This window comes from Archocentrus centrarchus, chromosome 6 (assembly GCF_007364275.1).
Source record: "Archocentrus centrarchus isolate MPI-CPG fArcCen1 chromosome 6, fArcCen1, whole genome shotgun sequence".
Classification (NCBI taxonomy): Eukaryota; Metazoa; Chordata; class Actinopteri; order Cichliformes; family Cichlidae; genus Archocentrus; species Archocentrus centrarchus.
In genome coordinates, this window is record NC_044351.1 from 35,635,747 (window position 1) to 35,707,835 (window position 72,089).

A 72,089-nucleotide genomic window follows, 5' to 3' on the forward strand; every position below is an offset into this window, starting at 1 on the left:
CAGATCGCCCAGCTGCTGCTACACTCTGTCCTGATAGATAGTAACGGAGCTCTTCAAGTGGACACCAAAGGCAACTGAAAAAGGACCAAATATTGCCATCACCCTTGATGTTCCTGCAGAGCTCCCAAAATGTCATCATTGGGGTGGGGGTGGGGTCTCCATATGTTTTGTATAGAAAGACACAATATATGAAAGCACAGATGTCTGGAAAAATATTCAAGTTGATAAAAACCTTTTTTTCCTCCTTTTCATGAGTTGTATATGAGGAGTAGGCACAGTCTTCTTTTCTCTGAGGTAGCACCTCAAATTCCCAATGAAAGAGCGGAAAAGGCCGGAATCTGATCCTGAAACTGAGAGCAAGGAGAGCGAGGATGACTATGTCTGTTGGGAGCGCTACATCGTGGATCGAAGATGAACTGGAAGCTGAGCTGCTGCGTCCAGCCTTCACTGTATGAGGGGCAGAGCCAGAGGAAGGCTCGGCCTGAAGGGACGGGAGAGTCGATGCAGGCTTTTCATTATGACATGCACACACAGAGCCGGGGGGGGGGGGGGGGGGGGGGGGGGGGGGGGGGGGTATGAGCGAGTCTAAAAGCTGAGACTACGTAAGAAAGACAGGCCCAAGGGTAAAGTCAGAGAGAGCAGGTCCCAGTATTTCAGTACAGCCGCTCCTCATGTGCTCTGATGCTGTTCCTTAAAAACACACCAAGGTCCTCGAGATGAGACGAGTCACGGCTTTCACAAAGTTCCTTCCCGGTGATGGCATTGCTACGCAGGGTTGGTGATGAAGGTGATGAAGGCTCCTCCTCATACACAAATGTCTGGTCAGAGGAGGTGATCCTCACGCCGGGGCGTTTCAGTTCCTGGTGTAATGACAGTGTTGATGGAGATGACATTGGTGTGTGGTGTGTGTGTGTGTGTGTGTGTGCGGTGTGTGTGTCGTGGATCGGGGTCGATCACCAGGCTTCAGTGTAGCGAACATCAACGTCCTTCAGGTTGGGCAGTTTGGCCTGGAGAGAGAGAGAGAGAGAGAGAGAGATGGTGCGTGAACACGCAGGAAGTGTCAAAGGTGACATCATTTAGAGACAACACGGGCGCCGGTGACGCTCACATTAAATACTGACTGAATAAATGCTGAGACTGAGACTCTTGCAGTATATACAACACAGGACAGTCTGCGTACGCCTCACCAGTAACATTAAGGCCTCAAACACCCCATAATACTGTGGTCAAACGGCCACACAGCACTAAGGAACATGCAGCATGATGTGTCCATTCAGACAGAGCACAGCAGGTCCTGTTGGTGCTTTGGCAGCTGCCGTGTTACCTTGAGGTCCTCGTATGTGTCAGCTGTGAGCTTGGTGCTGTTCATATTCAGGCTGCACAGACTCTTCATGGCTGAAACAAGCACACACATACTTTCTGTAACATGTTCTTCTTCATGGGTTATTCTCTGTATCATAAAAATCATGTCTGAGTTCTTACAGCTGAGTGCCAGGAGACCAGCATCAGTGACGGGAGTCTCACACAGGTTCAGAACCTGAAGGCAGGCCAGATGCTCTGATAACAACCTCAGTCCTGCATCCCCGAACTACAGTGTGGAGCAAAGAAAGAGAAGGGCAGCTGTTACACACCAGGCAGGCTCATTCACAGTCATTATTTGTGTCTTTGTGCAGCCGTTTGTGCTGGGCCTGCGTACCTGTGTGGACCAGAGGTTGAGCTGTTTGAGTGAAGGCAGCTTGATGAGCTGCTCAGCACAGGCACTGGTGACATTGGTGAAAGCCAGACTCAGGTTCTCCAAGTTCCCAAACGAACCTGAACTCAGCAGGCGGGCCAGGTCTGCATCCTACAGCAGAGAGGACATGTTATTGTGAGAGTCGAATCAGGAGGTCTTTTATGCTCCAGGACAGTGTTTGTGTAACCTCACCGTGGACTTGGAGGGCAGGGTCAGCCGGGTAGGGCCTCCTTTTCTTTGCTGAGGAGAGAACAGAAGGAAAGATGGCGTCTGAGCTGGAGGCCGTGCAGGGATCTTTTCTGACAGTAGAGGGCGTGTGTGAGCAGATCTGCTCAGCTTATGTTTAAATTCAATAACAGCATGTTTCAAAACGGCTTCACTTTGTGCTCACGCAGAGATAGCAACTTATTTTCCTACACGATGACATTAATGCAGAGCGAGAGTTTGACCCACACAGACATGAAATCATGTTTGAGACAGTTTTAACTGTGAAGGTCATGAAATGAGAACCACCTTCAGTATTCTGTCTCCTTCACACAGACTCTTTATATCCCTTTATTCCATTATTTAATGCTGCATTTCATTTATCAGCCCTTGAAAGGGCACTTAAAGCATTACAACATGCACGTTATAACTTTTTAGGCTGCATGCTTCTCCACCTCTCTGAGGACGGACGGCACATATAAAGTGTTCCTGTCCCTCTAAAGGTTCAGAGATGATGGTGTTCGGCTGTATTGGTATGATAAAGAAAACAGTTACTGGGAAGGACTTTAAATATGAGCCGAGATAAGTCGTGAATATAAACATGTTTATTTGAATTGCAAATAAATGGAGTCTATGTATGACCATGAATGACGTATGATAAGCAAATATTAGATACACGTTGTTTTATCACCTGTTTCTGCAGCACCGTGACAGAAGCAGCAGAAACGACCAAAACACACATTTAAGTGTTTTTAACCCACTTTGCCTGCTGGGCATTTATGCAAATTAGCATCTGTTTAATTAAATGATATCTAAGTTACATATTCAAACATGACCTTTCAGTTATTTTTCCTTCCTCCCTGAAACACACCTTTGTAAGTGTGGACCAAACAAAGGTGGAAAAGGGTCATTTGAGCTGTTTTAAAGGTCATCGTCTGAAAAAGGAGGTTTTCATTCTGGGAAACTTTCAGAAACTTTCCGGTTTTATTCCCGTCTGTTTCCTAAAGTGAGGTGTGAGGGGCACATTTGGTCTTTCAGCCATGATAAAATGAATATTACAGTATAACTACTGACAGTGATGTGTACCAGTGTGTCTGAGGTGACCGAAGGGAAAAGGTGATAAAAAGAAATTTGCATCGACTGCACCAACAAACTGAAAGCAGAGTTTTGAACCTTCATCCTCAGTTCAGCTGAACAGCAGAGACGTACAGGAGCTTCAATCTTGATGGCATTTAAGTGTAAAAACTACATATTATAACCACACTGGCAGTTTGTGTAGGAAGCACCCTGCACTGAGTTACTATCTTTATTATCATCATTCATTTTTCCTGCTCCTGCTGAAAACACTGCCTCAAAGCTTTCTGGGCTCATACACATGATGCTGCACATGTGTAAGTATAAATACACCTTTGGTCCTTCATTTTTTCCTAATGCGAGCTCTGAGACCCTCATCACTGCTGAACTGCAGACTGACTGTTAGCTGTAACCAGGTGACGACACGTCAATCTGCAGCAATGACAAACTGGTGACTTTAGTTTTGTGCGCACCCACCGCAGCGCGCTGACCGCCGGCCTGGGTGCTCCTACTAAAAGTTGGGAGTGAGTGGAGGCGGAGCGCTAACTCACCAGCTCTTTGAGCTCTCGCTGTCGGTCGCAGAGCTGCTCGTACATGCGGAGCCCCACCTGGGTGCTCTCCAGGGTGGAGATGATCTGCAGCTGCGTGTCTTTATTCTCAATGATATTGTACTCCAGCATGAGACAGAGGATCTGGAAACATATCACACGAGAAACACAAGATAAAGCTGCTGATAGGCTGTACTTTACTCCGTACCAGCACGTAAGCAGCTGAAACATTTCTGTTAGCACAGCACAAAACGCCTCAGTCCAGTGTTGGTAAGAAACTCAGATTCACATGAAAACGGAACCACTCGTGGTTGGAATACTGAACAAGCTGACAGGGCAGGGAAGCACACATTGATGCTCAATTAGCAAAAAAGACCCCCTGATTACTGAAGTAAGAACAAACTGAGCAAAAGGCCACGTAAACAACCACAAACAGGCAAATATACACAAAAAGCCACAAAGACTGCATGTTCTCCCCGTGTTTGCGTGTTCACTGGTGATTCTAAATTGCCCATAGGTGTGAATGTGGGTGTGCATGGTTGTCTGTCTCTCTGTGTTAGCCCTGTGACAGCTGGGATAGGCTCCCATCCGCCCCCCAACCATGAACAGGATAAGAGGATGGAAGAGGATGGATGGATGGATGGATGAGGCACATGAAACAGCTCCACACAGAGACTAAAGTGAGACACACGTGCCCACAGTGTGATGCTGAACTACAACAAAAAGCAGAAAGTGATGCTTCCACTTATCCTGTTCAGGGTCATGGGGGGGCTTGAGCCTATCCCAGCTGCCGCAGGGCTAACACAGAGAGACAGACAACCATGCACACTCACATTCACACCTATGGGCAATTTAGAATCACCAGCTAACCTAACCCCACTAACTGCATGTCTTTGGACTTCGGGAGGAAACTGGAGAACCCGGAGAGAACCCATGCAAACATGGGGAGAACATGCAAACTCCACACAGAAAGGCCCAGTGGAATCAAACCCAGGACCTTCTAAATGCTGAAATCAGTTATAATAGAAGCATTAAAAGACAGCCACCTCCACCATGGTCTGGTTTCCACGCAGGGCCAGCAGCATGCAGGGGCCCAGCTTGTTTTCAGCCAGAGAGAGGAGGAACTTCTTGGTCTTATAGCAGGAGCCCATCAAGATATGAACCTGGAGGACAGAAGAAGAGCAGAGGGTCTCTTTAGAGTAACAGTTCAGGATGATGTGTGTGTAAAATTGAATTGAATTGAATATGTGTGTTCATACACTCACCATACTGGCAAAGAGCTCCCCATCATCATCACAGGCCACGCCTCCTGGACTGTAGAGCTGGAACCAGCCGTCTTTCCCTGAACGCACACTGAGCAGGCAGGAGTGGACCTGGAAAGCACACACAGGAGTGACTCTCCTTCCTTATGTTCGAAGCAGAGTTAAACCTGAACACACACACACGCATGCGCACGTGTGTGCACGTGCGCACACATGTCCGCGCACACGCACCTCCTGCCGAGGGTCCTCTGCAAACCTCTGAATGACATATTTCAGCTCCCTGTTTAGACACAAATATGAAAACCCACACGTCAGCTTGTTTGAAACCTGGAGCCCCCCCCCTTTACTTAGAGCATGTCTCAGTTACTTACTTTGTGAATTTGGCATGTGCAAGAGCCCTGCAGAGAAGATGGACAGAGACATGACAGGTTACAGCCCCAAACACACGAATGCATTTTTCAAATACAGCACAGCTCTGATCTGATGTGCGTCCATGCCTTTCTGGAGGCTGAGCTGCCTCTAGTGATATGAAGCTGATGACACAGAGGCACGCTGTTACTTTGTGTTGGTGGATACAGTCAACACGCAGAGGGACTGCAGAGCTCATCATGACATTTCCAGCACGTGCACACATGATTTCTATGAACTGTTCCCAAATGGTGTGCTGTGAGATGCACCCAGGAGTTCTGTGACAACCATGCGCCATTAGCACCCTACACAACTGCACAGGAAGTTATCAATGAGCTGTTATTTTACTGTACGGCTACTTTGTATGCACTCATTGCCCTTATAAAAATACGTCAAAGGCTCTGATCTGCAGTGAGGAGCAAATGACAACCAAAGACCATCTGGACGTAGCTACTGCACATCACCATAACAGTGCAACCATGGGTGGAGGACAGGGAGGACGAGGGGTCCATTTTTAAAGGAAAGCATGTTGGTGTTCCTCAGTGCATCACTGTAAATACACAAGCATGCTAAAAAGAGTACACACTCTAAATCATAATCAATGATCTCATCCTTTCTGGCTCTTTAAATGAGGTAAATGCAGATTAAAACAGCACATGGCACATTACACCATGTTATTATGTAACAGGATCAAAGTTCACCCTGTGATTCAGTGTCTTATGGAACCCCCTTCAGCAGCAACAACTTCATCCATACTCCAGTCTTCTTCAGTCTCACATCATTGTGGAGGCATTGTGGCCCACACCTCTTCTTCACAGCGCTGCCTCTGCTCATTGAGGTTTGCAGGCTTTGTTTATGCGCAGCTCTCTGAAGGTCCTACTGCAGCATTTCAGACAGGCTGAGGTCTGGACTCTAACTGGGCCACTGTAGCACCTTCATTCTGTGGCTGTCAAACAAGCCTGAATCCTCAGCCCTCCTCCAGTGTGCTGACAGCTGGTCTGAGGAGTTGGTGCTGCTGTATGTTGTGAACAAACATAAGTTTGTTCAGATGCAGCTTTGCAGACCTGAGCCGTGCTGTCATGATTTTTTTAGAGAGCAGAGGCTTCCTCCAAATAAGCCGGTGTGTTTCTAATTGTGCTCTCATGAACTTTGACCTTTAACATGCTAACTGAGGCCTATAGAGATGGAGCTCTTGGGCTTGCTGCCATTTCTCTGATAGCCTCTGATGATCTTGGGGTGTCCACTCCTGGGAAGACTTGTAGGCGCTGATGTCCTCCACAGCATTGTGTTAGCACACTGCTGAGTGCTCCAGAGCAACAAACTGCCCAAATCCGTTATAGAGGTGCTCACACTGGCTGATGATCAGTTAATCACGAGCATTTGATCATCAGCAGCTGGCTGCTACTGGCCTTTGTATTTCCTATGGAAGCAGTCGGGCTGGCCTTAGTTTTTCCACACACTGCTTCTGCATTTCAGAGGAGTTTTCTTGGCATGGTGTAACGTGTCATTTAATCTCATTTTAAGGAGCAGATTAACTTTTTATGTCCTAATACATAAAACCTTAGAACTTTTTTTTGCCATGACCATAACTAGACGTTACATAATGAAATGGTGCACATTGAAAGCTCTTATGCTACATACAGATGCAGAAGATACAAATTAGTTTTTATAATCAGAATAAACCAAATTTCACTGAGAAAGTCCCGTTGTGATAACGTCGTGTCTGTGATCTGCCACAAACACTCGCTTTGTCTCAAGGATAACCCGATTAGATTTCACTGGGCAAAGATAAAGGTCGCTGTGACCTCACAAAACATGTTTTGGCTACAAGTGAAAAATGCAGATGCAATTACGGAAATGCCTGTGGCTAACAGTGTGGTACCAGGGTGCTCCAGGAGGTTTTAAATGCTGCGTGAAGACTGAACATAAGTTTACACTTTAAACAACATTTAAACACTGTTGGTAAAAAATGTTTAGAATAGTTTAATATACTTAAAACACCTAACGATTCATGATGGCTGTCCTCAGAATCATATACATTACACTGTGGGACTGGATGATAATTATGGAGTCATTAATGTGTGACTAACAAGTTCTAATGTGTTAATTAGTCCTCTGCATGCATATGTTTCTCACTTTGTGTGAGATGACTCATTTGGTCCTGAGCTAAAGGGTCCCGGGGAGTTTTGTTGCTTTTCCTAATGACGCCTGAAGACATGGACCAGGCAGCAGTGGCGCAGGTGGGACCCAGCGGTGCTGAAACAACAACTTGTTGTCTAGTTGCCATTAATGAAGCTGTGGATCAGCCAGCCAATTACAAAGACAGCTCTGGGCTACTTCTGGCCAACAACAGCGGGCTCGCTGGGGATCGCGATCCTCTGGGAGGCACGGTAAGGTACCTCACCACGTCAGCAGCGGCACCCCCACGGGTCCTTGTCAGAAATGTGTACGCATTGCATGAGCCGGTGACAGTGAGGAAGGTGGGAGATGTGGTAACTGCAGGGAGTCTATGGGGGTTGACTTGGCCTCAAGTGGCCATTACAGGAACTGCAGTTTTTAGAGCTTCCTCGCAGCTTCACAGCTGCCCCAGAGGAAGCAGAGCTCGCCACCACCAGCAGCTCCCGCTGAACATAAGCACCAAGTCCCTGCTTACTTTTTAATAAAAAGCTTGTACTTTTTCATAAAAGGCCATCCTCAGAAAGAAGCCTCTTATGAAAAGGCTGAGGAAAGCAGTTTTCCTGTAGAGCTGAAACAACCCTGATGTGGTCAACGCTTCATTGAAGTTCACTGTGAAAATGTTTTAAGCACTTATCGATGTTTGATTTACTTTTCTATGCTGTTCCATCTCATATTACACTACACAGCATTTTAACTGCTGTAATACCAGTTCGACACGTTTGAGTGAAGAAAAATGTTCACTTCCATTTTTTGTTGTTGTTCTTGTATGAAACTCGAGGTTTGAGCTCTTTTTCTTGGACAGTCACATTAAAGCAACGTTATTAAACATCTTTCATCATTTCAGTTGGATTGAAGAACGACGATTGGATGAGTGAATGAAATGTGGATGTGTGAAAATCGTGTAGCAAACTCTCCGGCTGAGAAACTGTGTCAGAAGCTGCAGTTTCTCGGCACCCCGGTACAAACAGTTTTGGCATCTGCAGGCAGAGCGGCATCTCCATTCATGCAGCTGTGGGTGTAATTGGAGGCTAGAGTTCGGGGCTCCTGAAATGGGGACCTGTAGCCAATCAGTCTCACTGCTGCAGGACATTTGTGCTTGGGTTTTGGTGAAAGAAATTCTGTGTTATTAGCTCACAGGTGTCTGTGTGCTGCATTCATTCAGTTTATGGATGCAGCTTGTTAACCTGTTAACTGGCGACACCAAAATCACCAAAAAAGCATACCCAAATTAAATCAGCTGCTGTTCTTGAACTCCTAGGAGTACATGCAAAAGCTTGGTCTCTTTGTGAAGATGACAAGCTATATTTTTAATTTTTGCAGTCAAAAATGCTGTAACTGTAATTAGTAAATTAGTATGGAGCTATTAATTTTGGAACACAAAAAAATTAGACAATTTTTCCCTCACCTACATTTTCCATGTTTATTTTTATGTAACTACACACTGAGTGTTGAAGGTATGGACTGGAAAATAAAATGAAACTTGTTTTTAAAATTTGATCAAAATAGCACAAAAACATACTGTTTTGGACAAGTTTTTGTGTGTTGATGTCCAGGCGTTGTCCAATTGGTGCCATTTGGAGACTCCAAGTGGCACCAACTCTTCTTCTTCTCATTACGATCTTTGTTCCTGTGCCCCTTTAACTATTGGATGTGCGCGTTTGGCCTGTAAACACTTACTATAATCACTTTTGTGAGTAAGAGCTGTTCGTTTGTGGGATTTTGCAGCCGTAAAACCAGTCGAATCCGCGACAAAGTCCTCTAATAAATAATAATCCACTCTTGTGAGTCATTTTGTTACTTCGTTGAATAAATATAGTCTGTTTTTGATGCATTCTGACAATCCGTTGGTGAGAAAAAGTATTGTAAACACTGTTTACGCATGACGGCGCACACACTTACTTCCTGCTCAGTTTCACGTACGTAGGACACACTGACTACAGAGGAAGTTTGTGGATTCATGTGAAAACAAACCCTGAGGTGCCATATACCCACGTGTCAGGAATTGTATTGGCTATACATCTGTGGTTCTAGATTTTGGGTCAGAGTTGACCAATCAGAACGATTGGAGAACATTTGGGGCATGTCCAGAGAAGCTACGTGACGCTCTCTGGCTATTATTGGCTCTGGAAAACCCATTTCTTAAAATGTTGGCTGAATGAGGTGTCAATCCAATTGTGGGGGTCTAGCCTGCCATATGAAACCATCGTAATGGCAGACTGCAGCATTATTGTGATGTATGAGGCTGCAAATTCGGAAGCACAACAAACGTCCCGTGGGCGGTACACTGCCAGTTAATAGGTTAACTAAAGCAGTGGGTGACATCATGGCAGGTGCATTTAACTAAATGTATTTATATATCCTATTATGTATGCTATATGCTATCTTACATGCATGTCTGTGACAAATACTCACTCTTTAGGGAAGGGGATGGGCTGCAGTAGGCTGGCCAGAGCAGGTCTCCAGTCATCATAGTCTGACCTACCAGCCACAAAACAAGGACACAGAGTCAGCGTGACAATGAAAGAGGAGGGTGTAGTCCCCAGCCTTCAGCTTAAGCTACAACTGAGAGAAGCACTGCATCCAGTGACAGCCTCGTGGTTACTCACAGCATCTTCAGGATGAGCGCGAAGCAGCCCAGCACTCGGTCAGCCTGTGCCGGCAGCTGGATGGACAGAGTGTTGACGGCCGGGCTGACCAGCAGGCAGTCAATGAGGTTGGGTTCGCTGTCGCCCCCCGTTGGCCCGCCCTTCCGCTTGGTGTTCGCTGAGTTGTTGTTCCGCTCTAACTCCACCAGGATCTCGCTGGAGTTGACAACGGAAGGAGGGGGGGAAAGTGGCAGGGAGGGCGTTGGGGAGGAGATGGGGATGGAGGGGGTAACGGGGAGGGGGGGGGGGAGAGGTGATGGGGAGAGGGCTGGGAGGTGCGGAGGGGTGGGAGGGGTAGGGTGAGAGAGTGGTAGGATGGTGGCAGGTGGAGGAGTGGGGTGGCGAGGCTCAGGCCGCAGCAGGCGTAGCGGCATTGGGGGTTTGCGGTCATTTGCTGTTGACAGCCATTTCTGATTTCCTTCAGGCTGGGGGAGTTGTCCCGACTACAACAAAGAAGAGAGAAAAACATCGGTGATGATGACATGCAAGAAAAGGTCTAAAAGCACAGATGAGAAAGAAGAGGCAGGGCAGATGCTGCTGGAGGCAGAGAAGACCGTTCCTACAGTGACGCTCCTTCGTGTGGCCGAGATTTGAATAAAGGGATCCTCTCTGGGGTGAAGGGGGCTAAGACGGCCCATGAAGTCCACAAAGAGTCCAAATGGAAAACACCACAAAGACACGTTTGAATATAGATCAGAGGTCAGTGAAAAGGCATAACAGTGTGCTGTAGCTGATGTCTGCATGCAACACTTTGCCTGCATCAGTCACCAAACTGTGTCTGTGGGGCTGGTTCTGTTTGGAACATTTGTTCCAAACAGAACCAGCCCCATAGACACAGTTTGGTGACTGGTTCTGTTTGGAACATTTAAATGGCATTAGCTGAGAAATAATATGGCTTGCTGAGTGAAACTGATATTTTATTAGCACTAATCAGCGGTACTAAGTGGATGGATAGAGTGCGGATGGAGCAGCTACCAAACCTGCTAGTGTTAGCAGGTACTGCACCCTCTTATCCAAATAAGCTCACTTCTCAGAAAAGAAAAGAAAAAACAGTCCAGAATGGCAAAGAATCCAGACTGGAACCTGAACCCAACAAAACCTCAGGTTATTCTTCTCAACAAACACAATCAGGTTATGTATTTAATTGTTTTCCATCTATTCTTTTGTATATAATTGCTCATGTATTTCTGTGGCACTCTGGAACATTGTAGATTCGTTTAGGGTTATAAATGACATAATGTGGTTTGATGATCGAAACTGTTACCGCCTGCTTTCCTGGTAACATCTGCAAATTAGTGTTTGTACCATTTCCTTCATATTAATCCTACAACATGTGGGAAATTACCAGTCATGTGTTTGTCTAATCAATGAAAGCTCGGAGGCAAACAACAGAATAACCCTTCAGCCAGAACAGCAACTAAAAGGAGCCTAAAAGCAACCTTTTAAATGGTGGAACCGTAGAAGCAAGTACGCCTAAAAAGATCATTTTCACACTGTTAAAATCCTGCCAATAAATGCTCTGACTCATAAGTACAAAATAAACACAGATTAAAATTATGTTCCGCTTCTGAATATTTCATCATACAACAACGCACACATTGTAATAAGATATCTCTTTTATGGAGCCAGCATTAAAGCGTGATCAGCAGATCAGTTAACTGCAGCTAACGTAAACAGACTGGGAACATAAGTGGAAGGCTGAATGAGTAAAATGATCAAAGGTGACATTGTAAGGTGAGCAAAGAGTTTTCAAAATGTGTGGAGTTCAAGAAAATGACAAGAAGAAGAAGCAGCTCCTGTTTGCAGGTGTGACTCACCTGTTGATGAACTCCTCATAACAGGAATAAATGGCAGCCAGACACACTGCCACCAGGTTTGGCAGCACGCGTGGGTGAGGGCACTGGCCTGTTGGCCCGTGCATGCTGCAATACAAACGTGCAGGTCAGAGGTCAACTTCCACTGAGTAATAAGGATCCACATGAGACCGATGATATGTGTCCTCTAAGCACACTGCAGCTATAAGAGCTGAAACTCGGCCATATCTAGACCAGGCGGTCATTCCAGAGTATGAAAGGCTATAATGTAAAAGGTACATCAAATATACCCATAGTACCTGTGTATGTGTTAGCTTCTGAGCTCTCTGAGCATCAGATTTACTTTTTTAAAATTTGAAACATAATGTAAACCTCACCTGCACTTTATAAACATTACAAGCCTAGAAATTATAGTGAATACACTCAAATGCTAGGGATGCTTGTTGCCTGCCTAGAGATGCTAGTGACAAAATCATGAAGGCTAGCCTAGATAAACTGATGACTCACACTGCTAGTGACTCTGCTAGGAATGGCAGGGATGCTGGGGAAGCTAGCTTCCAGCCAGACTATGAATGACGTTTGCCAGCCTAGAAATGCAAAAGGCTAGGCTAGGAATGCTAGGGGCACTACCTGCCAGCCTGGGGATGATAAGGACAAGGCAATGATTGACAGTGGCTAGCCTAGAAATCCTACTGATTTGTCTAGGAACACCAGGAAGACTAGCAGCCATTACATTAGACCACAGAGGTTGGTAAAAGTGAGAGACTCCTCTCAAAGGTCATGTTGGCCTGGTTTACAGATTCACTTCCTCCCCCGCTGTACGAGGAATAACTGCACTGTACTGTAGTTACCCATCAGCCTTTAGCTTCAAAATATCTTCACTTAATGCTGCATTGTGAATTATTCAAAGAAAAATAAACATATTGTTATTGCTCATGTTATTATACTTATTTCAAAGAGCTGGAAATGAAGATATACTTGTAGGATGAGGATGTAGGGCGCATGTTGCTACCCGGTTTCTTTCAACATGCCACATCCAGAAGAACAGACAGCACACCACACATACTGTCCACATGGCGTAATTAACATATGAAGCTCACTGCTAAAATAAATGCCTGTCATTGTGTACTATCCAAGGATTCTAGCAAATAATTTTCTATAACATTCATGCCAATAAAGCTCAACTGAACTCTCTCCTCGGGCTCTCTGCAGCCTTATTTTTAGTTTCCAGCAAACTAGTCTTGCTTTGGTCTGTGCAGCATGTTTACTGAGTACTGAAGGCAGCACATCCTACCTCCACACTGACCACGAGCTGCAGCTGTGGGCTCCAAAGCAATGAAATCACACCTCACTGCATCTTTAAATGGAGTCTGTAGTCTGAAGTTATTCAGATTTATGGCATATATATTTATATATGCTCACCTGTGAATAAACTTCTTGACAACCTCCATTCCACCGTTCAGCTCATTAAGAGCCAGAATGTACTCCTGAGTGAAGAGACGAAGACGAGGGCACTTCCCAAAATCCTGTCAGAAAGACCACAAAACAAGCAGAGTTAATAATATATAATCCAAAGATGGAATTTAAGGACATGCAGAAATAAACTTTTTCTGATTCCCATCAGCTCCTGCATATGTGTTTAATAAGAACAACCAAAGAACAACCTATTCATTGCTTCTCTGAGACCACCGCTGGCCTTGGAATGGCAGTGCATGGGCTCTACTGCTTTAATTTTTAAGAAGGTATGGGGAGTGGGGAGACTCACACTGATTAAAGCTCACCATGCCCTAATGACTGCTTATTCTTCTACACTGTGCTCATTCATTTACCATTCCTATCTGTTATTAAGCAGCAGCTCATAAACCAATCTAACATAATTGGGGGCTAGTCCAGGACTTTAAAGACTCTCATTTCAGGGGTCCTAACATTTGTGGGAACTTTACATGGAAATTAATTCATTCATGGTTTTATTTTCACATAATGGAAGACAGCAGACTGAAAAGTATTTAAAATCAAAAGTGCTTTGAAAATATTAGGAAAATCTTTATCCACCAAGATAAAGTTTTTACTGCTGGAAGCAGCAGTTTACTGCTTTAGCTACTCAGCTGGTCTGGTTCAAAGTCTTTATCTATAAATAAAACCATAACTAAAATGGAGATCATACAATGGAGAACAAAGTAAAGTACCTTAACGTTTTAAAATTTAGCAGGTCCAAGATTTGAGTAAATGTATTTTTTCCTATGTGGATTATCCAAATAAAAAAGCGTCTCCGGGACTCCTGTAATGTCAATATGAATGAGACTGAATATGAAAGCTAAGTCTCCAAGGGATTTCTCCAGATTTGCCCATTTAGCATGACATTAAAACACAATCCAAACCTAACCCTAGATGGGTCACAGATGACCCGGTGGGTGATATGACGTTAAATTACAACAAACAGCTAACAGAAAGCTCCCATGATTAAGATACCACAGGAATGTAGCATTTGCAGCCCAAAACACAAAACTGCCCATAATAAACAGTCATCAGAAGGGCAGGTGGTCTGTGTGGAACCAGTAAAATGGGAACAAATTTGCTTGGAATCTGCAAGTCTTGCTAAATCTTCCACTTCCTAAAAAAATCCCTTTGTGAGGTCTTAAATGACGCTGGTGCTGTGGTACTGAACTTAGCTGATCTCACCATGTTGTGTTTGAGAATTCTTTGGACCACAGGAGTGAACACCTCAATCACGACACTCGATCGCGGTCGCTCCCGACAGTGCTGCAACACACAAGACAGACGGCCGTTACCAGGATACACTCTGAAATATTGAAATATATATTATTTACTACAGAAGTAACACGCTCAGCCTCACTCTGCACAAGATCTCACCTTACAGAAGAACTCACACAGATCAGGTGGAGGATGGTTGTTTTCCAGCAGAGGAGCAATGGCCTACACACACACACACACACACACACACACACACACACACACACACACACACACACACACACACACACACACACACACACACACACACAGATGAATATTTCCATATCCTGTCTCTTATTTACACAGGCCTAGAGCCAGCAGAATGGACCTGATGCTCAGGTGAAAGAGCTGTGTGAAAACAGTCTACAGGTGTGCTACACAAACATCACAGTTACTCTAAGCGTCAGACTCTCCGGCTCTGCTCAGGTACCACTGTGTGGGTATCGACTGCAGTCAAAAATACACAAATACACAAGTGTAACATGAAGAAAACCACGAACTTTAACGAGCAAAACAACAAGCGGGTGGACTGAAGGCTGTTGATGATTAACGCCCTGCTGTCAAATATCAGTTTACTGCACAGTGACCATGAACTTCAAACTCACCACAATGATGTTCTCATGATCCTGAGGACTGAGATTTGAGTTCTGTGGGGAAGAAGAAACAACCAGAATTAGAGAAGAACTAAACAGATTATGGTGTTACATAACCAGACTCTGTATCAAACAATAAACTGCTATTTTTAGAGGTTATTCTGTGGCAACACAATGCCACATCAAGACTCTACAAACAGGTCTGAATTCTCCAGCTTAATGGAAATGACATCATCATAACGTAAGGACAAATCCCAACACAACAGAGACTTTCCTTTCCAAAGATTCAAACACTTTGGGAACACATCTGGGGAATTTTGGATGGAGATTCTGACTGACATGGTTGCAGGGCGGGTCGGACAGCTGCTTATCATAAAGTGCAGCAGCAAAAAGCAGCTGCTGGTAAACAGCTATTTTCTTGAAATCATCAAACAGATTCAGTTTCCTAATGACAGTGAGAACTTATTACTTTCATTAAACTTTTTTAATCACATGAGTGAGTGTGTTACCTCAGCCAGCAGGGTGGAGATGATGTGCAGTGGAGCTTGGTGGATGGATTCATCCTGCAGTGGTGAGGTTAGAGCCATGTCCACCAGCGCTCTGATCTCCTTCAGCGCCACGTCCCAGCGACTCGGGTTGTTTAGCACCTTGCGATACTTGTAGATCTTTTTCTGCAGGAGACAGTGTGGTCACAGACACTGAAACGGTTCTACTGAACACCGGCCCAAGGACCGGCACAAGCACTGGCAGGACTGCACATAATACATGAGTATCACAGTACTGTGTTTGAGTCTGTTTGCATAGGTATTTGCCTAAAGAGAGCCACACTGCTTGTGTACAGTACTCCACACTGCTCGATGTGGATGGTGTAAGCCCAAAGCTGACTGGCTGAAAAGCGGCTGGAACAGGAAAGGGAGTGACAGCGGAGTTCACCACAAACGAGAGAAGTGAAAAAAAAAAAAAAAATCCAGCATGAGAAGCATGGACAGAAGCTGCTGTGGACAATTTCATTTTTTTAATGTTCAGTTTCACTTCAGCTTTTGGTTTGTTAGAACGTCGCTCTGCTCCATGGCTGACTGACGGACCAACAACAACAACACAGGTCAAACGTCGCCCACAGCGGCTTACATTTGAAACCCAAAGACGTGACTTTAAGTACTAAAGCATACTTCCAGCTTTATTCAGCTCTGTGAGCACAGCATGGAATTAGACCTGACAGCTTTAGCGCTGTGATCCTCATAAAGTCTGTAAAGTGTTATAAAATTGTATATGGGGCTAGGAGAAGGTGTGTAACAATAAACATCCATTTCTGATGTTTTGGCATGATAATTCTGCAGGAAATCTTTACACAGTGGAGGAGCTGCAGCGTGATGGCTTCATTCAGAGTTAAACAGCGACCTTACCTTCCATTGCAGGGAATGAAACCACTGGTCCCTTAAGTAGCTGTTTGCAGCCTGCAGCAACACACACACACGCACACACACACACACACGCACACGCACACGCACACTATTAGTTAAAAGATTTCAGGTATATCCTGAAACAAACTTCATCTTTAGATGAACAGATTTACAGTATGGCACACTGCTTTGGAGAAAAGAAACAGATTTATGCAGCAATAAAAGATAAATTCATGGTAAAAACAGTAATGACTGAATTAAAATCAGAGTATCACAGAATAATGCATATAGACTTTGAGACTAATACACACCAAGATAAGACATGGGCAGAGCGCTTTAACTAAAATGAACAATGAGGTAACAAATGATAGATTGATAGATTTATTGCTGGATTTTGGTTTGAACTAAATTCATATGTTATTCAGTGGATCAAACCCTGTGAATTATTGCAGGAAGTTCACACACACACACAGCATGCCCTCCTGTACCACAGCAAACACAGTTTGATGGTCTATTTAAACTACATTTCCCATCTCTCCCTCTTTGCTGCTTAGCGTCCACACTGGCATTTTAGTGGCTCAGGAGTTATCATTAGTAAAAAAAAGACGAGCTAATGTAGTTGATGCTTGGCCCCAGAGACAGCGTGGTTACATCATCACAACACAATACTTGGAGCCAATGAGACCCCAGCAGACTCAACACCTCTGGCTCCTCCACCATACGTGATGGAAGCTGATGGTGTTTAAGATAAGACCACGGTAGGTGTGGTGCGTCTGAGTGAGGAGTAAAAGTCTGTTATCATGGTACCATAGTTATAGTTGGCTCATGTATGTAAACTGTAGTTCCATAATATTAGGAACGGGTTTAAGGTGAACGTTATTATTACTCCAGTCTATTGGTTCAACTACAGCAGCGCTCTCTCACTGTATGCTGTGGTTCTTCCTGGCACAGTACACGTCTCCAGTACAACAATTAACCACACAACCACAAACACACCCAGCAAAGCAAAGCAATCACGTAGAGAAACACTGGATGGGGTACAGCAGCCTCACAAAGATGCTGAACAGCAGTTATGGTTTCTGTCCCGAAACAGCGGAGCTTTAAATATCAAACAGTACTGTAGTACTTATATATAGTACACAAAAGTACTATTATAGGCTTTTGTGCTAATGAGTAACTGGCTGCTTCAGCCCAACCCACACTACAATGGCAGGTTGGGGTTTCAGTGTAGTGGCCTTTAATCTCCACCATCCCCTGAACACTAAATGCTCTTTACACAGCTGGAGAATTATTCCGGGTCTTTCAGCATTCCACAAACAGCAAAGCTTTTCCTTCGAACCGAGCGGTAGTCCAAAGAAGGCCGGCAGGCCTAAGCAAACACAGGCTGACCCCCAGGACCAATCACAGGCTGAGCTGTGCATCCGGGTTCATTGGGCTGATGGGTAACAGCGCTGCATGTGCTCCCTGAGCCGCTCCGGGTTCAGCAGGTTCATGGCACAAGGTGCCAAACACAGGATCCTGTGTTGTCTGGAACATTTATACAATTCAGTGCAATTATTTCACATTTTGTCACATTCCAGCTGTCTATCAAATAATTCCCGAGGATAAAAAAACCCAACATGACTGTGATGGGCAGCTGGGTGGGACGATAAACCAGTGAAAACCCACCAGGACCTTTTAGAGTCGCAGTGAGTTCATCACAAAACGACAAGAAAAGGTTCTTCTCGAGGTTTGACCTTTAGGCTCCTCGGGTACCTCGCACTGTCAGCAAGCTATTTCAGCAGATTTGACTAATAAATGTACACATGCTGATTTTATGTAAATATTGAAATTAAAATAATGCATTCAAATGAATAACTGCCTTTCAGGGTTCAAGATGGCTTCTTGAAGGATTTTGATGCAGAAGAAGGGCCACATTTACTGAAATGCAATCTTAAAACAACCTGAGCTTTTATGATTTTGTTTTATCTGCAACGATGAGAGGACCACAGGCCCAGATATCCACTGGATGCCTCCTAAAACCGGCTGCTGCCCACAGAGGCCAGCAGGCTCACTGGTTCCCGGCAGGTTTGGTCTGACTGTGGTTGTGTTGCAGTGTTGCTGTAGCTGTTTGTGTGTAGTGTCATTTCTCTTGGTATCCATTTAGTGAGGTAAGCTCTTATTGTTTATCTCTGAGTAAGATTCAGCACAGTTTCAAACTAAGCTTTAATTAGAATTCACAGTAGAATTGGGTAGAATCCCAAGAAGCCCAGAATAAAAACGCTCTTTAAACTCATCCTAGTCAGCCTACATGAGTGAGTGTGGACTGATTACAGATGGAAACTTCCACCCAGAGGAACCAGTTAGTTATGTTTCAGGTACTTATTAAGTTTGTGATTATGAAGGGCAGTTTTAGTAAGTGATGACCTGACTTACTGGTTGGTAAAAAACATACTTATAGACCTACAAACTACACACTGCAGGTGTGTGAGTGGATCCTGCTGCATGAGGCTGGTGCATGGAAGACTTTGCTCTTACTGACTGTGTCATACACATGAATTTCATATTTATTCTGATTCAGACTGAATTACCTGCAGAAGAACAGTGCCACCAGGGAAGCTGAGCTGGACACAGTACTTTGGGGCATTATCCCATGAGAGGAGCTGCAGGTCCTCGATGGAGCTGTAGGGCAGTGATGTCTCCATGTAACCAGTGGGCTGGAGAGGAGAGAACGAGCGGGAAGATATTAGTCTGCCACTGTAACATTTACAGTACATACTGTATATTTAAACAAAGCCGAGGAGAAAAGGCATTTATTTTACTGGCAGTCAGCTGGAAAGAGAAAAAGAAACATATCCCAGGCTAACCTGCCCTGGGTAAACACAAGGCCAAACACAACCTCCACACACAGCCAGTGCTAAATGCTGTGAAAACAGTACACAGAGTAATCTTTATCAGCTGGGCCACATTTGATTTAGTTCCAAGTAAACATGAATGCAAGAACAAAGTGGAAAATCTATTTAGCAGAAGCCATTAATCATGCAAACACACAAACATCAGCTAGAAACACACAATGGGGGAGCATTGACTCCACACACACACGTGTGCAGAGACACAAACACACACACAGACACACAGAGCTGATCGCGGGCTCCTCGCAGTGCAGCTGAGTAACCGGCCGCAGCCTGTTTGCTCGTCTCAGACTGACACAGAAACGCCGACAAACCACCAAAAGTTTCCGGACTGAGGAACAGAGGAGTCTTCGGGGATGGGGGGGGGCAGATAAAAATACCGAGGCTCAGAGAAAGCCACAGCAAAGCCTGCATATCTACAACCTGCAGGAGGAGTTTGAAATGTTTAATGCACTCTATTATAAGACGAGCAGTCAATGAATCACCAGCTGATTTCCCAGACATCAGCGTCACTGCGTGATTTTGTATCAGTTGTTGTTGATGGGCAGATGAGCTGTATATCCACACAAATGGCCCAAGCAGACGTCATCTGCAGTGGCTTTTGCTGCTCCCTAATTAGGCAGCATTGCTTTTTTTGCAATCATCAGCCTTATTTTTCATTTTTCTGAGGCCATTTCAGAAAGTTTGGAGTGGCTCCCGTTTTCTCTCGGACTTTTTATAGAATGAAGCTCCCAGAGCGGCACAGCGAGTCTGAAAAGTTTGAGTGGGATGCAGCAGCTCTGAAATCATCACAAATACACAATGAGCTGAATTTGTTTCTCTTTTCCAAAATCTCTGAAGCAAAGAGAGTTTTTGTGTTGGTGGTTAAACACTGATAACGATTTGATTACAACACACCGGGTTTGCATAAAGGAAGTCAAAAAGACAAAAAGAACAGAATGAAGTTTTGTGGGGATGCAAAGGGAGAAGTGCGGAAAGAAGCTGACCTACTTCATGGTGTGTGGCTGCTTCACACCAGGAGAGAAGCACAGCTGATTAAGTCAGATCCAATGCAGTAATGAGGCCTGTTGCACATTTTAACTTCATTTAGAATAAATATAGAAACACACATAATTTACCTTTAAAAGCAGGATAATAAAGTAACAGCAGGGAGCAGAGATAGCCATAACTGAGCAAACAATCAGACACTGATGCAGTTATTTTGAAGCGTTCCTAATATTTCATTTAAATTCAGTCATCACATCAACACTAAATCTGCACGTGCAGAATCACCTGCTTCCATCGGCAGATCTCACATTTCAGTTCGTCTGCTCCTTACAGGATGTTCCTGATCAAATTCATCTGATTACCATCAGACCTGTGAGTGCCCATGTTTCAATGAGGCACATCTCAGGCTGTTTCAGTCCACTCAGCAGAAGAAGAAGAATAAGAGCCGCTGAAACCAAGACTGTCACATTAGTGGAGCTCTTTAATTTCTCTGTACTCATTTTTCCGTCCCTCTGTTATCTCTATGATAAAGCTTGTAGTTAGAACTGGATCAGGTGACCCTGAACCCTCCCTTAGTTACAGACTGGGAGATTTCCCATTATGCACTGAGCACCCTTCCTCCACTCCTCATGTCTTTGAATGACACTATCATGAATTTCTTTGTGTTTCATGCTGCTCATTGGTGCCTCTATGCTCCCCTCACCCCTGACCAGCTGCCCTTGAGCCTGGTTCAGGTTCAGCTTCCTATTAATGGGAGTTCTTCCTCCCTGCTAAGTGCTGGCTGGGAGGAAGAACTCCCATTAACTGGGACTGTCTCATCACTGAGGCCTATACCTTAGAATGCACAGCACCCAACGATAACTGGCACTGTCTAAATAATATCTGTGCAGCATTTTGTCCTCCCCTCTTTGTAGAATACGCCCTGGGGGTCACTTTCAGCTAACATACATTAACAGTGCCTCTAAAAGTAATGGAGGCCATCCTTCCATGACTCCACACACACAAACAGCACGTCTGCGGCTCCACTAAACACAAACACATGTGAGCAGCAGACGCCTGGCGTCCCTCTGCAGCCCAGCCGGGCAGACGGGTGCTTCTTGTCTTTAATTGCATCCATCTCTCTCTATAGAGCAAACAAACAGGTGAAGAACGCACATGTTATTCCTTTATTTACAGCTGATGGAGTGAGCTGGCTCCCCAGCCTAACTCCGCCTCCCCACACACAGGATACCTGCTGGGAGACTGCACCCATACAGGATTTTCATTACAGACGATGTCCATGGCAAATATTGGTTCTGGGCAAGAAGTCTCATTTCCTTGGAAGAGTAAACCTCAGCCCCTGCCTCTGTCCATCCCTCCGCCTCTCTGTCTGCACGGCTCAAAGCTGACAAATAGTGTTAGTGATGTTTTCTGCTCGCACATGACACACTAACAAGATGAACTGCAACATTAAGGGGAGAATATGAAGCTGGAGCCAAAGGACACGATAAATGCATTTCTGAATAGACAGAGGGAGAGCAGAATGGAGACAAACACAGCGGACTTCAATTTTCTGATAACTGGCCGAGGTTACCATAGATACTCCTTCCTGCACAAGAGCCAGCACTGATTGCCTCCCTCTACCCTTTCCTCTCTCTCCCTCTCTCTTCTCCTCTTTCACTCCTCCTTTCTTTTTCCGTCTCTTATTCCCAATCCTCTCCTTTTTTGCTTATTCTGTCTCTTTCTGTTGTGCTTTTCATCATGAAGGAGGGCTGGAGGAGGCTACGGCTCCTCGGCTCCTCTCCGCTCTGCTGTGTTGCCATAGAAACAAGAGGATGGAGATGTATGTTATGTTTTTGTTTCCAGGGAGAAGCAGACAGAGAGCAGTCATGGAAGAAGAACGGAGGAAATAAGACACGAAGCATCAGAAACAAATCGTGACGCATAAACTACATTTTACAGTAAAATGTTCAGATCTGTGCCGATCAGGCATCATAGGCACATTTTCCATTTAAAACCATCAAAATGACAAGTCACAGTTTACACCAATGAACTTGCTTTTGCCTTTTTTACTGCCATCAGCCAGTCAGCAAATAAGATAATATCACCAGAGGCAGTGCCGATGTTAATCTGTCATCTCCCATCACTTTTCTCCTGGCATCCTGAGCCTGCATGGTTCCATTTATTCTCTTTTAAGAGGAATCCTGATCACCAAGACTTATTGTAGTATTAGAAGAAAGAACAACCATGGAAACCACACAGGTGTGTGAGGCAAGGATGACAGGAAGGGCGTGTTTGTGGTGTTGCTTCAAACTACACATAAGTCATCTTCATTTAAATGCTGCATGTCTTAGTTTTTATAACATTTGGAGGAAAAAAAAAGCGTTCAGGCTTATGTTTATGTCACCAGGAAGTCTAGCTGTTGATATTCAGTGTGAACTTGAGCGCAACATAACCAAGCTTCCAATGGGCACATTAAACTCGCAGCATTGTTGGTGTTGTGTGCAGACGGTGCTGCCATCACAGCTCCGTACCATTCATACTGCTGTAATATTCTCCTGTCGCCCCTTAGACAAAACCTTTCCATTAGTGCTGGTATAGGAGGAGGAGAAGGAGGAAGACAGGTTATTTTCTTCCAGAGTTTTTTCCAGAAAGTCTCATTTTTGCTGCATCTGCCCCGGATCTTCTGCACCGATGGATCATTAAACTACCAGCACGATCGTCCGCATCGTGTCTCCAACCCAGTGGCTTCAGCCACGGCACGAAATGACGCCAAAGCGTGGCGTGTGACAGCGGATGTGATGTCACTGTTGGGGTGAGAACGGCGGGTATAATGGGCCATAAACAGGTCAGCATGTGGATCAATCGGTTTAGGGTAAAACTAATTTTTCAGCATCCATGTCCATCACAGTCCACAGAGCACTGGCAGCCTTCAGGGGTCAAAATATTTAGTAAATGATCAGGATCTTTAAAACTATTATTTTGTGCTTTTAACAGTGCAGTCTAGTAGCAGGGAGCATTTACAGCACATTAAGGCCCACAGTTTGAAATAGCCAGGACTCTTTTTAAAGGCAGAGTGATGATTTTTTTTCTTTATTATCTTACAGGGATAATAACAATAAAAAGCAAATAAAAAAATCCCTGGTATCAGTCACGTACGCAACACCTTGGATATGAAATGATGGTTCCCCCCTCACCTCATTCGTCTTTTTCCCACAGAGTTATATTCTCCTGGCAGCGGCTGCATTCATGCACAGAAACACCAGGTAAGGAGGTGCTTTGCTTTCTTAAATGTTTCTCCTCGTCCCCAGCTCAAGAAAAGGCTCGAGTTAGCAGGGATACTTTGGCTTTTCAAAGGGATGTGACAGTTTACACAGGCACAGGTTTGAGGCGTTCCTCCTCCTTTACCTTTCAGGTGTGGTGTGACTGCGGGGACAGAAGTGTCAGCATTTGTCAGCGCTGAGTCACTCACCTACAGCCCTATCAGCTCACTCACACAATGAGTGGAGTTTGCAAAGCAGGGCAGAACTTTTTCTAAAGTTTTGATGAGTTTGATGCGTCTTTGATGAGTCAAAGCAGGAAATGCATCAGCAGCCATAGAGAAACCGGAGGAGGCGGCACAGGAAGTCATGAGCGACTCAGACAGCTGACTGAGTGGAGTCACCTGGCAGGATTGTCAGTGAACAGTTCAGGCTGCCATTTTATTGGTCAACTCACTACAGGACAACCACACCTCCAACAGGTGCAGCAATGCTATAAAAATTACTCTGAGTGATGAGTCGCCTGTTAATTAAGCTGGATATTCATCTGTAACTAGAGCGTCTCCACAGTATTATTCATTTAGAAACATTTTAACTTTTATGCCATTCTTCAAGGAAAAATGACAAACATTTTCTAGATAAAATCCTCACATGTAGATATAAATTTGATAGACTAAAATTATTTTCCCATCTATTTACTTCCTATTTGACTACTTTTACTTCCTCTTTCCTTCTCTCCCTTTTCTTCTTTCTTTCCCTGCTTTGATTTTTTCCTTTCTCTTTCCTAATTCCTTTTCATCACCCATCCTCTCATCTTTTCCTTTGACACATTTCCTATCCATGCCCCGTCAACTCACTATTCCCTGCTTCTCTTCTATCTTGTTTCCTAACACTGCATTATTGCTCTTGTCCTGCTCATCTCAACCTTTATTTATACATTCCCCTTGCTTCCGTCAAAGTTCCCTCTTCCTTATTTCTTTGTCTTCTTTCACTTCATATCTCACTTTTCAATTCAATTCAATTTTATTTATATAGCACCAAATCACAACAAACAGTCACCTCAAGATGCTTTATATTGTAAAGTAAAGACCCTCCAATAATACAGAGAAAACCCAACAGTCCAAACGACCCCCTATGAGCAGCACTTGGTGGGAAGGAAAAACTCCCTTTAACAGGAAGAAACCTGCATCAGAACCAGGCTCAGGGAGGGGGGGTCATCTGCTGAGGGGGGAGAGACAGAGATTAATAACAATTAATGATTAAATGCAGAGTGGAGTATAAACAAAGTAAAAGAGGTGAATGAAAAAACAAAAAGAAACAGTGCATTATGGGAACCCCCCAGCAGCCTAGGCCTATAGCAGCATAACTAAGGGAGGGTTCAGGGTCACCTGATCCAGCCCTAACTATAAGCTTGATCACAAAGGAAAGTTTTAAGCCTAATCTTAAAAATAGAGAGGGTGTCTGTCTCCTGAATCCAAGCTGGGAGCTGGTTCCACAGAAGAGGGGCCTGAAAGCTGAAGGCTCTGCCTCCCATTCTACTCTGAAGTATCCTAGGAACCACAAGTAAGCCAGCAGTCTGAGAGCGAAGTGCTCTGTTGAGGTGATATGGTACTATGAGGTCTTTGAGATAAGATGGGGCCTGATTATTCAAGACCTTGTATGTGAGGAGAAACATTGCTTCTCCCTTTCCGTGATGGCTCCTACTTTTCTTTCGTCCTCTTTTTTCCTCTTCCCTCGCTGAATCCTTTTGTCTCCTTTCCTTTAACCTCTGAACCAACTTCTCTCTTTTCCTACTTTCCTTCACCATCCTTCTCTGCTCCTTCTTTCCTTCCTCCCTCTCATTTTTCCTGTTATTCCTCAGGTTTTTCTGAACTTTATGCTAATCTGTTATTCATATACTTTCTAGTCACTCCTTCCTTCCTCTGCTGTCTTGTTTCCTCCCTCTCTTTCTTTGCACTGTGCTCTCTCCTCTTGTTTCCTCTGCTTTCTTTAGTCACTCCTTCCTTCCTTTTGCCATCTTACTTTTTCATTTCACTTTGTTTGACCTCTTTTCTCCTCCCTTCTCCACCTCTTATTGGGACTCTTTTACCCTCTCCTCCCTCCTACCTTCCTCTTTCTGCTTCGTGTTTCTGTTGTTCCACTTAATTCACATCAGCAAGTGTACTGACAACAGTAACTGAGAACACAGAGATGAGGACAAATAGAGGATGTAACACAGCAGGATGTCAGCATATCTAGAAACACTGAGGAAGCTGAGCGAAGTCTGTTTCATGAAACTTTCTTGGCGTCTTGCAGTATTTGTTGCACCACAGTGACAACCACGGCCCTCCTGCTGGAGGCAGATAGCGAGAGGAAGAGCGGGCATTGGAGGGCTGCACATTTCTTCTTGTTCCTGTCATCATGCAAACATCATGCGAACAGATGGACATGTGACCCAGATGTGGAGGGCAGTAACTGCTGGTCGCGCTGCACGCCAACATAAACATGTCACATGTTCTGTTTGGGGCTTAGTCACACAGCAGTACTAAACTAAAAGCATTAAAGAGTCACTTCCCTGAATGATAAGCTGCTCCACTTCTGCATTTGCTAAGGAACAAGCAGAGTGCAGCACGTAAACACACTGCTGACCCGCAGCACGCCGTCACAGCTTTGGCGTGTCACAGTTTAACGTGGTTTCACCAAACTTTAAAGAGTCGAGTGTTTCAGTGTCACTAAAACAGGAAATGTAGAACACTCCATAATGGAAAACGGAGGAGGATAGTGGATGTGGGAAGCATGAAAAACTATGACATCACTGGGCCCTGAAGGCCTTAATATTTACATCTGTAATAAGATTCACACTGCACTTGGTTATTGTAGCTCAGTGTGGAGGCGGAGCTTCACGTGCAGAGAGGAGGAGCGCTTCATTCACATTTCACAGGTACGAGGGATTTAAGATAAGATTAAGATTAAGATAGTGTTTATTTGTCACATGCACAGTTATACACAGTACAATGCACAGTGAAATGTATTTTGTACCTGCAACCATATATACACACACATATAAATAAGAAGAAGAATAAAAATAAAAAAAAGTAATTCACACTATACACTATACTCTATATACTATACACTATACACACTTTTATAAGTTATAATATTTACATTGTGCAATAATGGTCCAGTTAGGGCTCAGAGTTGAGCAGACGGATGGCTTGTGGGTAAAAACTCTTCTTCAACCTTTCAGTCTTAGTCCTCAGGCAGCGGTAACGCCGGCCTGATGGGAGCAGGGAGAAGAGAGAGTGTCCGGGGTGGCTGGGCTGTTTTAGGATCTTCATGGCCCTCAGCCTGCACTGCTTGGTGTAAATGTCCTGCAGGTTGGGGAGGGTGGTTCTGATGGTCCGTTCAGCTGAACGAACCACCCTTTTTAGGGCCATGAAGTCCTGCTTGGTGCAGTTTCCCATCCAGGTGGTGATGCTCCCACGCATGATGCTCTCGATGGTGCAGGTGTAAAAGTTCCTGAGCACCTTGAGTGGGAGCTTGAAGTCTCTCAGCCGCCTGAGGAGGTAGAGACGCTGTCTGGCCTTCTTCACAGTGATGTTTATGTGATGAGTCCAGGACAGGTCCTGTGAGATGGTCACTCCCAGGTATTTGAAAGTGTCCACTCTTTCCACCTCAGCACCACTGATGACAAGTGGATGGTAGTCCCTCTGCTGCTTCCTGCTGAAGTCCACGATCAGTTCCTTTGTTTTGCTGACGTTGAGCAGGAGGTGGTTCTCCTGGCACCAGTTCTCCAGGCGGGAGACCTCTCTCCTGTCGGTTGTCTCCTCATTGTGAGAGATTAGTCCCACAACAGCAGTGTCGTCAGCAAACTTGATGATGACGTTGGACTCTGACGTGGCCTCGCAGTCATGGGTGTACAGTGAGTACAGCAGAGGGCTGAGCACACAGCCTTGGGGGGATCCAGTGTTGAGGGTGAGGGAGGATGAGGTGAGGTGACCCACTCGTACCACCTGTGGTCTGCTGGTCAGGAAGCTGTGAACCCACCTGCACAGGGATGGGCCCAGGCCCAGGTCCAGCAGCTTAGAGACCAGCCTGGAGGGAACTATGGTGTTGAATGCTGAGCTGTAATCTACAAACAGCACTCTCACATAGTTCCCCTTACCAGTGTCTATGTGTGAAAGGGTCTTGTGGAGGAGGAAGGATATGGCGTCATCTGTGGATCTGTCTGGCCGGTATGCAAACTGTAGTGGGTCGAGGGTGGTGGGCAGTGAGGAGGTGATGAATGTCTTGATGAGTCTCTCAAAACACTTCATCACCACAGAGGTGAGCGCTATGGGCCTGAAGTCATTGGGGCTGCTGGGGTGTGGTTTCTTTGGGACAGGGACTATGATGGACTTTTTAAAGCAGGTGGGAATCACACACAGTTTCAGTGAGAGGTTGAATATCAGTGTAAACACAGGTGCCAGCTGGTCAGCGCAGGTCTTAAGGACACGTCCACTAATACCGTCTGGTCCAGCCGCTTTCCTGGTGTTTACACGTCTAAACGCCCTCCTCACGTCGCGCTCCATCACAGTGAGTGTCTCCGCCCCTCCGGCCGGGAGCGCAGCAGGCTGTCGGCTTCCCGACTCAAAGCGCGCAAAGAAGATTTAAGCACCGTTACTTACTGAACATAAGTAAATTGACTGGAGCCCTTTATACAGCATGCTTCACTCACACTACACCTAAGTGCTTTCTAACCCTCACACTCAACGGACACATTGGCAGACTGAAGCAGCTGGGGCTCGAACCACCAACCTTCCAATTAGGAGATGGTGGAGAATAAAACATCCTTGTTCCATTTTTTAAATAAAAAAACAGCAAACTTACCAAAAACCAAAATGCCTTCAGTGATTTTGATGTTTACGGGCTGAGATTAAAACGGGATCTTCAGGTTTGTAGAATACGACCTGCTAAAGAGTTCAGACAACAACCAATCAGATACAATAAGAACAGATCCTGGACTTCTCTTCCTTTGCTAACAGTATGAGGATGAGGTCAACACACCAGGGATGTGATTAAAAGCAGCAGCAGCTCGACTCCCGGGTCCCAACACAACGTTAACCCAAAGCAAACTGTAAATCCGACTCAAGGAGTGCACACACACACACACACACACACACACACACACACACACACACACACACACACACACACACACACACACACACACACACACACCTGCGACTGTGGAAAACAGGCCTGTAAACTACACCGCTGTGAGCTGCTGTCAGTCAGTGTTGTTGGTCACACGAGCACAAACACACAATCAGAGAGTGAATCAGAAAGGGGAACGTGGCCAAATCTGCTTCTGCTGTTCAGGTGTTTAATAAAAATACTGGAGCAATACACAAATGTACAGATATGGTCACAACAACATGGTTCACTGGGACGTTCTGCAGCAAGTAACACACAAGACCTGCTGAGCAGCACACACAACAACAAACTTTCTATCACAACACTAACAGTTACACTTCACACTTATGGAAATGAACGGGACCCAGAGAACCACTTATTTATTTCACTGCGGTTTTCCTGATTTATGATGAATGTTGGTGCGAAAGCTCAAAAACTGCAACTCAGAGATACAAATGAGTGTGTTCCTGGTTGTGTTGTGGATGTGAAGGTGAAGGTGAATGTGCAGTAGGTTACACGGCCTATGAACAAAGCCAGCACGTGCAGGTTAAATGCAGAGGGCTGATTGTCTTTGGCTCTGCCTCCGTGGAGAAAGAAGTGATGGCACGAATCTAACACAGCGGCAGCAAAAGTAATGACACCCCAAAAATACCACTGATAATAAATGACTTTCACAGCTCAGGCTTTACACTTTAAAGCTTCTTCATGACACCTACAGATGCGCGCGCGCACACACACACACACACACACACACACACACACACACACACACTTTCTACTGAAATTCACTTCAGGTGTTGCTCACATCTTTGTTTTAGATTCTGATCCAGAATCAGATTGTGGCGTTCAGGGGAAGCTGGTAGAAGTGAGGCCTCGGTTTTACTGCTTGTTGTGGTCTGATGATGAACAAGCTCCAGACGTCTCAAGGACGCGAGCTGGATGACACATCAGGGCGGCAAAAACTGAAGGACTTAAACCTGCAGGGTTATTGGAAGATACGCTGCCTGACCAAAAAAAAAAGTCGCCACCTGGATTTAACTAAGCAAACAGGTACGAGCCTCCAATGGGATAATTACTGCATGGGCGATTATCTTTCAGCTGGCAGCAAGTTATTTAACCCCAACTGGTGCAATGAGTTGCTTCTCATTTCTGAAACATGTCCAAAGACACATCGCGTGGTCGTGGAAGAGATGTCAGTCTGTTTGAGAAGGGTCAAATCATCAGCTGCATCAAGCAGAGAAAACATCTGAGGAGATGCAGAAACTACTAAAACTGGGTTAAGAACTGTCCAACGCATTACTAAAAACCAGGAGGATAGTGGGGACCCATCGTCTTCCAGCAAGAAATGTGGCCGGAAAAAGATCCTGAATGATCGGCGATCACTTAAACGTTTGGTGAAATCAAATCGAAGAAAAACAGCAGCAACACTCAGAGCTGTGTTTAATAGTGAAAGTAAGAGCATTTCCACACACACAATGAGAAGGTAACTCAGGGGATTGGGACTGAACAGCTGTGCAGCCTTAAGAAAAGCACTAATCAGTGAGGCTAACCAGAAAAAAAGGCTTCAATTTGCATAAAGAGGGAGCATAAAGATTGGACTCTGGAGCGATGGGAGAAGGTCATGTGGTCTGATGAGTCCAGATTTACCTGTTCCAGAGTGATGGGCGCATCAGGGTAAGAAGAGAGGCAGGTGAAGTGATGCTCCCATCATGCCGAGTGCCTCCTGTACAAGCCTGTGGGGGCAGTGCTGTGACCTGGGGTTGCTGCAGTTGGTCAGGTCTAGGTTCAGCAACATTATGTGCTCACAGAATGAGGTCAGCTGAATACCTGAATATACTGAATGACCAGGTTATTCCATCAATGGATTTTTTTCTTCCCTGATGGCACGGGCATATTCCAAGATGACAATGCCAGGATTCATCGGGTTTGAATTGTGAAAGAGTGATTCTGGGAGCATGAGACACCATTTTCACACATGGATTGGCCACCACAGAGTCCAGACCTCAACCCCACTGGGAATCGTTGGGATGTGTTGGAGAAGGCTTTGAATCTGCCATCATCACTGCAAGATCTTGGTGAAAAATTAATGCAACACTAGATGGAAATAAATCTTGTGACATTGCAGAAGCTTATCGAAACAATGCCACAGCGAATGCACGCTGTAATCAAAGCTAAAGGTGGTCCAACCAAATATTAGTGTGTGACCTTTTTTTGGGGGGCGACTTTTTTTTTTTTTTTGGCCAGGCAGGGTATGTTTATGGTGCAAATCAGGTTCCCATATATGGATCTTCACCCAGTCACTTCATATTTTAAAATGCGCCATTTTTAAACAGCGTTTATTCAATAACTGCAGTTTGATTTTCTGAATTCTCAGATTTCAGGATACTTTGGATTGGACATCAACATGTGGGGTATTTATATCAGTGCAGACTCATCAATAATTAGAAAAACCTTATTATTGACTCAGAAATATATAGGGCATGTAGCACTACCTGACCCCCCTTCAATAATCAAAGTTTAAATAAATGAATCGTCATATATGTCTAACATAGTTTGTCAGAAACGTTAAAAATGGCAGAAATCAGAAACTACTCGAACCATTTGCTGTTAGTACGGCGCCATCATGTTCTCTAGGTGACCCTCTGAACTGTGACCAGGGTCTGGCACAGTTCACGTGGGCGTGGTCTAGTTTCTGCTCCGACAGGTCCGCCTGAGAGCCTCGTCCTCAGACACTGAGCAGGAGGCTCTGAATAAGCTTTACATCGTGAAGCAGCCAGGAAGCCGCGCCCTTTAAAGACGTGTACAAGGGACGACGGCTCGCCCGTGGAGCTGCACATCCACAGCAGAGGAAAGTCAATGAGGTCAAAAGGCAGCCAATGAGAGGGGAGGGTGGGCTGGTTTTAATTGTGTCACGTCTGATAGACGCATTCCCACATGACACTGTAGCCTTCATGTTGTTTTCACCTACTTCCTGTTTACCAGCTCCTCATCCACATCTTCGGACCACTCATCACTTCTCTGATTGAGACAAACCGATTATTGAGGTCAGCTGACCTACCAATGCTCGTTTGGATGTGCTTGTCTTCCTGTTCTGGCGTCTGCAGCCAAACACAACCCCAAGAAGCAAAGTGGGCTTTTAACCACAGTCCCTGCTGACGAGGAAACACCACAATCTTAATTTTCCTCATTAGAAACACACACTTATTTTTACATGATTCTTTCCTTTGTGTTTAATCGAGTATGAAGACTCAGTCAGTGGCCATGTGAGAAAGATGAAGCTCAGCAGCAGTTTATTATTCAAAAGACTGGATAATTATTCCTGCCAATCCAAACTGAAGTGGAGACTCTGTAACCAGAACTGGACAAAATCTGCAATATTACAATATCATCATATGAGTATCACAAAGATGTCATCAAAAGTTCACCTTTAAACATCATTGTTAGTGCCACTGTCAGTAAATCGAGACCCCCCCCAACACTGATGAGATCATCTTCTGATTGGTCCATCAGCTGCTTATTGATCCAATTCTTTCATTGAGTCCTGATACATTTTCTATGTAAATGAAACACAGTTATGAAGCATCTAAACAGCACGCACATCAGTGCCTCCACACAATTTACTAATTTACTTTCATCTCAGTGTGAGAGTCTTTACTGCACACTGCTCACCTGACCTAATATGAATTGAAGACAGTGCTTATTTCCAATCTCATTGTACATCCTGTATAATGACAGTAAAGGCATTCTATTCTATTCTATTATATTCCTGTACAGTATATATTATTATCATTATTATTATTATTATTAATTTGTTTTTTATATATTGTTTTCAACTGTGAATTTATATACCTATGGCTGCTGTTACACCTGAATTTCCCCTTTGCGGGACAATAAAGGCTGTTTCTTCTTCTACTTTACAGTAAATGAAGTGCTGTGCTCGGTGAGTGAGAGCAGAGGGGAGGAGCCGATCAAAGATGCTGTTTTGATTTTGGGTGTTTCAGTCAAAACTACTGCAAACAAAGAACAGCTGATGATGTCACAGGGGTCAAAGGCCACCAAGCTGCTGTGACATCGGTCACAGAGGTACACGACGCTGCACTGAGAACCTCAGTGATGGCTGTGGTCACTAGCACGTTGAGTAGTTTGCATGGACTTGAAAGTGTGAGAAGTATGATGGAAATATGTTTTTAAAAAACGGAATTATTACAAAATGTTTTTTTCCCTGCAAAAAAACTTCGTATGAAATAATTTCCTCAGATGTTTGTGAGGAAAACTTGATTCAAATGTGTTTTTGGGACTGAAATTAAAGACTCAAACTACACAAAGCTATGATAAAATGAAAAACGCTGCCAACATCACATCAAAAATTCCTTTGTTCCTGTTTGTGATCATGTGACACAGCTGTGCATCAATCACAAAAATCATGCAAACAATGAGACAGTGGCTCTGAGTGAAAACCCGAAATGCAAAGAGGTGGGAGATGGAAACTTTGGCTGAGGTGGAAAACGACGTTTGGAGCGCTGAGCCACAGAGAGCGCTGTGTGCAGCTCCCACGGCCCCGGCTCGCTACGGCTTTCTTCAGCCCACAGCTTTCCTGAACGGCGTGACTGCAAACACTGCTGCAGGTTTTCCTTTAGCTCCTCACAGGTGCAACCTTTGGTTTCTCTGCTTTCCTTCACTTTCCTCACTGACACACATAAGGCAGAATAAGGGGAACAATCTATTTTAAATATCATACGTCAATCTGGCAGGCAGAGCCATCATTCCCGACTCTCTGCCTAATGTGTTCCAACACAGACTGGGAGGATCCATTTTTGAAGTACGGTGGCCTGTCAGGGAGGTCTGCTCAGACCTCATTTCTCTTCTCTTTATTTTGTATTAACAAAACAGCAAAAACATCCATCATCCTGCTTTTGGAAGCAATACGCCTGCATGGATGCATGCTTTTATCCTCTGCTTCTGTAAACTCGTCAGAGAAGTTTACTTCACATCCTCAGAGTAAAAAACTGGGGCTTTTAGCAACATCACCTCACAGCAAGAAGGGTCTAGATTGGAAACTGGAGGCCTTTCTGTGATGTTCCTTTGTTCCTCGACTGACCATAGCTGTGGATGTAAGGTCGGTGGCACGTGTGGTGCTGTATTAAAAGGACCGAGGGTTCATTTTAAAAGCAAAATCAATGTAAACATTTAGGATTTCATTTTGCAGGTCAGGACTCCAAGTGTCAAATCCTCCCCTGCAGAAGCAGCTCTGAGCTTTATTCCTCATTTAAAAAGGTTCCAAATTATACATTTGAGTTTCCTGCCTTTGTGCAGCTCATAATCAATCACACTGCTGTTTAGGCCTCTTTTAGAGATGGTGGAGATAGGTGCTAGGGGTTGATGAATGACGCATTATGCAACCACATCAGGAAGTCTTTTTTTTTCCTTTAAACTAGGGGAGTTCTGACAGCTGAGCTGAAACTGTCACTGATGTGACACTTTAACAGAAACTCTCCTATAAATAATCTGTTCAGTCATAAATGCTAAAAACGGAGTTTCAAACCGAGTCGCTGCTCCAGCCTCGGTTTGAGAGAAATACTGAAGACTTTTCTGAGTCAGCTGCTTTAGACCAAAAAGCTGGAACTCAGCAGAACTCTTTAAGGGTTTCACTTTCACCAATATTCACTGTCTTTTATTTTCATGGAGATTCATAAAGCAGGGCAGCACAGTGGTGTGGTGGTTAGCACTGCTGCCTCGCAGCAAGAAGGTCCTGGGTTCAAATCCACCAATTGGCCTTTCTAGTGTGGTGTTTATATGCTGTGGGTACCTCTGAAGCCGTGTGGTTGATTCTAAATTGACCGTAGGTGCGACCAGTGTAGTGTTATCCCTGCTGTCCAGGTGTACCCTCCCTCCATGGCTCCACCCCCAACTTGGATAAGTGGAATAAAGTGACTGATGGCTCTTGCTGTAAGCTTGCTCTGTGGCATGATTTCATTCACCAACACTTTCTTGCATTGCAGTTGTTGATGGAGATCAGTTTAGCCTTCACCTTTTTTAAAGCCACAGCTCTGAGCCGTGTCCTCTAACCTCCCTCAGGTGTGGAACGTTCTCACCTCCCACACAGGTGGACACCTCCAGGTCCTGGTGGGAGGTTTACATCCTGGGTTTGGTGTTACAGCTCGAAGTTCAGTCAAAATGGAAACGCCACATGACAATGACAATATGCAACATGTGCAAATACATATTTATTTTCCTGTTTGTACAAGTGTTATTTTGGCTGGTGTGGATCTTTGTTTAAGCCTGAATCTGCAGGGTCCCCACAGCAGATCATCTGCAAGCCTGAACCCACTTTAAAGGAACTTCCTGCAGTGTTTTTACATAAAACACAAAAAATGCTTAAAAACAGGTTTCCAACATTTTGCTTATCTTCCATCTTTTTGAGACTGCTGTCATTCTGCATCATTTTTTAGTCATCTGAAGCACGTATGTGGTTATTTTGCATCTTTTGTAGTCATTTGTGGCCTTGTGGCATGTTTAGTCATTTTGAGTCTATTTATGGTCAATTTGCATCTTTTGCAGTTATTTGGTCTCCTTTTAATTTCCCATCAAGCAAATGTTACTTTAAACCGTCTCTAATGTCCAACTAACGAGCCATTAAAGCAAACTGAAGTGCGTTTCTAATGTTTTGGTCTAAGCTGAGAGAGTAACGGAGCGGCATCCTCAGATAAGAACAATGGAACCAGTTCAGCTGTTCTAGTGCAGATCAGAGACAGATCAGCGATGCTGCTTCGTGCAAAATCATTTGACTATTTGGACAAACGTGACACAAACACGGGTTCAACCTCACCATCTAAAATGAGCCTAAAATGATCAGATTCCTTTCATCTCTCGCCTTTTGTGAGTGAGACGAAATACAGGAAGTGCTTTCCTGCACTTAGCAGCCTTCTTACGTAAATGTGATGTAGGTTATGCTTCAGAGCACGGCCGTGGCAGGAAGGTCTGTCGAAGGAACGAAGAATGAGTCACAACTCTCGCTCTTGCTGCCGAGCGAGAGACACAAAACACATTTAACAGATGAGCGAAAATCGAAGCAAAAGCAACATTTCTACATGAGAGGGCTTTTTAAAAATAACCAACGCTTTGATTCAGGTGAAACCCTCTTGGCAGCGAACCAATTGCACAAAGCTGTGTGTCGTGGGGACGCCGTGCAGACGTAGAGTCGACGTTCTTCGGCTCCACTTATCGCCGGGCACAAAAACCCCACATTCATGCTCCCAGCCTGAATGAACCCTGTTTCAGCCTCCACGGGCCAAAGGATGGGAGACGACTCGCAGGAACACCACTGCTGTGTACAAGGACCTCTGAATAAATCAGCCATTCAAACCAAACAGGCAGCATTAACACATTAGAAATAAAGGAGGCTGAGGGTCACTAACAGGCAGCTTATGATAAATGACACCACTTCGTGTTTGTGCCTTCCATCTATCCTCTTCAGGGTCGTGGGGGGGCTGGAGCCTATCCCAGCTGTCACAGGGCACACCTGTACAGGTCACCAGCCTGTCGCAGGGCTAACACAGAGAGACAGACAACCATTCACATTCACACCTGTGGGCAATTTAAAATCACTAGTTAACCTAACCCCACTAACTGCAGGTCTTTGGACTGTGGGAGGAAACCTACGCAGACACAGGGAGAACATGCAGACTCAGAGGCTCCGGGGCCAAGGTGAACTCGAACCCAGACCTTCTAGCTGTGAGGCAGCAGTGCTAACCACCACTCCACCGTGAACATAACCGCTGATGGCTTCAAAGCACTGAGGTGCACATCAGTCTCTGAGGCTTCAGCCCAACCATGTCACATTCAGATGGACTCACTAAGTTTCATTTTCAGACTGTCTACGTGACAGCTCCATGAAAATGGGCTCCGGGCTGGTTTGTAGAAAGATTCATGGTGATATTTTTATTTTTTTTAAATGTTGCTCTTTTAATTTATTTTTTTGTAACTGCTTTTGAAATAAAAGATTCCTGCTTGAAACAGCTTAAGTTACTCCCATGTTTTTCAGCGCACTTTCATCAAAGCCAGTTTCCTCCCTCATCCATGTTTCTGTGTGATACGGAGCAGCAGCGGCTTCACTGCGAGCTTCACTGCGAGCTCCTCCTGAAAGGCCGGGCTCCTCGCCCATCTCTGAGGGTGTCTGCTCAGCCTCAGAGATGGGTTTGAAGCTCCTATTACATCACCTCTTGGTCCAGAGCTCAGACATCCGTGAGGGTAGGAACACAGATCGGCCAGTAAAACATTTTTAAACACTAATTTTTCATTCACAGAGTGAAATACACATTCATAACTCCTTGTCACTGCTATCCTCTGTGACACACATAAATATTTGATTATATTTATGCTTTCTTTTTAAAAATGCCTCCTCCCCTGACTGAACACAGTCAAACCTCAAACAGCCTCTGGATGCAGTTTTGAAGCAGATTATTTTTTTCAGTTAAAAAATTGTCCACCGGTTTCATAATAATCCCATCCAGTTATAATTCAATCTAATTCAATTTAATGCAACTGCACTGCAACAAATTCTCTGTTTACCAAGTTTTTGGTGTTTCTCTGTGAAATGCACTCAGCATCACCATCACAAACTACCAAAAAAACCACGGCTGCAGAGGGTTTGGGCCCATTTAAACAAACATCGTTTAAAGTCCTCGATGAAGAATCAAACTATCTAAAGCACAGAAGCATTTTTATTCAAAGGGCTGTGCGGAGCTGTAGTTTTCAGCACTGTCCTGGCTCCTGAGTTTGATGATTCTAACTCACCTGTTTCTGTGAGCAAGCCTGGCAACACACCTGTGACCTGTCCATGCCGTACCCCGGCTGCACCAGTGGCTAAGAAAACAGATGGCTGCATACAGATCCTACTGGTCTCCATAAAAATATAAGATTATAAATCCCATGAAAACCAACCAAACAGGAAAAAATTAGCTTTTCCTTCAGAGCACCTCCTTAAAAAAAATCATTTAATAATAAGAACCAGAAACATGCGTGTGTGCTTAAATACTCTTGTTTCATCTGATTGGTGAGAATAGTTTTCACAGGGCAGTGAGTCAGCAGGAGACCTTTGGATCACCAAAATGTCTCAAAATCAAATCTGGTGCATCTGCAGTCGTTGACTTCAATCTGCTGGACTCAAAATAAAGGCAATAAAAACGTGTTCTGGGGAGCATTCGCCTCCACAGGAGTACGAAATGGGGCTGAATGTACTGGGCTTAATAGATCCAGCCTATAAGCTTGGGCTTCAGCATGAGTTCCAGTTCTGCTTGCAAATCAACTTCAACAATGAATAATATACATGGAAAATTGGAGCCTGTGAACTCAGCAATCCTTTGGCAGCATGTTTGTAAAGATTTCTGCAGAAATGTGGAGCCTGATCCCACTGCCACAGAGAACTTCCTGGCCAACTCCCTGAGCCGATGTTGACTGGACAAAGTTCGAAAAGCTGCCACTGCAACCACAATCAATAACCGCTGGCACCAAGCCACTGTTACACATCAGAGTAGTGCGATCAGAGCAAAGCCCAGGCTGCCATTGCACTACAGCAGCACTGAAACTTATTAGTGTGATCACTGATTCATTCGTTAGTTGTGAACAGCACAAGAGTCTCACACTGTCTGTGGAGCTGCCCTAAATCCCAAAGTAGGAATCCATCATGATTTCAGCATTAGCTGCCAAACAGTGTTAACACTTACAGTTACTCTGATGATGTATGGAAGATGGGTGGAGATGCTGAATGTTTGAGGGCCGAGCCAAAGATGAAAATGACCCATCACTGTGAGTTCCAACAGCAAAGCAGAGGTTTCCTCCAGGACACTCCACACGTACCCTCGGTGTGGCAGCTGTTTCTGCATCGACTGCAGCATCCTTCTGCTGCAGCCACTGAAAACAGCATGAAACTAAAACTACACGCAAACACTAGTATTGTAGGGTCTTTACCCACAATACAAAGCGCCTTGAGGCGACAGTTTGTTGTGATTTGGCGCTATATAAATAAAATTGAATTGAACTGAATAGTGAACAAAAAGTAAGGGAGCAGCTGCTGAACATAGCAGGACGTTTAGTAGCAAATGCTAATAAGGTCAGGTCCTCTCAGTTCTGGGCAGGAAAAACAGATAACAATTTTACTGCATTATCAAAACTGTCACTCATCGCCGTTTATGTCCAAAGGCTCGCACGAAGCTTCCTCATCAGCCTAAAACCAAAGCCCATAAAGGTGGTCTCCTGGCTGTCCGGTGTGATGGTGCGCTGAGCGGGTGGGTCAGAGGAGGACGGTGGCCACAAACGGCCGGCCGTGAAACTGAGAGCAGTTTGTGCCAACAACACAGGAACTACAGGCGCCAACAAGCACCATGAATCATGAATGAATCGTGCTAAGATGAAGAAATACGGGAGGTTTCTCACCATGGCAGCAACTAGGAATCATCTTCAGTTGGTTCATTTTCTGGTTTTATAGAAACAGCCTAAACTAGGACTGTTACAGCTTTATGTTTAAAACATTTAATGTTCAGTTTAGCTTCATTACATTTATCATTTCTTATTAATATGTCACTATTTTTATTTACATTTTATTTATTTCTGAATTACAATCGTTTAAAACACTAAACTTTCTTCTAAGGCTGCCAGCAGATGTTAAAGAAACATCCACTTCACATCCAAAACATCTACAATTAGAGCATCCTCATATATGGGCCGATATATGAGCCAATATATGGGCCGATATTAGCAATCTGTGGATCTGCCAGTATCTGCATTTATAACCGTTGGGAACACAGGGAAATCAGCTAATGAGTAATCCATGATTTTCTCTGACAATAAAAGGATTATTTTACTACAGTGTCATTTTATGTTAGTAAGGACTCAAATAACTGTGCATACATTTTTGGGAAGTCAGGTTATGTTTTGGGTCTGAAAGGAGAAAAAAGGACGAGATATCTGATATTTCAATCGTCATACATCAGTATCGGCTATTAAAAACTACACTTTTGTGTAATCCCAATTTGAACCACATGGTGTCGTTCGTTTAAGCAGGCACGCCATTTAAAACATATTCGTATTAACAGCCTGAAAACATCAAAGAAATGCAGGGAAAAGAAATCTGAAAATATCTGAACGCAGAACGCCGACCAATCAGGGACAATATTTCAGTTACATTTTGCAGAGGGTAGTTACAGAAGTAACTGAAGAATAATTCATAATACTTCATCCTGTAAGTGTTCATAACACATATCAGGACGTGTTTGGCTTAGATCAGCATGTTGCACCCATGAGATCAGTCTAAGGCAGGCTGAGCTGCGACATACAGAAACCTTCAAGATTACCTAATTGATATTTTCAGTGAATTCAGACAAATAAAAAGTCTTTTCTGAAATAAGAACAGCTGCCAAGATGTTCCTCACTGCAGCAAGCAGTTCAACAAACTCTGTGGGTGATAGGCAGACGTCCAAAGGGCCTTAAACAATGTGTGCTGATAAACCGGCTTAGAGGAAAATGTCACGGGAGATGATAAGAGAAGGTAGAAATTACAGGGCTGAATTATTCTGCTAACAATTACAGTCGATCCCCACGGACACGAGTCCTACTGCATGGAGTCGGACTCCTCCTGCACTTATAAAACAGGAGAAAGCTGCTGGAATTCCTCCTTTGTATCCACTGCTTCAAGAATCCATTTGGACGGCACTCAGGTCTGTTTCCATTGGCTGCATCAGCTGATTAACAGGACCTATAGGCCTTCGCATGTGACCACATGACCAAACAAAAGAGCAGAAGGTGGCATCTCATCACAGCATCCTCTTTCTCTTGGCTTCCCTCTGACAGGCAGGAAGCAGCGCCAGGCTTGTTTTGTCAGGTTGCTGGAGTAGACCTTCAGCTGGTTTCATGTTACACACCTAAAGCTGCCTCCCTCCCCCGCACAGATGGGTTTTATTCCCACACATTAACGGAAGAAGAGCTTTGCTGTTAATATTTAAAATCCAGACAGAACAAACCCTCCCAGAGTCAAACAATGACCTCAGACTATGAGGGGGAAAACGTCAGGGGCCTCAAATGAGCACCAGGCCAGCTGAGAGGTCGCGGGTGAGGTGATGGAGGCGTGGTGGAGAGGTGTTCCTGCTAGATTATGGGCAGGAGGGAAAGCAGTGACGGGCTGCCTTCTTCAACTGCGTCAACAACAGACTGTGCGTAATCTGGGTGCGCGTCGAGACAAGAAAAGACAAACACCAAAGCTACTTGTGGAATGTGAGACGCAGCATATTATAAGTGTGTGTGTGTGTGTGTGTGTGTGTAAGGTTACTGACTGTGGCCGAGGTCAGGCTGCTGTCTGCCAGCGTGAGGTGGTGCGGCTCCCATCTCCGCAGGAACTTGGAGGTGAGGATCTTGCTGAGGAAGGTGCGGGGGTGTTTGACCACGCACACCTGGATGTCCCCCTCGTGGAGCAGCTTGTATCGCATCCCGCTGCTGCTGCAGTGATGCAGGGATCTCTTGCACGGCCCCGCGCCCAGTTTGCTGTTATTATTCCCCTCCGACATCTCCCCCAGCAGAGGCTTGTTCTCCTCGCACTGATAAAACTGATTGTTGTGCGGCTCGCTGCCTTCAACGCCGCCGCTGGTGAAATCCATAGTTGAGTAATCCAGCAGTTTTGTTTGTTTGTTTGTTTGTTTGTTTTGTTGTCTCCAAATGAGGCTCTCAGGGAGGGGGGAGTGAGCGAGTCACCACAATACAAAAATCCGGCATGTATATAAAAAAATAAGGATTAAAAAAAAAAAAAAAAGGTCGTTCGGCTCGAGCTGGGGGGCCGGGAGGGGGTGGGGGTACCTACCTACCAACTGCTACAACACGACCTCGGTTACTGTAGACGCGGCCGAGACAGGCGCAGAAACGCCACCGATCAGGGTCTTAAGCCAGGATATCCAGATGTGGGGAGGTTTTCATGGCACACCGCAAATAATCCACCATTTTCCTCCGTGCACAATAACCCAGAAACTGTCTCCCCCTCCGCCACCACCACCAACGAGCTACTCAATATGTTAGGGCCATGGCCTTATCCATTCCGTCCGCCCGGGTCCAAACACAATAATCCACCGCGAGAAACGTTTGGGATTCAGGGAAAAAGGGAAGAAGTATCCAATGGCGGCGGATGCGGGCTCCTCCGTGGGATTTTGTGCTCATTACAAGCTCACTGGCACGGTTTCCTTTTATTCAGTCTTTTCCCCTATCTTGGTGTAAAGGAGCCAGCACTCTCCGGCAGCGCCTCACCGATTGGTCCTCGCTCGTTCACGTGACTCTGGACTGACGTCAATAGGGAGGTGAACGGATGAGCCGTGTGTCTTTTGCGCTTGAGTGTCTACCGAGGGCGCACGCTCAAGCTTCGCTCACCCTCCTCCTCCTCCCCGTCCCCGTGCGCGCAGAAAAATGGAGGGCGCAGCGACTTCCAGCGAATCCTCCGCTGCGAGGAAATGATGCATCGGCGCCGCTTTCCAGGGAAGGAAAAGACAGTCAGGGCATGTTAATGGTCGGAGCGGCTGCGACACATTCAGATTACATCCATCTGCCATTCGTAGAGGCATGGGTTAGTTAGTTAGTTAGATAGATAGTTAGTTAGTTCTCTGCGGCTCTCAGAGGCAACTTTGTAAATATAAATAACGATTAAAGTGAACGAATTTTAAGAAATTAAACACAATATATACACACTGAACCTATATATGTGTACACACACACACACACACACACACACACACATATATATATATATATATATAAAGTGGACGGAGCTCAAACTGAAGTGTCTGAGAGAATGAGAACGCTTAATCAGTAGGAATGTGCCAAACCACCACAAACCACAGCTCAGCCTCCTGACTGCTACCAAAACATGTTTACTGGAGTCCCACAGCAGCATCGTGTGCTGTGTGAACCTGCACTCGTCTGTGGAGAGAACAGGGTCCTGTGGCAGACCTCCGTGCTCTAAAGGACGCCTGGTTCTCATGCCATGCTTTGTGGAGTCTGATTATGACAGTTTGGTCAGAAACTTGCATCAGCAGCTCACTCGAGGTCATTTTGCAGGGCTGTGGCAGTGCTCCTCTTCTTCCTCCGCTCACAAAGGAGCAGATGCTGAAGTTGGTGCTGCTGCTGGGTTAATTGCCTTCTGTGCCCTGTCCTGCACTCCTCGTTTCCTGGTGTCTCCTCCACACTCTTGAAGCAAACCTTCTTGTATGGATATACCGTAGCAGGAGCTTTGCAGCCTGATTGGGCAGCAGGTACTGTCTCATGCTATGATGTGACAAGGACACTTGCATTAAAGCAAAAATAGAGACAAATGAGTGAGGAGTGATCAGAAGAGAGGTCTCTGGTCTGTAAGTCCCTGTTTGGGTGTGTGTGTCTTCTTGTGCACCTGTTGTCAGTCTAATTTGCACCAAAGCAGATGAAATGGACTCACCATGGTTTATGCTTCTTAACTGGACGCACTGATACCCTGAAGTTTAACTTTGTGTGGTACTGTGATAATCTTTTTGTTGAGTAGTCATGAACGCTGTAGTAAAAGTTAAACTGACCTCCTAACAACAGGATCCCATCCACAGTCAAAGGAATGTAATGAGCTGAGCAGCCCCCGGGGGACGCTGGTCTGATGCTCGTCCCCTCTGAAACCCAGCAGAGCAGCTTTGGATGCAGATGGGTCATTTTACATTACAAACATCTTTCAAAGATTATCTGTCATAGATGCCTCATCTAGTATGAAGCTGCAGTCAGGCCTTCCACTTAAACAACCACTGCTGACAGTGTCTGTGACTCATATACACAGGTGGGTCATAAAAAGTTTCCCAGGTTGCTGCTTTACATTTCAGCTGTGACTGATTTTCTTACGTTCCTGAGCGTTTCAGGTCTGTTACCTGTTCACTCATTTTTCCATCTTGGTGGATTTATGTGAGTCACACAGATCAGATATGCAGGTGAAGTTTATCTATTATGGGTCATCGCCCTCTGTTTAAGTGTTCCTTCTTAAACAATATGCTGATCGTATCACTGATGAGTAAATGATCAGAATTAAGCCATAAATATGTACCGAGTGGTCTGTTCTAGTCTCTGCCCTGTTAATGGACCTGCTGTGCACAAACCTGGGCCCTGACATCCTGGGGCTCCAAAGTTAAAATCTGAGTATAAATATTTATTACTGGACAGTTAAAGAAGTCAAAAATACACAGAGAAACAAACAGAACTGCATCTCACACAAACACAAAGCACTTCAGGCCAAAGGTGGATCACATTTTTACCCACAGATTGGTGAAGGAACACACACTCACAGACACTTTATTAGGTACACTGTGCTGGTCCAGGCTGGACCCCTTTTTGTCTTCGTTTTTTGTCCTCAGAGATTCTGGTTCATATTAACATGACAGCATCACACAGCTGTGGCACATCCATGATGAGAATCTCTGTCCCAGCACATCTCAGAGGTGCTCCTTTGGAGGCCGTTTGAACTCTCAGTCTGAGATGATCTGAGCTTTGAGGCATTATCCTGCTGGAAGCAGAAGGTGAGGACACTGTGGTCAAAAAGGGACGGACAGCAGCAACACTCAGGTAGGCTGAGGTGTTTAAATGGGCCCAAAGTGTGCCACCGTCACACCACCAGTTTCTGAAACACTCAGACCAGCTCATCTAGCTCCGTCCATATAATGTTGAAAGCCACTGATCATCTTTCTTCCCCATTGTGATAACTGGTTTGAACTTGAAATGCACTGAGTCGCTGCCATGTGATTGGCTGATTAGATATATGCATTAATGGGGCACCTGACAAAGTAGCTCACAAAGAGAGATGCTGTAAAAAGTGTCTGTGTGTGAGGTGTAACGGACAGGGAGCAGCTTAACAACATCCCCTCTCAAGGGTCCCAAACCACAACAACATCCACCTTAGCCTCACCTCTGAGGTTTACATGCTTCTGCTGGGACAGCTCACCTTCGTTCTTGAGCCTCTTTTTTCCAGCCGTGATCTGCCCGTGGTGCCCCAGCAGGAAAGCACTTCCTGCTGGGGCACCACGGGCCTCCAGTGAACGTTGATCTGGAGACAAGTTACAACAGGCTGTATTACTGCAGTTATCTTAGAAGGCAATGAAATCCAGAGGAAATGACATCAGTTCATTCAAGGATGAAATGTGTCATAGAGAGAGACGCACTGATTTGGCAATAATGAAAGATCATTTTATATCTGACATTAACCCTTTGCTCTCATTAACTGTTTACCTGTTTGCCTTTCTTACAGTCAAACTGAGCGACATATTAACACAATTTCAAATAGAATATTTTTTAACGGATGAAAATCCTTTGCAGCCAATGAGCGCCTGAAGTCCAGAACTCATGGACATCGAGTCCATTACCACGCTCCGCCAGGTCTGTACTGCAGCTGCTGCTTGTTAGCGGTGCTCTCTACATTCAGCTCTACTGTGCTGAGATCAGGTCACTCTGCATTTGAAGAATATCCTATTTCTTCACCCCGAGGAAAGGCCCGAGCCACTGCAGATCTTTACTTTCTCATGACACCACCCCGAATGATAGGAACACTGTATCTGAGGTTGGATAGTTTACTATAAAAATGTAGTGAGTGTAATAAGAGGACCCGAGATCAACCCTTCATTCTGCTGACTCTTTATCCATCCCTCCCTCCACCCATCGACCATCCCTCTCTCTTCCCTCTATCCATCCATCCCTCCGTCACGGAGGCAGCAGTCTCAGCAGAGATACCCAGACCTCCCTCCTCTCAGCCACCTCATCCAGCTCTTCGTAGGGGACACTGAGGCATCTGGCTTTCTCTCCACCACGACAGCCTGGTACAGCATCCACATTATGTATTGGGTGTATAATGTAAATTCTTTGCATCCTACAAATGAGTAGCAGGACAGTGACTCAGCCTGGCTCTCTGGAGGCTTACAACAAAACAGAGAAGCAAATGGGACAAAACATACAGTTGACCATCGGCTGGTTTAATTCCTCTGACGTAAATCGATGACACTCACGGGAAACAGCTTACAAAACTTCCTCATGTACTAGTTACAAAAGTACAAAGTGAAACAAAACTCCCTCTTTCACAACAGCTTTGGTTATTTTCAGGTTCGACTGATTTCACCTCCTAGTGTATCACAACAAAGAGTCATGAGCTGTGAACATGTTGAGAGCCATTCAGTATGCAGAGCAGCCTGGAAACCATTTTATTTACTGTAAATGGTGAGACACCAAATTAAGGAAGCACACCAGGAATTCCTTTCATATTCAGCTGGGGTGTCATATCAGCCATGATGTTTCCTCTGGGGTCTCACACTGTGCACTGTCACCGGCCAATTATGAATTTCAGACAGCGTGAAAAGTACATCATGTGTGAGCTGATAAAAATCTGAGAGTTCAGAAAGCAGTTTATATGACTCCTGCTTTCTTCAAATCTATTCAGGTCCCGAGTTCAAATGATCCATGTGATACGCCAGCTTGAAATGAACCCACATTCCTTTAACTGTAATGCCAACAATGCATTTACACCTGGATATTATTCTGTGTGCCACATTCTGCTGTTTCTTTGAGCTGTTTTGTAATGAGGTGCAGTTGCAGTAGAAGGAAACCAGCCTCTGTCAGTTCTAAGGTTTTAAATATCAGGACGATGATCTGCTCCTTAGCAGGTCTTAAAATGAGGCAAATGCAACCTCACACAAACTGCACACATGACATATTTGTCATTATTGACAGAACAAAAGCAGAGGTGGTGTATACCTCATGCTTCACTAGCTTGCACAAACACATTTAGCAGCAATAACTTGCAGTACTGTTTTCTGTATGAGCCTTTCATATCACTGTGGAGGAATTCTGGATTTACACTTTCAGAATGATTTTTCTAAGAATGCATCGTGGTCTCAGGGTCCCACTGATCCTGTTTTATTGCTTCCAGCCAGGCGCTGATAGTCAAATGCACTAAATTAACTGATCATAAGAAAGTGTGAAAACTAGAACATCAGAGGTTTTGGCAGTTTGCAGGTGCAGAGCATTTGGGTGTTAACACAATGACAACGAGGAAAGACAACTGCTGCTGCCCATCAATCTGGGGAGAGTTACAAACCACATTCTACACTGAGAACACAATTATTATTATTCACAAGTAAAAAACATTCACCAGGATATGTCCTTCAATGCACATATTAAACAAATATGTAGGACCGCTCTTTTGCATTTACACAATCTCTCTAAAATTAGAAACATCCTTTCTCAGAGTGATGCTGAAAAGCTCATTCATGCATTTATTACTTCTAGGCTGGATTATTGTAATTCATTATTATCAGGCTGTCCTAAAAGCTCCCTGAAAAGCCTTCAGCTGATCCAAAATGCTGCAGCTAGAGTACTGACAGGGACTAAAAAGAGAGAGCAGATTTCTCCCATATTGGCTTCTCTTCATTGGCTCCCTGTTAAATCTAGAATAGAATTTAAAATCCTTCTCCTCACATACAAGGTCTTGAATAATCAGGCCCCATCTTATCTCAAAGACCTCATAGTACCATATCACCCCAACAGAGCACTTCTCTCTCAGACTGCTGGCTTACTTGTGGTTCCTAGGATACTTAAGAGTAGAATGGGAGGCAGAGCCTTCAGCTTTCAGGCCCCTCTTCTGTGGAACCAGCTCCCAGCTTGGATTCAGGAGACAGACACCCTCTCTATTTTTAAGATTAGGCTTAAAACTTTCCTTTATGATCAAGCTTATAGTTAGGGCTGGATCAGGTGACCCTGAACCATCTCTTAGTTATGCTGCTATAGGCCTAGTCTGCTGGGGGGGTTCACATAATGCACTGTTTCTCATTCACCTTATTTACTTTGTTTATACTCCACTCTGCTTTTAATCATTAATTGATATTAATCTCTGTCTCTCTTCCACAGCATGTTTTTCTCTCCCCTCAGCCCCACCCGGTCGCGGCAGATGACCCCCCCCTCCCAGAGCCTGGTTCTGATGCAGGTTTCTTCCTGTTAAAAGGGAGTTTTTCCTTCCCACTGTCACCAAGTGCTGCTCATAGGGGGTCGTTTTGACTGTTGGGTTTTCTCTGTATTATTGTAGGGTCTTTACCCACAATACAAAGCGCCTTGAGGCAACAGTTTGTTGTGATTTGGTGCTATATAAATAAAATTGAATTGAATTGAATCAGCTTTCAGGGCACTGCATCATAACCTGTGGTTTAAAATGCTGAAAAAATAAACTGATGGCGTTCTCAAATTCAAAATCTAAACCACTGAACGTTTCATGTATCACTACAGTTCAGGGCTCTAAGATTGAGTTAGTGTCTCAGTACTCAGGAATTACAGTTGATGACTTGATCTCTTTTACAGCTCACATTCAGAAACTAGTGAAACAATTGAACCTAGGTCTTTACTTTAGAATAAAGTCCAGTTGATTCTTTGAGGCAATAAAGTGACCTGCTGTTTCCAATTTTGTGTGTGCTTGATTATGATGAAGTGATTTATATGCACGCAGCCTCACAATGCTAACATATGCTGGACTCATGGAGCACGAGCTCTTCCTCACCGCTGTACAGTGTGCGTCATGTCACAGACTCAGCCAACAGATTATTCTTATTTATGAAGTTATTGTCTTAGGTCCAAAGATTCATTGCTTCTGTCTGTCCCAAAAGTTTGCAGTGAATTTGGAAAAATCAGCTGCAGCAGCAACTAAAACTGCAGAAATTCATCTCAATGGATTTAATGATTGTAACTGACTTGGATGCAGTGACATCTGGCTGAAAACGATTAACTTTATTTCTTGCAGTTACTTTTATTAAAGGTACTCATTCTTTATTTACATGAAAGTTTTTACATTTTGGTTGGGTTTTTATCACCTGGTGTGTGTGTGTGTGAGCATGGTGGTGGAGGGCTGGTGATGAAGGTTGAAGGTGATGAAGGTGTGGCCCAGTCAGAGTCCAGACCTGACTGAAGAGAGCTGTGCATGAATGAATGCTGCAAACCTCGGCACTGCAAAGAAGAGTGGGCTCAAATTCCTCTTCAACAACATGACTGAGAAAAATCACACAGAAAATCATCACTGAGTTATTGCTGCTGAACATGGTGTGTATTCAGATTTTCACACACAGCTTCTGCAGTTTGGTTCAATAAATAATGACAGTGTGTGTGTGTTGTTGTTGGATTTAAACCATTTCAGACCTCCTAAGGACCAGATGATTCTTATGTCCTGACATAAGACATAAACCATTCGAACTGAAAGAAGCAATAAAATCGTATGTTTGATAGTTTAGTATTAAAAAGTGCACAGGTTACAGTGAGGTGTTTGGGGGGGGGGGGGGGGGGGGGGGCAGCTTCTTCCCAATCTTCCTGTAAATGTTTTACTGCTGGAGAGCAAATAAATGCATGTGAATACAAGTGAACGCCTGGACACCAACACCACAAACCCAGTCGAGAGGTCTGGTTCTGATTCATGAACCGGGCCTCTCGAGGCTCACTGAGCCTAGCAGACAGCTAGCAGCTAGGTGTGCCTCCAGTTAGCCACAGGAATGATGTACAGATAGCAAACAGTGTGGCCATCAGAGGAAGCACAATTCATAGTACCAAGCAGCAACTTCCAGGGTTCAAAAATGAAACTGGTGTGAAAATATTAAAGGCAAGTTTTATATTTTTAGATCAGATTTTGCATATTGGAAAAACATAAAGGTAAAAAATGGGAGTGTTTTTGTTAGTAAGCTACAAATCTTTCTGTGTAATGACAACAATAAATATATTGCAGCTAATAAGGGTGACCAGCTGCAACATATCAGTTTATACTGATTTACTGTTTCAATGAAGGATCAGCTGGACACAATATTACAGGCATGATGTGCTCAGTTTTCACCTTTAAAATGTGTGCAGTTATTTAATATTCTCAGACTTCGGCCTTCAGTGATCAGACCGAACAGGAAAGCTACAGAGCCGGAGCTCCGCTTAGCCCGTGTCCATTTTGTGTGTGCAGCCGCCGAGCGGAGGACGGACAGCAGCAGCTGTAACTCACACAGAACAAACGGGGTCAAGAGATGCCAAGACTGTACTGACTGTAAAGCCAGGTCAGAGGTCAGGAGAGCTGCAGCACATCCAGTAAGTCAGCAGAGTAACTGTTTCAGAGCCAGCAGAGAAAAGAAGCCAATAAAGTGTTTGTGCTCCAACGCGCAGACATGAGTTCAGTGCGTGGGAACCGTCACTAAAAGCCTTTCTGTCGTTGTTTGGAGATGTCGACGTGATTCATCTGCTGCACAGCAACAACAGTTTACAGTAACAATTGTTACTGAAGGTTCTCGTATGATTTCAGCACATTTTAACAGACGTTCGTGAAGTCTTTGGTTGTGGATTCAAAATCACGAGCTTCCTTCTTCCAAAGTGCTGTGAGATGATTCAGATTCAGTTTAGGGACATAACAAGGATCCCCGGATCATGGTTACAACTACAGCTGCTTACTTTAAGTGCCCATATGGTACTTTATAGGCTGAAAAAGCAAATGGAGCTATCCTCGCCCACAGTAACACTGCTGTAAGACTTTTCTTTAGTTCCTACGTCACAGCAGAGTGGGGGTTAGTTTGGTACACCCTAAAAGAGAGCGGACTCTCGCAGCTTTGTGCCATTTACATACTTAACCAATGTCACCTTTTTTTTGTTAATGTTAAATCCTGTAAATTAGATCTCCAAAATAAAATTACACCACGTGGTAAACACGGGCACCCTGAAGTCTGAGGGTTAAAGCCACGCGCTTCACTGACCCACTCACCCCGACCTCATCTAAAGACAAGAACAACTACATTTGGTGGAACTGCATGAACTGCATTGAAGCTTGATGGTGGGTGTGACGGACAGTTTGTGGGGTGTTTGCTGGTGAGATCATTATAGCAGCAAAGCCAAAAGAGCTTCGATTAACACTTAGCATGAGCTGAGCTACCTACCTCAAACTGAGTGTTCAGAGCAGTCTGCAGCCTGAGGCGGGGCTCTCTGGGATTACCTGCAGCGGGCTGTTACCTCTGCATCAACTGTGCATCATGATTCTAATGTAGTACAGTGGTAGTTATTTGTATATATGATGAATCCCTCTCACCTCATTATCTGAAACGTTGGCCTTGTTTAACATGAGCATCGAGCAGTGCAGCAGCATTTGTATAACAGAGTACAGACAGCAAAGTAGGCCCACGTTAAACCTGCGTAGGAAGTTAAAGCTGCTACAACTGGGAAAACTGATTATACGTGCTGGATCCTTTGCTGTGACCTCTTTAACACATGCTAAACAATATCATCCACACTTGTAACACAAACCAGTGTGTGTGGCTTAATGCGCATGTGACTGGGTCAGCTGGCGAGTCGCTGATGCAGTCACCAAAAAGGCCGTTTCAGGCTGATCGCTTCCCCTGCATCTCCACCACAAGGTGACACATGCAGAGTTATCATGAACCATGATGTCATCAATAATGGGATATTCACCACTGTGAATGATCCAGAGTGATCCTTTAATAAACCTGCACTGCAGCGGGCCGTGTTACCTCCACATCAACTGTGCATCATGATTCTAATGTAATACAGTGGTAGTTATTTGTATATGCTGAAGCCCTCACCAACTAACCAGAGAACATTACAAATGAGGAATGTCCTTTAAAATAAAATAAAAAAGGGTCCCGCACTAAAAAGAAAATAGATTTATGTTAATAAAACCATCATAAAACCATAACGCTAAAAAAGTGTTCGATTCTGTCCCATACAATAGATATACATCAAAAGGGTTTTGAATATAAACCAACATGTAGTGACTATAATGCTTTAGTGTTTGTCTATAAACTCAGGCCTACAGCAGATAGGGTACCAGTGTGCAAAAGTGGAGACATATGGAGGCAGCACAGAGCCGCCGGCTGCTGTCCTGGGGTCAGATCCGGATTCGGAACATGCCCTGACTCAGCTGAAGGCGGAACAGTCGGCAATTGGCGATGCGCAGGTTGGCACAGGCTGTTTTGGAGAGGTCGCTGGGTAACATTTGCTTGATGCGATGCCACGTCCCGGTGGTGCGGCGAAACTCCCGGATGTAGTCGAAGTTCGTGCCTGCGCACAAAGAGAACAGCCGTCTTACAAACACCGAACATCGTGAAACCCCAGCAGAGCTTTCTGTGTGGTTTTACCGACCTGTGTCCAGGTCTCCCACCACATAGATGCTGGCTCCAATGGGCACAGCGCCGCAGACGAAGGAGGAGCTGGTCTGGATGCACAGGTTCTGGTCATCGAGGAACATCCACCTGCAGCAGAACACATTTTTTCTTTAACCACATTTACAAACTGTAAGGACGGCTCTGATATGTATTTACAGAGATATTATAGTATATATATAATATATACTAGGGGTGGGACTCGATTAAAAAAATTAATCGAATTAATTACAAGCTTTGTAATTAATTAATCGAAATTAATCGCATTTTAATCCCATTTCAATATTTGACATGAGAAATATTAATTTAAGTTTAGTTGATGAATGAATCAATATACATAAGCTTAAACTTCAAAATGTTGTTTATTTTCCCACCAGTCTGCTACACAGACCAATGAAGGGTGGAAGTGCTCCTGTGATAAGCAAACTCCTGAAATTAAAGTTAAGCATCATAACTGGATAGTTTTATTCTACATTAATGTCTCACTTGTTATAGTTGGAAATTAATCATTCTCTCAGCTGTATTCCTTGATGTTGAAATGTGTTATGCTTGTTTTAACAGCTTATTTTGAATCAAAGACTTAAAATTAAACCACAAAAAGGAGAAAAAGTTCGTTCTCCGTTTAACAGCTGCTTTTACACAGCTGTGCTTCACACTCACGGTTGCTAGGCGACATGAGCTACGCAGAGGTGATGGCAGCTGATATGAAGGCTAGCTGCTCACTTCCGGCCTTTGTGGTGTTCGTAGGCTGCGAAAGACGTGGCCGGGTCCTTCGCAGGATGCGGCCCCTAATTTGGACATTGTGCGTCGATATAATCTGTATGCCGGGAACTCGTGCACTGAGAAACGTTCCACGGTGCAAAGTGCGATTAAAATGCGTTAAAATTTTTAACGCATTAATTTCCCCGTAATTAATTAATCGAAATTAACGCGTTAAAGTCCCACCCCTAATATATACATATATTCATACCACATGTGTCATTCCTGGAAAAAAAAAATGAAGTTCTAACCAAGCAGCAAATATGAAGCCAACTCAGAGGTTCCTCTCAGTGAGCCTGTCTCCAATCACCAGCTTCAAACAGCAGTAACACATTTTTACAGCCTGGTATAAAAAAACAGTTTTGGCTTCTTTGACTGAGCTGAACACCTGCAGCATTGTAGCCCCTTAACTGGCAAGGGCCCGGTGACGGGCCGTTTGTAGTCCATTTTATATGGCAGGCTAGACCCTCCCATTTTTATTGACACGTCATTCGGCCAATCATGTAACTGGCTGCACCAAATCACCTGACAAAGCTACGTGACGCCCTCTGAGTATTATTGGCTCTGGGAAACCCATTTCTTAACATTATTGGCCGAATGAGGTGTCAGTCAAAATGGGCGGGTCTAGCCTGCCATATAAATGCACTTCATTGGCCCGCGGACCAGACGCAGCCGACTAATAGGCTATGAAATGGGTTTTTCAGAGCCAATAATAACCAGAAGGCGTTATGTAGTTTTTGTCAGGTGATTTTTTTGCTGCCAGTTAAGGGGTTAATGCAACTACTGACAAAAGCATGGGACAGATATGTGCACCAGTACAGTTTATGTCACTGTGGCTACGTCCAGCTTTTATGTACAGTCTGTGGTTTTCGGCTGACCTCCTCATCTCATCGTGGTAGAACTCAGACTTGCAGGTCGTCATTTGCCTTTGCTCGGGGTTGTCGTTCTCTTGGCTTCTGACTCCACCGAACACGTAAAGCTCCTGACCGACGCCGCACGCCACCGACCCAAACCTGAGCAAGAAATTTGAAGAATTTACCAGTGAAGTGGAAACATCCTGATACTTTGTTATTAATTTAACCATTCATTTAAAGATCATTCAGATAACGAGTGAACTGGAACTACATTAAACTACAGGAGTCATAATGAAGTGGTCAGGCTCTAAAAATGAACTTTGTCTGGTTTGTGTTAAAGAAAAACTGAGGGGTGACCTGAAACTGTGGATACAGAGTAGCTCATACACGTATACATGACAGAAAGAAACATGTACATAATGTGAATGTATCACAGAGTTCAACAAAGCTGTGAGACGAAATAAAAAACGGTCCATTTAATGCTGGTCCCTGTTCATGAGCACCAGTAAGAGGAAAAACCTGGAAATGTTTCGGATCAGTGGAAACCAGGAGGCTGGAATGTTTTATATGTAAGTGCTTCTCATCATGTTTGTGTTTGTCTTCATTTATTATTTGATGTTATAAAAAGGACAACGTACACTCTGAAGTCGTACTGGGGGAGAATACAGAATCACTGGAGGATTTATTAAACACGTTCTGAAGGATGGGAGGCCCACGTGAGTTTAAGTGTAATGAAAAGGCGTTTGTGCTTTTTGGAGCATTTTTAATGCAGTGATCTGAAAACAACACAGCCCGGAGACTGAGACAGTCATTAGTCTGTTACTTAGCACTCATTACAGTATGTGCATGTATTGCACCCTCACACTTTATAAATGCAGCTAGCTAGCACTGGCTGATAACTTAACGCTCGACCCTCATTCACACAAGGAACGTCCCAACTCTGGGATGAATAAATATCTATAATCATATCTTTGATCATCTTATGTAGGATCATTTCTGGATTAAAAAAAATGAAAGTCCACTAGATTCTTTTGAAATACGTCTATTTTTCTTTTAGCACTGGTGCGTTTGTGAGAGGAGGTGGAGCTTATTCTTATATCTTATTCTGAACATACTGCAAACAAAAGTGCAGATACAGCATTGGTGCTTAAAAAGTACAGGAAGTGTGGGTCCATGGGAAAAAAAAAAGTTGCCACATACAATTCAACAATTGCACAACTTTGCACAGAAAACCATCCCATGTGACAGACTGCCTGTAATCCAAGTCTGCAGACGAGGTCCACGAAGAAAAGAAGACACGGAAGAATGAAACTAAAGCACGAGCTTTAGTTTCATTCGATACTAAAGAAAAGCTGCAACACAACAATGAAGAGTAACACAAACCACATCAGCAGCAACAGTCAGTGTAGCTGTGATGTTACACAAAGTCAGTCAAAATGAAACTAAAACTGGCCAATCAGGGAGAACAACAGTGACAAGAGAACCATGTTTCATTTCCTGTTGTGCAACACAAACAAGTACAAAGCAAAGCAAAGCAGGTAACTGTTCAGTGTTGCACAGCCAGTGTGCGTGCAGCGACACAAAAAATCCTGACTGGGAAAAAAGGAAGACGGGACTGTGAGGAAGCATTAAAATCACAGATCCTCGGTGTCCACACCACCTTCTGAAAGCCCAGGCTGCGTTTACCTTCTCTCTTTCAGAGGACACAGCCCCGTCCACTGCTGGGTTTTAGGATCAAAGCATTCCACGGAGTCAAACAGCTTTCCGTAGGAGCCCCCACCTATGGCATACACCTTCTTATTCATGGAGGCATAGCAGCCGACCTGAAGGAGAAGTCAGACCGGGTTTCAGTGTGGACCAGAGGTCATGCTGACCACACATTTCTGTCAGATTTTTATATTACAGAGAACAATGAGAACAATGAGAGATATTTACCATAAAATGACATAATTTTCATGCAGCACTGTTGAAGACAGTCACAACAGCCCACCGACATGCATGCATTCATCTAAAGATGAACCACGATTAGCAGATGGGTCTTTGTGTTGAACTCTATGGATGCAGCTGCCAGTGTTAGCTGATAGCAGCACCCCCTCATCCAAATATGGTCACTTCTGACTAAATATTAAATAAATAAATAAAAAATAAAAAACAAAACAATAAACGAACCCTGTTGGCCAACAGAGCACTGCCGTCCAATATTTTGCCATATGTCATATATCGGAACAGGACGTAATTTGGTCGACCATCAGTGAGCTGATGGACTTTTTTATTAATTTACTTTTATATTGGAGAGCTTTGCACAGTCAACATTCGGCTTATGAATAAGGGAGGAGTCATGATTAAAGGGAAACATCAATGTGCAGTTTTCTGGAAAATTTAGAAAATTCATACAAAAAGTAAATAAATAAAAGATCAAAAATGTGTGATTCGTGGTCCTGGGCCGTTTTCCCAGCACGTTGTTCTCTTAGGTTCTGTTTTCACTTAAATTCTACTGCGTTCTCCCGGTTTGCTTCTGCTTTGATTCTTAGTTTATTAGTTTTATGAGTCCTGCTATTGGTTATAGTTATTTATACTGAGTTCCTGTTTCTCTATGTTCTCGTCTACCCTGCTTCGCTGGGTTCTACTGTCTGGTCTGTCCCTCGGGGTCTTGTCTCTACTTGTTTCCTGTTTTACTTTGTCAGTCTTGGTCTCGCCTGCCTTGCATTTAGTTTTACTTCCTGGTTTTGTCTTGTTTAATTATTCCCAGCGCTTTTCCACCTGTTCCCGATCCTCTCGTTGTCCTGTGTTTGGATTTAACCCCTGTGGTCTTCCCTGGTCTTTTATCATGTTGTCATCAGTGTGTACCCACGCTGTGCGTCTTCTGCTCCTTAGTTTCTGTATTTTAGTTCTGGCACCCGACCAGGAGCGGTATTTGTTATTTAAGTTTACTTTTGCCTGACGAGTCCTGCATTCTGGGTCCAACCTCACCTGCCACACAGCTCCCCACGACACTGTCTCCCCTATTTAGCAGAGCCTTGTTATTCTGCAGACCATCTGTGCCAAGATTTCAAATAAAAATGACCGAGGAGCAGCAAATTTAGCAAGATGTTGACGGATGGCTCGTTATGGGATCAGCGATGTAACTGTCCATCTTTTCTATTACAGTCTATGGAGTTTTACTCTCAGTTGTTCAGCTGACATCCATCCACTTATGGTTGCTAATGACAGTCTGACGTATGACCGTGAAGTTAGCCGTGATTCCAAACTGTCCTGCTGGTGCAGTTTTCCCAGCAGGAGTATGGGTCAAACTCCAGCCTATTCCAAAAATAGCTAAACACTGCAGTCCAGGATGCGTAAATAGGGGCATTGTGTGCTGGGAATTCTAGTGGTGACGTGACTAAAACCGTTTCACGTCACCATCCGAGCTGAATTTGAGACAGCTTTATGCTTTTAAGACCTCTGATTAGTAAACGTGCATTTAAGACATTAAAACTGCCCCTGTGGTTTAGTTTCTCTGTGAGCCGGCACACGTTTTCATTTAGTAAAAAAAGTTTTCTAATTGTATTTGGTTCGTTCTTCCTCTTTAAGAAGGAGCTGTCCAAATGAGAGCGTACCTTAGACAAGAATTTGACCTCATGCAGCTCTCTGATTGGTTGTTTCAGAGTGCCTCTGACCTTGTCTGAGTGCACAAACTGCTGACGGCGTCACCCATCATTAACACTCGACAGCTCATTAGTTTCTGGTCCTGCAGAAAAGCTGTGGAAATCTTTACAAAGCTCACCACTGAGAATGGATCCAAACTCCCTGGCAGTACTTTATGGGTTTAATAGTTCTGACCTGAGCTGCAGTCTAGCTTTAGCACACCCTGCTGGTGCAGAACGGGACATCACATGTCCAACAGCTTCTTACATCAATTCTCCTATTCCTGCATTAGTGACTATAAAGAAGATGTAAACATTTCTGTACCAGCTGCAGCTGTCTTCAGTGTTTTTTGGGATTATTAAGAGAGTTTTCATGGCGGTATTGTGTGCAGCAACACCCCATAACCAACCCTGAACACTTACCTTAAACCAGCATTTATTTATCCCCAACATTTCCATGTAAATATATTCATTCTGCATGCTTTCATTCATGCACGTTCCACACTTTCTCTACTTAAACATTTATTTATACTTAAACCACTTTTGCCCTTCATACTGACTGTGTTTAAATATTTATTTATTCAAGACTTCAACATTTATTGATTTTAATGTCTATTTTTTTATTTTGATATTTTGTATATCCCAAGTTAAACTGTCCACCATATATTTTGCTGTGTCCCAGTCATTGCACTGTGTGTGTGTGTGTGCGCATACGTACTTGTGTGTGCACGCGTGTGTGTGAGTGAGTGAGTGAGTGTTACCTTGCGGATCATGGTCATACTGGTCTGCATTTTCCAGGTATTGAAGTACGGGTCAAACACCTCCACAGTGATTAGCCCCACCTCTTCATTCTCTCCACCGAGAACATAGATCAGACCATCGAGCTCCACCACACCGAAGTTCTGGCGAGCCTGAAAACATCAGCGATTGATTAATAATCAGCCAGCTGTACGTTCAGTCACAGATCCTGTGTCAGTAATGGTGACTGTGTCATCCTGGACCATCCGAGCCCAGCTGTGTGGAAAAGTTGGACGAGTGGAGATCAGGTATAAGTGCACCGCTGATGACATCATGTCCTGTTTGTCTGTGCAGCGAAACCAAAGCAGCAGCGGGGTTACAGCCCATCACTGACCAATGAGGGCAAAGAGATGTGAAGAATATTATTGAATATATTTGAATCAGACTCTGTTCCTGTGCCAAATTCATCCCGGTTAGGACTGCTGATGGATATTAAAGAGTTTGTATTTTTAAACGTCCCCTCTCATTGTTCATTGTGTTATATCAGTTAATAATTGTGACATAAATCAAATGGATGTTTTCTCCGTTTCTGCATTTCTGTTCAGCAGCATGTATGTTTCTACTTTATATCAGGAATATCTTAATGATAGCAGTCCTTTTTTAGTGGCATTTTAATGAACACTGCAACTGACAGACAATCACTATCATGTGTGGATGAACGCACAACAATTCACTGAATTTTCATAATCCACAATCTGTTAATTACCTACTTTTATTAAACTGTGCATCAACCTACAGAGAACGGCACGAGGTTCACCTTTGGCATTTTTAATTCATACTTTGGCCCCCAATCCTAACCACCCATCTTGGTAAATGGTAAATGGACTAGCTCTTATATAGCGCTTTTCTACTCAGTCAGAGCACTCAAAGCGCTATTACAACATGTTTACATTCACCCATGCACTCCCATTCATACAAGCACTTCCATGTTTGCTAAGCTAAGTGCTTTTTAATTAACTAACATTCACACACATTCATACTCCGACGGGAGCAACTTGGGGTTAAGTATCTTGCCCAAGGATACATTGGCATGTAGCCTGGAGTAGCCAGGAATCGAACCGCTGACCTTCTGATCAGTAGGTGACCTGCTCTACCTACTGAGCTACAGCCACCCCATCTTGTGTATGTAATTTATTATTTACTTCAGCAGGTTTATTCGTTCTGTCCACACATAAATGTTTTTATTTGTATGCCCAGCAGTAACTGAAGTAAAATAAGGAGGCTGACTTTAACCTGGTATAAGGTTAAAACACAGAATAATGTGAGCTCTGTGTATAATGTGCCTTTAACCCTTTAATGGTGACAGTGAGGTTTTTGCAGCACTGCTGACACCTAATGGCCATAAAGTCCAATGCTAAAACACAGCTGCTCTACAGCTTTATGAAGCTTTGCTGCAGGAATTCAAACATCTGCAGCATCTATGACAGAGAAGCAGTGAGCAGAGAGACTGAACTGTAAAGTAAAACACAAGGAAAAGATAAATACTTTATATTTTGGGCATGAATAAAAATAAATGACCTCATGTTTTCTGCACGGTGGCATGGTTGTTAGCACTGCTGCCTCACAGTTAGAATAATATCTAGAAGGTCTGGGTTTGATTCCACCTTGGCCTGGGCCCCTCCCTCTCTGTGTGGAGTTTGCATGTTCTCCCCGTGTCTGCGTGGGTTTCCTCCCACAGTCCAAAGACATGCACTTACTGGGGTTAGGTTAATTGGCCACTCTGAATTGTCCATAGGTGTGAATGAGAGTGTGAAAGGTTGGTTGTCCTTTTGTGTTGGCTCTGCAACAGACTGGCGACTTGTACAGGTGTGCCCTGCCTCTCGCTCCCCCCCCCCCCCACCACCACCACCACCACCACGACCCTGAAAAGGATGCCTGGATGTTTTCTGGGTCCTCTTGTGAATAAAATATGGGTTTATGGGCTTTCTAAAGCATTGCTTTCTATTTTTATTTCACACACATCCCAGCATTTTTTGAATTGGAGTTGCATTTACACGCTCACACAGTTTATATATTTGCACTGCAGGAATAACTGGTTCAGGCCCTCTGAGTGTACCTGCAGCATTGGGGGAATAGAGCTCCAGGTGTTGGAGTCGGGGTCATATTTCTCTCCACTGCCCAGGACTGTGTTGTGTTCATCTGTTCCACCCATCACAAACAGAAACCCCCCTGACACACAGAGACAACTTTATTAATGACACGCCTGCTAATCTACTGAATACAGAGGTTTTAGTTACAGATGCAGATCACAGTTACGGTGGACCACACTGACCAGCAGCGACCAACCCATGGCCGAGGCGAGCGATGCTCATTGGCTGCAGCTCGATCCAGGCTTGTCTGTTGGCGTCATACAGAGGGCACATGCAGCGCGTCGTAGCCGTCGGCTTCCTGGTTCTGTACAGGATGACAACCATCAGACCAGACAGGATCAGTAACAGGTACTTTCCCTGAAGTTTGCCTCTGAAGCCGTCTGTCTGTCTGCTAAGATGTTTTTAATGTTCTTTTTTACCCACAGTATGACGTTTCTGTAAACAAGTGATTGTGTTGCATACAGCCAACAGACTGAAAACTAGAAAGTAACAGTAATACCTGAAAGCCAGTCCACACTAATTAGATCATTTCAGATGCACACCAGCCTTGGGTGCAGCACTAGCAGCGAGAATGACCTGAATCATGTCCTCCTGCCTGTACGAGTTACAGTAATCTGCATTTACTCTCATAAAATCTCACACATCCTTTTTGGGGAAACAGAGACGTTGAATATAAGCAGAGAAAAAAGGCTGGTGGCAGTTTTTCACAGAAATATTAAGGACACGTGAGGCTGCTTTCAGTTATAAGTTTAATTCTTTTTCTTTGTTTCTAATTGCTACATAAATCCAAAGGTGTAGTTTTGATGCCTTCAGCCTGAACTGGAGAATATAGTAAAAATAAATGAGGCTTATATCTGGCACTACATCTGAAAGAAAGCTGAAACTTCTGTTACCTTACAAGAAGCCCAAACAGAACATAAACAAAGCAAAGAAGGGAAGCGTGACTTACTTGCGATCCTCACCTCCAGCGATGACGATACACTCAGAATAACCTCTGGGTTTGAAGGCAGCGAGCAAAGCCTCACCCTGCAGCGGACTCTGTGTCAGCACCGGCTGACAGTACTCTCTGATCACCTCCCTCATCAGCGGCTCCCCCGTGGCCTGATGGGATTCAACAGTAGCACACAGAGAGGTTAGCTCACAACATGCATATACATCCAACCATCCGTCGGGTCCAGCTGGAATGGTGAGCTTTTCCCATCCAAACACCCACATTCATGTCCCCACCCCACCCACCCCCACATCACTTGGAAGTTAAACTTTGGTGAACATGACTTCTCGGTAGAGTTTTTAATGGTGAAATTGTCCCTCATTATGGCTGCGATTCATCTCACAGTGAAGATATGCAGTGACTGTGTGAGTGTATTTCCAGAGAGCAAATTTAAAGAGTTCATATCTGCAGGAGGAAATGTGTCTGTATGCTCTGTGCACCTGACAGCAGTCATTTTACACACACAAACTAAATGTCATGCTTGGTTAGATTTTGTTGGAAGAAAGAAGCACTTTGCTCTGAAATGCATTCACACTACATGCTGAGGAAAAGCAGCCACATCCTGCCACCATCCTACATTTCAGCTGCTGTGAGCTCCACAGCTGACCATGTCAGCAGGATACACTGCAGCGCTCTCCTCTGCACTCAGGTGATGGAAAATTTAATTTGACATATGACTGGCCTTCTGTGGCTCACTGGCACAAACACAGCTGATCTGAATGTTTATGATAAATATTCGATTCAATTTTATTTATATAGCACCTGATTATTCAAGACCTTGTAGGTGAGGAGAAGGATTTTAAATTCTATTCTAGATTTAACAGGGAGCCAATGAAGAGAAGCCAATATGGGAGAAATCTGCTCTCTCTTTCTAGTCCCTGTCAGTACTCTAGCTGCAGCATTTTGGATCAGCTGAAGGCTTTTCAGGGAGCTTTTAGGACAGCCTGATAATAATGAATTACAATAGTCCACCCTAGAAGTAATAAATGCATGAATGAGCTTTGCAGCATCACTCTGAGAAAGGATGTTTCTAATTTTAGAAATATTGCACAAATGCAAAAAAGCGGTCCTACATATTTGTTTAATATGTGCATTGAAGGACATATCCTGGTCAAAAATGACTCCAAGATTTTTCAGTGTTACTGGAGGCCAAAGTAATGCCATCCAGAGTAAGTATCTGGTTAGACACCATGTTTCTAAGATTTGTGGGGCCGAGTACAAGAATTTCAGTTTTATCTGAATTTAGAAGCAGGAAATTAGAGGTCATCCAGGCCTTAATATCTTTAAGACATTCCTGCAGTTTAATTAATTGATGTGTGTCATCTGGCTTCATTGATAGGTAAAGCTGAGTATCATCTGCATAACAATGAAAATTGATGCAGTGCTTTCTAATAATACTGCCTAAGGGAAGCATGTATAATGTAAATAAAATTGGTCCTAGCACAGAACCCTGTGGAACTCCATAATTAACCTTAGTGTGTGAAGAAGACTCCCCATTTACATGAACAAATTGGAGTCTATGAGATAAATATGATTCAAACCACTGCAGTGCAGTACCTTTAATACCTATAGCAAGCTCTAATCTCTGTAATAAAATGTTATGGTCAACAGTATCAAAGCTGCACTGAGGTCCAACAGGACAAGAACAGAGATGAGTCCACTGTCAGAGGCTCTAAGAAGATCATTTGTAACCTTCACTAATGCTGTTTCTGTACTGTGATGAATTCTGAAACCTGACTGAAACTCTTCAAATAAACCGTTCCTCTGCAGATGATCAGTTAGCTGTTTTACAACTACTCTTTCAAGAGTCTTTGAGAGAAAAGGAAGGTTGGAGATTGGCCTATAATTAGCTAAGACAGCTGGGTCAGTGATGGCTTTTTAAGCAGAGGTTTAATTACAGCCACCTTGAAGGTCTGTGGTACATAGCCAACTAATAAAGACTGATTGATCATTTTTAAGATTGAAGCATCAATAATTGGAAAGACTTCCTTGAACAGTCTAGTAGGAATGGGATCTAATAAACATGTTGCTGGTTTGGAGGAAGTAACTATTGAAGTTAACTCAGAAAGATCAACTGGAGCAAAAGAGTCTAAACAAATACCAGCAGTGCTGAAAGCAGCCGAACATGAAATGAAATTATTCATAATCTTTGAGATGGTTATGAATAATTTTTTCTCTAATGGTTAAAATTTTATTTGTGAAAAAATTGCTTAAGTTGTTTTTTGGTGGTCTGGGAGCAGGCACTGTCTCTATGGGGATGGGGTTTTGGGGGGGATGGCAGGAGGTGTGGTTTTGGGGGCTGGGGAGGGGACACCTATCCACCACCACCTCAGTTCGGATTCAAACACGGTCAAATACGGTCTCAAATCGAGCACTGTGCTTGGAAGCAGTGCTGTTACTAATGACAGAAAGCATTTAGAGTTCCTCTACCTGCTCTCTCAGGTAGCTGACATCCAGGCCCTGCAGCCACACAGCAGACATCACTTCCTTCATGCGTACCTGCAAATTCAGATGGAATAACACTTTCACTGTTTGAGCTTGCAGCACGCTGCACAATTAATCTAATAGAATCTCAACCATGACCAAAAAAAAGTAACCAAAGTTCTACTAGCGCCTTATATCTCACTGCATGTATATGTATGTGACAAATAAAGCTCTTTCTTTCTAAAAAATATACATGTACATGCATGGAGAAGAAAAATGATCGGTGTTTACAATCTAACATCATACATCACTCCTCTGTAGATATTCTGTTGTAATAATGATCCAAATCTTCAAAGTAACTGTAACTAAAGCTGTGGAATAAATGTATTATTGTATGCTGCAGGTACCACTGCAAAAAAGAACATTTTCAGCGTTACCCACCCTGCGATCGTCTGGGTCATGTGCAAACCACCGAACAACAGCCTCCAGCACATGCTTCTCGTTGCCCACATTCAGCTTCTCCATGGACAGCACCTCGCAGAGTCGGTCTGGCGGTAGCTCCCTGAACTCCTCAGTAAGCGCCACATCACGGAAGTGCGTCTGCAGGAACTCAGTGGCGACATAGTGCACGTGGTAGAGGCAGTAGTGTAGGGAGAAAAGGCGGATGCCAATGCAGTTCTCTGCAGTGATGCAGCCCTCCAAGAACTGGCAGCACAGAGACTTAAGGTCGGTCATGAGGAGCAGGTCCGATGCCTGCACCATGTCCTGGATGGTCTCTTCTCTCAGAGTGATCTGTGTGTAAAGGGCATACAAAGAGGCAGTGAAAGCTGCACCTATCAGGATATCAGCTTTTTAAAGGATCCACACTCACTTCACCGCTGAAGATGTAGTCCAGGATCTGCTTCATGATGGCCATAGAGACCCCCTGCAGCTCGATTCTGTATGTAGACCCATCTTCTTTGGGAGGGTTGTAGTTCAGCTTGGTCCTAACAGGAAATAATGTAACACATGAAAATGAAAACAAGAATCATTATGAGGTGCAGCACTGCCACTAGTGAAAGTGGACACACCCTTGTTGCTGTAAGATTGTGAACCCCAGCCACAGATATCGATCACATCTGGGCTCTATTCAGGTTCAACAAACTGAGTTTCTGAGTTATCTGATTTTTTGTATTTCAAAAATTCATTAAAAAATAAAAATTTCCCTAGGTTGTACAGCCTTACACAAAGAGTATTTGTTCCAAGATTTCAAACATAAATGAGCAGCAAATTTATGAGCAGCGAGTTTAGTTGCAGGACGGCTCGTATCAGATCAGCTCCGCTGTCGAGCTAAAACACAAGGAAAGAAAATCAGCTCGGGCCGCTCTGTCATCATTATAGACAAAATAAAATATTGTTTTCTGCTGTCATCATTTACCCAACTTTAATTTAGATTTGATGAAGCTGGAAAACATATTCAGCTGTAAGCTGACAGCAACAACATGCAGGAGACAGAAACTGAAGAAGAAAATCTGGAGAAGCAGATCCGACAGTTTGCTGTGATATTAATTACACAGACAGCAGCAGACTGGGACGGCTCCACCCTCAAGTCTGTTTTTAGTAAATAAAAAACTGTTTTAGTCACAGTTAATGATCATTTCCTTGTTTCAGTAATTATTCAGTAAAGATTTAATGGACTGATGGGCTTTTTGTTTTTATTATAGAAAACTGCATGATTTCTGCTGGACCTCTGGATAAAAATGCTTAATAAGATCTATAGAAAGACTCTGATGTTTTTCTAGCCATTTGTTATCTAATATCGGCCTCTATGGATGGATGATGGCTGTCTTACAGCCACAGCAGAGATGTTTTACTCAGTTATTGTTAATGATCAAATTCAGTAATAGTGTCACATTTAACTGAAACACTGCCGGGCAGCTTTCCAAGTCTTTAACCCTTTTACTACCACAGGGGTCAAGGCCACCAGTGACCCCTGTGGTAGTAAAAGGGTTAATGAATGCAAAGGTTTGGATCCTGGAACCTTATCCGTTTTGGATCTGTCATGTCATACAAGCGGACTCCAAACTGGACGGGGTTAGCTGATCCATTATGGAGCCTAGGATACCTTCAGGCAGACCCGGGTACAAGTGACTGATTCAGACACTTGTACAGACTGAACAACTGTAAAGGGGACCGTGTTAAGTGCAAAAACAGAAAAACAGTAAGCCTCTGCAGATTAACTGGCTCCTCTCTGAGCTTTGTTAGTGCCAGTCAGCTGGTTCAGGTGCAGCAGGAGGGGAGGAGTCAGAGAGAAACTCAAGAGTTTGTTGAAGAGCAGGTTAAGTTCCCAGTCTGGTACCATAATAACTGATTCAAAGTTGACTCTGTTTCTGGCACAGGAAATCCGGTGCTTCCCTCAAGAGCTGTTTGCTAACCCTGCTGTCTGGAACAGGACCCTGGGCCGGGGTGACTGACTGACCTGATGTAGGGGCTGGCAGCAGCAAGGATGTTTTTCTGGACAGGAAGTTCCTCTCCGTCCACCACCAGCAGCGCATCGTGGAAACTTTGCTCCTGCCAAAACGTGCGAAGCACTCTCAGGAGTCTCTGGGCATGTTGTGGATCCGAAACCCTGGAATCGGGCTCGCTGGAGGCAGAGTCGGGCATGTCTAGGCTTGCGACAGCCCGAGGAACAGCGCCCTCCTGTCAACAGAAGGGCGAGCTGAGCTTCTTTAAACAAGCACCTCCTAATGTTGTTTTATAGCTCAACGTCAAACATACGGTGACAGTAACGAACAGTTTAAGCACATGAAGAGGCTGTGCTTTGAAAATCGAGTTTCAAAAATCACAATACAAACATTTAAGTTGAAAACTATTTTTAAAAACGGGCTTCTTCTCCTCACTGGCTATCCCTCCTCCGCCGCCACAGCGGCTGTAAACGGGCCGCGTTAGCAAAATCCAAACGTAGCAAACATATTATATTTCCAGTGAATCACTTCAGTGCTGAATACCTTGGACACACCTGAGGATCCGCAGGATGAATGTTTATATCCTGATTTTAGCTACCTTATTTTTACCGAGTCCAAACTTCCTACACCGACATATTCCTGAACGAGGTTTGGCCAGTTAAGGCTAGGCTAGCACCGAAACAACGGGCATGTCGATAAACAACATTTCGCGAGACAAAGACAATACAACGCCACTATTAATGCTTTTTAAAGGTAAAGTTAGATAATGTTAGGTAATGTGTGTTTAGTAACTGAAAATTATGGAAAAACAGGAGTCACGTTAACACAGGGATCACCCAAGGACTGTATTTACAATGGATGGAAACTTGTTTTGTCATCCTTTTCCTTTTAATTGTTACAAATTTTAAGTATCTTACCTTAAGACTAAGAAATGCACTTTCCTTTTACGGGCATAGGATGTACCTGGACTACATGAATCACTCCCTTACACCCTGAGATCACTCCAGACCAGAATTTTGGAGGTGGACGTCAAAGCATGTGTTGTGCTGCATTCAGGGCCAGACAAAATGTGGTAAATACGATATCCTCCTTGAAGATGTATGACTATAAAAGAGCACGTACCCCAATAAATACAAACAAGTCTATACATTATTTCAAAATATTATTTGATGAAAGCTCTTAAAATACTTAAGACATCGTGTTGGTTGTTTTAAACAGGTAGAAAAACGCCATTTGATAGACAGCTCCTTCCAACGTAATTTCGCTACAGCACCTGAACAGAGCATCATGAAAACGGAAGCGTTCAGGTTAAAGTGTGTTCCTGTAGTTCAACAGCACCGTGAGTCCAAACAACAAATTACATGAGCAACAGATATGTAACCTTTGTTATATCAGTGGGCATATGTGCCTTTTTACTTTTTAGAGACAAACATACATAAAAAAAAAGTTTCAGATATTTTTTTAAATTTTTGCAGTATCGACCATGTGTTTATTATTATTATTTTGCCCATAAAACACCAGCATACTGTTAATGGATGCTGGAAATTCTCTGCAGCTGCTGGCTTCATGCCCCAAAACATGATGGCGGGGCCGTAAAAGTGGATCCTGGTCGAAACACGTGAAAAAATATAGCGAGAGAGCAGCATTTGTGGCCACCGCTCCTTCTACCAAAAAAAAAAAAAAAAAAAAAGGAGGAAAACTACCAGAAGAGAAACATTTACATTTCTGGGGAGAGTGGCAGTTCTCAGGATTTCCGGTGGCAGTAAAAGTTTATGGACCTACGGGCTCGTTTATGCCTTTCAAATACATAATATTGACAACTGGCCTGAGTATTTGGTGTTGAATTAATATATGCACAGTATTGTCTTATTAGCGTTCGGTGTAAAAATGAAACGATTAACATTTGCGCTTTTAATTTGAAGGAGTCGCTGTTTTCTGTCGGTAAATTGACGAACTGTCGCCGCCATGACTGCTGTAATGCTGCGAGCTGGAGTACAGAAGGAAACAGAGTACACGGAGGTAACAGCGCTGACTGATTATTTAAGCTGCCGATTATCCAGCTGTACTGCCTGATGGCGAAGCTGGGAGAGTGCGGACGTCACTGAGGTCGCGTTAAAGTTCCGCTGAGTCGCTCAGCTAAGTGAGAACTTGTCAGTTTGGTGTTGGCGGGTCCTACAGTGATGGTGTGATGGGACTGTTTGCCTGACGGAGCGTAGCTGTTGCAGTACAGTTTAAAACGCCAAACATGCTTCGACCTGCGCGGAACAGATTGTCTCCGTGGATAGAGCGTCTCATCTCGAGCTACGGCAGCCAGGATGAGGAGGAGGTGGGCAGCGGGTTGAAGGCTCATGTCATCGGGGTAGGTCAGATATCCCAGTCACAGGCAGGAAACTCTGAGGGCCCCACAGGGCTGCTGTTCTTGTCTGATGGGGTGCTTCAGATTCCAGCCATCCTCACAGCATCAGCCTGGGAGCATCTGCAGGATCATGAGGACCGTGAGTGTTTCACCAGCCTGCTCAACAGCACGGTTTGCATCCATGACTACCGGCTGCAGTTCCACATGTCCTTGGAACAGACTAAATGCAGGTTCTTCTTATCAGTTGGAGAGCTAGCTACAACCGCAGCAGGTCCAGTTAAAGACAGCACCCCCTGCTGCACCACCCTGCCGTCTGTCAGGATGAAGATCTATCAGACGTGGAGAGCTCTGCTGGGTCAGGAGGACTCTCAGAAGAGCCAGTGTGGGTTTGATCTGTCTGAGCTGTTGGGGGAGTGGCGGCACGACTGTCTGCAGGCTGTGCTGGAGGATATCAGGGAGAAGCTGACCATAGCGAGTGGACGCCCCACGAGCCCGCAGCCCTCCACTTCCACCTCCACCTGTCGCTCCACGCTGACCTACCCTGCCACAAGCTGGGATGTGGACAGGATCAGATATAAGGGAGAAAAACGTTTCACTGTCCCCATAAAATATCTTCTCATCCCAGAAGAAGATGCTCAGCAGGTCCAGACTCTAAAAAATGCTGCAAGCGGCACAGAGAGAAGGGAAAAGGAGAATTTACCAGAAGTCTGCAAACCTCCAGAGATCACACAGCCCTCTGTTGATGATGCACACTGGCAGATAGCTCAGCCAGCAGCTGTAGAGGGAGTCTGCATGGCCAGTGATGACTCACCTCTTCCAATGGAGGACAGCATGTTACAGGAGGACATGATTGCAGGCCGGACTGACAGGCCTTTATCCAACCCGTGGGACATATTTTCTCCTCCATGTGTCTCCTCCACTTCCTCTGATGCGTCTCCAGAAGCTACATCAAGTGCATCTCCGCACCCCGCCTCTGCTGCCGAATCCAGGCCTGATCCTGCCACCAGCACGCAGCTTCCTGACCACTTGGTGGAGTCCAGCTACTTCCCACCCTACCAGAAACAGCCGACCACCCTCCCTGCTACTGCCACTTCCTCTTCTTCAGCTTCAGCTCCTGCAATTCCACCAGAAATGGACAAACATTGTACCCTGACAGCACCGCAAAGCCTCCGGGCTCTGAACCAAGAAAGCGAGGAGATGGTTGTGAGAAGACACAGAAAGGCAAAGAGGAAACTAAGTGAGCCGACAACAGAAGGCCTTAGCAACTTGGTGGAGGACAGGGAGGGGGAGCTGAGCAGCAGCCCTCCATCGTGGCTCTTTGACACTCAGGCAGGAGGCCCCAGAGCCGAAGATGGCAGCAGTCCTAAACGGGCTACAGGGAATGTCCCGAGAAAAATTCTAAAGGTTCACAGAGACGGCAGCCCCTTCTCTTACTCATATCGTGTGTGTGGACAGAATCTACAGGACTTCAGTCGCTTCAGAGCGGCTGAATCTTTGCTGCACTGGGCTGTGAAGTACCTCGTGACTCCGAGGCAGGCGGATAATCCTGCAGACGTAGCGTGAGCGGCCCAGGTCACCTCTTTAGGTTTTGTTCTGGTATTGTTTCAGTTTGGTGGCAATGACCTCAGACCTCTCTGATGAGCGTTTCTGTTAGAGATGCTTCAGTTTATTGGCTGAATATCCGTATCAGCTGATAGATGATGTCATTTACAGCTGATGCTTATCTGCTGTGTGCTATCTCAGGAAAAATGAGTGAAATAAATAACAAACTAAATAAACCCAGAGAAACCCTGGTGTTCCTCAGTCACTGCTTCCTAGTTTGATATTAAACTCAGGGCCTTTTGGGGGGGGGCATTCTAAATGTTTCTTCCTGTTTGTTTGGAGTTTTGTCTTTAATTCAGAAAAAATTGAAAAATTTGCATTTAACAAAATCAGTTGAGCTACAGGAGAGGTGAGACCGTTTAATCTCAGCCATAATCAGCTGTTGAGCTGAGTCTTGTGGGCTGGACCTGCTCTGCATGACTAGCTGTCACCTTAAGGGAGACGTTACTGAGCAAGTAAAGCTGTAAAACAAACCACTACAAGCTCTCATTCCTCCCAACATCTGTTGCATTATTGAATAAAGACTCAGCACTGTTTAAAAAGCCCGGAGCCTAACCGATGTGCATTTGAGTGTTGTTAGAGATGAACTTTTAGTATTACTTTGTATCTTCTCTCTGTTTTTATTATGAGAATTGTAACACTGTTTATCCAAGACAAATTTCCCATGCAGGACAATAAAGTTTTAGTTCTATTCTAATAACCATGTTAAATAATCAACATTACTGGAATAAACACCATTATGGAGCAGCTGTACAGCCTGGATGTAGCACGCAGATACACACCTGAGCAGGAGCGCTGTGCTTTACCTGGTGCATGATTTTGTTTCCCTTTTGGAGTCCCTGTTTGTTTTTGTATGGTGCAGTGTGTGTGTGTGTGTGTGTGTGCGGTTTTGCTCTGTTCTATGATTTTTCTGTCAGACACAAAATCGACTCCACAGTTTGATTCAGCCGTTAATGGACAGCTTCAGTGTTTAAGAGAAGTCTGCGGCAGCTGGATTATTGATGAGTTATTGATGATGTCACACAGCAGTACACCGAAGATCTTTGTGTTTTAAAGTCATCTGCTTTTTTCCCACAATTTTCTGTTTTGTAGTCAAAACAATGAATGAATGAAGGCAGATTAATAACATCTGGAGTTTGGCTGTGTAACAAAGTCATGTTAATGTTTCAGAGCATCTCTGCAGCTTTCTGTGCTTTTCATTGTTGAATGTGGAAATCATCAGAGTCCAGCTTAAATAAAAACAATAAACACTCATGAAGCTCAGCTGCTTCATGGTCTGCAGTAGAACCCAAACACAGCTCAGCTGAAGTGGTGATAAAGCTGCATTAGTGGATATTTGTTTTTACTTGGGGACCAATCAGAGGTTAAACTGATCTTTGGCTTCTGTCTAACCAATCAAATGGAGACTGGCGCTGTGCTGTGATGTCACGCAGGTCTCCACACTGAGAGCGAATCAGGTGGCAGAACAGCAGGACCATCATTATTATATAAATCTTCTGGTATGTCACTGTGACATCATGACATCAGCCTCATGATTCACTGAGCTGTGCTGCTTTGTGCTCTACATTTAGTAACCATTTTATTCTATTTTATAGACATTTTATTATATTCAGCTTTGCATAGCATTTGATTGTAAAAGCTTCATCGGATTTTTATTTAAGAAGAAAATCATATATTGCTCTGTGATTCTCGGATGTGCAGATTTGATGCTTTTCTTTTGGTGGTAAACTGAAAAATCATTGGATTTCTTTATAGACCAAGTCATACAGGTGCCATTTATTATTATTATTATTGAATTTTGTGTCATTCACTGGAATCAAAAGGTTCCATTATTCCACGGTACAATAAATACATCGAAAAATAAAATGTGAAAATTCTGTTTTGTTGTGTTGATTTTTACGATGTGATCATACTTTGGTGATGCACGGATCCTGCCTGTTCTGACCTCGGTGCTTCGGCCCAAAGTCTGCCTCACCTTTGACCTTTAGCTTATTTCACCTCCTATTTCTCTCATCTCAGGCGATTCAGTTATTACAGTTCTGTGTGTGCACGTGGCTGCACTTCCTGAACAGTTAA

The 72,089-nt window shown here is 44.2% G+C and overlaps 3 protein-coding genes across 3 annotated transcripts; 1 reads left to right on the forward strand and 2 right to left on the reverse strand.

Moving 5' to 3' along the window:
• Window positions 1-545: 545 nt before the first annotated feature.
• On the reverse strand, window positions 546-42,140 carry cmip (c-Maf inducing protein). The gene is given in 22 exon segments (XM_030731303.1): window positions 546-1,007; window positions 1,325-1,395; window positions 1,483-1,588; window positions 1,697-1,843; window positions 1,925-1,972; window positions 3,562-3,702; window positions 4,605-4,721; window positions 4,824-4,931; window positions 5,052-5,100; window positions 5,192-5,218; window positions 9,819-9,884; window positions 10,013-10,445; window positions 10,448-10,494; window positions 11,869-11,973; window positions 13,288-13,391; window positions 14,545-14,625; window positions 14,737-14,799; window positions 15,225-15,266; window positions 15,722-15,883; window positions 16,616-16,666; window positions 19,183-19,308; window positions 41,207-42,140. Coding segments are annotated over 22 exon segments (2,469 nt in total). The 5' UTR covers window positions 41,528-42,140; the 3' UTR covers window positions 546-953.
• A 7,384-nt stretch (window positions 42,141-49,524) lies between these two features.
• On the reverse strand, window positions 49,525-67,103 carry gan (gigaxonin). The gene is made up of 13 exons (XM_030732280.1): window positions 66,973-67,103; window positions 66,070-66,290; window positions 64,483-64,597; window positions 64,053-64,403; window positions 63,618-63,686; window positions 61,146-61,297; window positions 60,379-60,500; window positions 60,163-60,275; window positions 58,070-58,219; window positions 55,372-55,508; window positions 53,710-53,844; window positions 52,053-52,162; window positions 49,525-51,971 (listed from the first exon to the last, which is right to left on the reverse strand). The coding sequence occupies exons 2-13, from the start codon at window positions 66,252-66,254 to the stop codon at window positions 51,799-51,801; spliced, it is 1,812 nt and encodes a 603-aa protein (XP_030588140.1). The 5' UTR covers window positions 66,255-66,290; window positions 66,973-67,103; the 3' UTR covers window positions 49,525-51,798.
• An 888-nt stretch (window positions 67,104-67,991) lies between these two features.
• acd (ACD shelterin complex subunit and telomerase recruitment factor) lies at window positions 67,992-71,843 on the forward strand. Its single transcript, XM_030730684.1, has one exon. It carries the CDS (start codon window positions 68,301-68,303, stop codon window positions 69,972-69,974), a length of 1,674 nt encoding a protein of 557 aa, XP_030586544.1. The 5' UTR covers window positions 67,992-68,300; the 3' UTR covers window positions 69,975-71,843.
• Window positions 71,844-72,089: the final 246 nt, after the last annotated feature.

Bases quoted from the DNA above. Each gene is read 5' to 3' on its own strand.
- gan (XM_030732280.1), bottom strand. From the start codon at position 66,254: ATGCCCGACTCTGCCTCCAGCGAGCCCGATTCCAGGGTTTCGGATCCA. The intron at 64,598-66,069 runs GTCAGTCAGTCA...ATTTCCTGTTAG, and splicing joins GCTGCCAGCCCCTACATCAG to GACCAAGCTGAACTACAACC. The intron at 51,972-52,052 runs GTCGGTAAAACC...CTTTGTGCGCAG, and splicing joins GGTGGGAGACCTGGACACAG to GCACGAACTTCGACTACATC.
- acd (XM_030730684.1), top strand. From the start codon at position 68,301: ATGCTTCGACCTGCGCGGAACAGATTGTCTCCGTGGATAGAGCGTCTC.